The 51758-nt window shown below is 32.0% G+C and overlaps 7 protein-coding genes across 7 annotated transcripts; 4 read left to right on the plus strand and 3 right to left on the minus strand.

Moving 5' to 3' along the window:
• The first annotated feature begins 8763 nt into the window (after positions 1-8763).
• On the plus strand, positions 8764-11143 carry LOC125844157 (RPM1-interacting protein 4-like). The gene is made up of 4 exons (XM_049523417.1): positions 8764-8797; positions 9369-9827; positions 10317-10511; positions 10949-11143. Exons 1-4 carry the CDS (start codon positions 8792-8794, stop codon positions 10967-10969), a joined length of 681 nt encoding a protein of 226 aa, XP_049379374.1. The 5' UTR covers positions 8764-8791; the 3' UTR covers positions 10970-11143.
• Positions 11144-12468: 1325 nt separating this feature from the next.
• On the plus strand, positions 12469-17310 carry LOC125844143 (EH domain-containing protein 1-like). The gene is made up of 16 exons (XM_049523403.1): positions 12469-12664; positions 12794-12873; positions 13785-13853; positions 13947-14004; positions 14426-14481; positions 14571-14613; positions 14714-14775; positions 15019-15138; positions 15248-15350; positions 15437-15486; positions 15722-15850; positions 15941-16192; positions 16308-16387; positions 16548-16674; positions 16772-16915; positions 16996-17310. Exons 1-16 carry the CDS (start codon positions 12580-12582, stop codon positions 17179-17181), a joined length of 1644 nt encoding a protein of 547 aa, XP_049379360.1. The 5' UTR covers positions 12469-12579; the 3' UTR covers positions 17182-17310.
• Positions 17311-18427: 1117 nt separating this feature from the next.
• LOC125844155 (tropinone reductase-like 3) lies at positions 18428-21885 on the plus strand. Its single transcript, XM_049523414.1, has 6 exons — positions 18428-18634; positions 19501-19617; positions 20538-20672; positions 20872-20997; positions 21239-21340; positions 21438-21885. Exons 1-6 carry the CDS (start codon positions 18500-18502, stop codon positions 21585-21587), a joined length of 765 nt encoding a protein of 254 aa, XP_049379371.1. The 5' UTR covers positions 18428-18499; the 3' UTR covers positions 21588-21885.
• A 1376-nt stretch (positions 21886-23261) lies between these two features.
• LOC125844145 (glucan endo-1,3-beta-glucosidase 8-like) lies at positions 23262-25574 on the minus strand. Its single transcript, XM_049523405.1, has 2 exons — positions 25179-25574; positions 23262-24500 (listed from the first exon to the last, which is right to left on the minus strand). The coding sequence occupies exons 1-2, from the start codon at positions 25529-25531 to the stop codon at positions 23372-23374; spliced, it is 1482 nt and encodes a 493-aa protein (XP_049379362.1). The 5' UTR covers positions 25532-25574; the 3' UTR covers positions 23262-23371.
• Positions 25575-26545: 971 nt separating this feature from the next.
• On the minus strand, positions 26546-31908 carry LOC125844146 (uncharacterized membrane protein At1g16860-like). The gene is made up of 4 exons (XM_049523406.1): positions 31147-31908; positions 28321-28476; positions 27156-27364; positions 26546-27059 (listed from the first exon to the last, which is right to left on the minus strand). The coding sequence occupies exons 1-4, from the start codon at positions 31903-31905 to the stop codon at positions 26867-26869; spliced, it is 1317 nt and encodes a 438-aa protein (XP_049379363.1). The 5' UTR covers positions 31906-31908; the 3' UTR covers positions 26546-26866.
• A 5384-nt stretch (positions 31909-37292) lies between these two features.
• On the plus strand, positions 37293-42443 carry LOC125844148 (serine/threonine/tyrosine-protein kinase HT1-like). Its single transcript, XM_049523408.1, has 3 exons — positions 37293-38527; positions 40317-40772; positions 42058-42443. Exons 1-3 carry the CDS (start codon positions 38108-38110, stop codon positions 42304-42306), a joined length of 1125 nt encoding a protein of 374 aa, XP_049379365.1. The 5' UTR covers positions 37293-38107; the 3' UTR covers positions 42307-42443.
• Positions 42444-49280: 6837 nt separating this feature from the next.
• Positions 49281-50551, minus strand: LOC125844152 (uncharacterized). The gene has a single exon (XM_049523412.1). The coding sequence runs from the start codon at positions 50373-50375 to the stop codon at positions 49533-49535; it is 843 nt and encodes a 280-aa protein (XP_049379369.1). The 5' UTR covers positions 50376-50551; the 3' UTR covers positions 49281-49532.
• Between the last annotated feature and the right edge of the window lie 1207 nt (positions 50552-51758).

A 51758-nucleotide genomic window follows, 5' to 3' on the forward strand; every position in this document is an offset into this window, starting at 1 on the left:
GAAGAAGCAATTGTTGCATGAAATGTGGTAGTGAACGATGTTATGAACAATTCCACATCGTCCCTTTAAAAATGAATGGTCTCTTTAATATGGTTTGGACATTCCTCATCTGTTGAGTTAACTTTTGTACTTTAAATTAAGCTCAAGATTCATTTTTGTAACATGGTATCAAAGTTAGGCCTCTTGATGTAATCTCCAGATAGATTGTCCACGTAGGGATCGAACATAGTTAGGGGTAATGAATGAGAGTCGAGGGTGACGAATGAAAATTAAGAATCTCACATCGATGATGGAAGTAGTTCATTTACCAAGTCTTCTTGCTACAACTTGTTGAGGCTAGTAAAACAATTGCTTTAGGTCCTCACAATTTTTAATGATGCATTTTACAAATTTATTTTCTCTTAGATAATGTTGAAGTTCGTAAAAAGAATATTTAAAACTTATAAAGAAAGATATGCCTACATTTTAACAATAAATATATTTTGAACTATGAGTTAAAATATTTATATCTTCACATTAGTAAATAAAGTTTTTTATGATAATATCCAAGGCAACGTATTATAAACACAAGACTTAACGTTTTATTAAATTGAATTAGTTCTTATTAATATGAATGATTATTAATATGTGAAGTTACATGTTTCCATTTTTTCAGAAAAGGTTTACACTATAATTAAACAACAAACTTGAAGAAAAAAAACAAGTTTTTTTAATTAAAATTTGATCTTCACTCCTAATTATGAAAGTTTTTTTAGATTTTTACAAATGATTTACAACTTCACGATCCTTACATGTTTCCGATACCTAGGATATGCTACGTGGTTCATGTTCGCACGAAGCAAAAATTGCACGGAATGTGGTGGGCGATCTATTATTACCCATCTCTTCTTCTATCATTCCCAACGTCACCAAGTGATCGGCGCAGTTATTTTCCTGTCTCAAAAAGTATGAATCAGTACAATCCCAAGCTCGGATATAAGACCCTTATATTCTTCTATAACAGCGCGGTCAGGATGACTTTCCGAGACCTTACCCATCTGACATAGACACGGGCTTCATTTGAATATGTCTAGATAATAACTTCTTCAAATCTTAATTCTTTGCCAAAATCAAACCTCCGTGTATTGCCCATTACTCAATTGTGAGACTCGACGTGGTTCTCATGCCAAGTCGTCCATAGAATCCACCCAACCACCTTCCCTTGTCATCGCGTGCCACCCCTCCAAACCCGCTCAGAATTTAGCATGAAGCTGCCATCAGTATTGATCTTGATACATCCCTCGAGCGAAAAAACCTAGCGGATGAAAATAGGTTGTCTATGGATCACCGATTTTCTGTTAATTGAATTGGACGATACTCAACTTTTGGAATTGGGAAAAAATATGGATTTTGACATGGATGAACGTAGAATGTTGTCATTGTTTTTGCTGTATGTACGTAAATAAAATTGCACTAGAACTATACTAATGATAAAACTAGTTAAGAGCGCACACGTATATATAGTGTTCCAATTTGTAATTAGGTAAGTTAGAAAAAGGAAACTAATACTCCTATTATTTTATTAATCCTACTAGAAAAAGAAAACTGATTGAATTTTTCAACAAGTCTCATATTAGCCATCGGTTCAGAGTTTTCATTTTGTCAACTCTTATGGAGTATTAGTTTCTATTTATTAATTCATCTTATTTTTATCCGTCCAAATTTAGTTTAACCTGAATAATTTATTAGATAAAACATTTGATCATATCATACATATTCAAACACAATACACATTAAGTCTAATGAAATGATCATAGTCTTCTTAGCTATTTCTGTATTCCACTTCATGGAGCTATAGCACTGCATTTTCCAAAAACAAACCAATTCGTAAAATAATAAACTGATCATATTAAGTTAAAATTAGAATAAATGGTAATTTAGCCATGAACTTAATTTACATTCACTTAATTGACAATTAGAGGTTTCTCATGGGAAATTGAATGGTAATTATGATAACTATAATTTGATCTTATGAATGCCATCATCTCAGTATTCTTGTAATTCTTCAGCTTGAACACTCTAGTTGATGATGAATCTTTTAATCTCCTCAATCAAATATTAATCAAATTAATCAGGATTAGTATATGATTAACCTTACCGGTACGAAGACATTGTTGTCATGAAATAATTTTACTTGTGGAGTTTGAAACTTCATAATAGTAATAGCTATATTTTTAATTTCAGGATCGAAAAAGTAACTAATAAATACTATTTTTTTTATACATAATTGAGTTCACAATCAATATATTTGTGACCGGGGTGTAATCTAAAAGGTCCATATATCACAAAAGAAATTAATAATTGTGGCTGGGGGTGTAATCTAAAAGGTCCATATATCACAAAAGAAATTAATAAAGGGGATAACCGACAAACATTATTTGTTTTGACTGCCAATAATTATCAACATTGATTGTAGTGGGATGGTTTGTGAATCGTAATTCCTTCACCCCCTTAACGAGAGGGTTCTTGTTTGGATAAGGCCTTGTACACGCTAATTCAGATTTGGACAAACTCCAACACGAATATTAAATACCAAATGAAAAAAAAAAACTGACATGACAATAATTTGTAAAATCAAAAGTGAACAACTATTAAAAGAGGGAGGAAAATATTAGTTTTTGCAATCCACATTAGGATCACTAGGAATAGAAAGGCTAATGTTGCAAAGTTGAGGTACTTGCTTAGCTCTTTCTTCAATTACTCCAATAGCCAAAGCTTCTTTCTTGAGGCATTCACAAATGCTTTGAAGCTTCAAATCATTATCAAAAGTAGCCATTTTCATTAATCACTTAACACCGTTGCAACAATGACCACTAATATCACCCATTCCCATTAAAAAATATTTGCACGGCAAAAGCTTAACAAAGGTATTAGGGCATTGATAATTGCCATTAACACAACTAATTGCAATAATTAGAGTTAAAAACACAAACTCGAAAATTAAAATCGAACAGCCCATTTTGGTAAAAATAATAATTATTATTATTTGTGATGGAAAGTTCAAGATTTTTGCATTTATATCGTAGAAATCTTAGATTGATAAAAAAGTGTAACGTAAAAAATTAAAGTGAAAAGAGCTTGGATTTTACATGTGAGCATGCATCTAACTTTTAAAAAATGTGAATTATTGGACTATATGTGTAATAGTAGCATAAAACATGTGTAATACACTTTAAAATCAAAAGATATTATGATTTTAAAAGAAAGAATAATAGAAAAGAAAAAAATATCACTTAGAAGCTTTTACAAAAAGGATTTATCATATGTTGCCAAGTTATTTTATCGTAAAAACACACCTAAATTATTAAATTTTTTTGTGAGCTTCATACCTCAATTATTGATTGTTCTATTTACCTACCTAAATTATGAATTTTTCGCAAATTTTATACCTCAACTATCACTATTTTTTGTATTAGAACACACCTTGAAGTTGGTTCTCAAGGACCATAATTAAGAAATTTGGGATTAAGTTTTAGTCATATTAATATTTTTGAAGAAAATCTTTATTGATTTGTAACTTAAATTTAAAAGGATAATAAAGCTATGTGTTATAGCCTGTTAATTATCTTAATAATGCATAAATTAAATCTTCACATCGTTGCCATTAATATATAAATTCAATCTAAGTTGAACCACATCATTAACCATTCAACTAAAATTCATTGTTAGGATCAAGATTAATGATGCTTTTATAATAAATAAAAAGAGAAAAAGGGGAGAAATAAAGATGTTATAATTAAAATTGAAATTGAAATTCACCAACGATTTAACACAACCATCATTTTGCAGATGGGCATACATAATTTTTTTAGAACATATGTTTAATCTACTCTTGTTTTGGCGGTGGTGCTAGTACTCGTGGTGGTGGTACTCGTGGTGGAACTTTATGCCAAGTTGGAACAGGATGCCAAATTGGAGAATCATGTTCAGATCTTACAGGTCGTCTATCTTTGATGGTTAATTCTTGTTTTAGCGCATTAGATACATGCTCTCCTTTATGGGGTGGACAAACCCAATATTCACCATTATTATGACAATGACTTGCTCTTGGGGTATCATCATCTTCAATGAGGATTAAAGATCTAGAGTGGCCACTTTTGAAACAAACAATTATCAAAACCAAAACAAGAAATGTTGTGAAAGAGATTGAGTAAGGAGCCATTTTTGCTTTAGCCTAATTTGTTTTTAATTGTGAGTGAAAAATCATCATGTTTTTTCTACATTATATAGGTGAAAAGGTGATGAAGCTAATAATTATTTATCAAATCTATAGAAAAACTATCTTAATTGTATTTGTTTTTATTTGGTTAGATTATTTATTATTCTTTACTTGAAAAATATACAGGAAATTTTCATTAATTATATAATCCTAAAACTATTTTGACTGCATTTTAGTGTAGGGAGAATTGTAATTTTGGTCCCTTGACTATAGAATAACTTTCCCTATTATATTTGTTTTATTGGTAGACTAATTATTATTCTTTACTTGGAAAATATATAGAAAATTTTCATTAATTATATAACCTAAAATTCATTTCAACTACATTTTGGTGTAGGGAGAATTATAATTTTGGTCCCTTGACTATGGAATATTAAATTTATGTGATTTTATACCTGAATTATTAAGTGTTTGTGTTTTCTACTAGAATTAAAAAAATTATTTATCAAAATAAACCTCGTAATCAATGAGTTAATTTTCATGTGGACGAAATTTTACGGATAAATTAATTTATCACAGGTCTTTTGATAATTATATTAAAATATTTGATTTGATCAACTTCAACAATGTGTTTTAATTAAAAAATAATTGATGATACTTCAAGTAAAAAATACAAATACCTAGCCTTATTTGCTTATGTTTTTAGTAGTGGTAGCAAACCCATCTAGCTATTTCAACCTACATTATATAACATGTTAAATTGTTCAACAATGACTCATTCTATGTGATGTGTTAGATTGATGAAAAATCCACTTAATTTAATTTAATTAGTTAATAAATGCAACTTTACAAAATATTGCATAAATGAAGTTATAGATTAAGAGTTGCTTGGTATTGTTGCTAAAAACTGTTTATTTGCAGAAGTATTTTTTTTTAAAATAGCGTTTTAGAAAAGTGCTTTTGAAAAAAAGCAATTTGTGTTTGATTAGGGCCTGTTTCGATTGGCTTTTGGCTTATGACTTATTTTTATGGCTTTTGGCTTTAAAATAAGTGCTTATAAGCATTTTTTAACTTTACCCAAACACTTCAAAACTGCTTAAAAGCTATTTTGGCTTAAAAGCACCTAAAATAAGTCAATCCAAATGGGCCTATTCATTTGAAAAGTGCTTTTTATAAGTAAATTGTATTTGACTAATCTTTTTCAAAAAGTGCTTTTGAGAGTCAAATTACGTTTAAAGACAAGTATTAATGTACTTCTAATAGTAAAATTATTTTATAGAAAGAAACTAGTTTAAACATCTATTACAAAAAATTAAATTAAAATTTTATTTTTATTAAAATAAAATGTTCATATTCAAATTTTCAATCAATATTATACATTTTTTGAAGGGTAGAAATCTTTAATTTTTATGTTTTTTTTTCCTAATCTTACAAAAATATTGTTGTTACCATCTTCTTATTTTCTAACTTTGTAAAATAATACGTAAAGTAATAAACAAAATAATAATTCACAAACGGAAAATAAAATATAAAATTTATTATATAAAAATAAAATATAAAATTATTGAATGAAACTTAACCAAACATATGAGATATGTTAATTAAGTAATAAGAGATATATTGGTGTGTGTGTATATATATATATATATAAGGGACATTTTAGTCTTGAAAAAAATAATTTTCTACTTCTGTTTTTTTAAGAAGCAAAAATTTTTAACTTCTTCTCAACAACAGACTAACTGTTTCTGCTTCCATCTAAAAGCACTTTTACAGGTTTGTCAAACACCTATTTTTCAAAAAAAAGTGTTTTTTTTTCTCAAAATAAGTGTTTATAGGCTCTCAATAACAATATCAAACAGACTCTAAAATATGCCAATGTCCTTAAGGGATATGTCCTAAGGTCCAAATATGTACTTATTCATTTTTTTTGTTATGTTTTGTGAGAAATAAGAATATTTTTAGGCAAATTAAGTAATGATGGGTATGATTGGATCAAACTATTAATGGACAAATTTGATGCATTTCACTTATTTTAAGAACATTTTGATCCATTAGGAAGTTTAGAATATTTCCGTAGTATGAAATACTGAGAGATTAAGGAACAATCCAAAGGGAGAAATAAAGATGTTATAATTAAAATTGAAATTGAAATTCACCAACGATTCAACACAACCATCATTTTGCAGATGGACATACATAATTTTTTTAGAACATATGTTAATCTACTCTAGTTTTGGCGGTGGTGCTAGTACTCGTGGTGGTGGTACTCGTGGTGGAACTTTATGCCAAGTTGGAACAGGATGCCAAATTGGAGAATCATGTTCAGATCTTACAGGTCGTCTATCTTTGATGGTTAATTCTTGTTTTAGCGCATTAGATACATGCTCTCCTTTATGGGGTGGACAAACCCAATATTCACCATTATTATGACAATGACTTGCTCTTGGGGGATCATAATCTTCAATGGGGATTAAAGATCTAGAGTGGCCACTTTTGAAACAAACAATTATCAAAACCAAAACAAGAAATGTTGTGAAAGAGATTGAGTAAGGAGCCATTTTTGCTTTAGCCTAATTTGTTTTTAATTGTGAGTGCAAAATCATCATGTTTTTTCTACATTATATAGGTGAAAAGGTGATGAAGCTAATAATTATTTATCAAATCTATAGAAAAACTATCTTAATTGTATTTGTTTTTATTTGGTTAGATTATTTATTATTCTTTACTTGAAAAATATATTGGAAAATTTCATTAATTATATAATCTAAAAACTATTTTGACTTGAAAAATATATAGGAAATCTTAAAATCATTTTGACTGCATTTTGGTGTAGGTAGAATTTTACTTTTGGTCCCTTGACTATAGAAAAAATTTCATTATTATATTTGTTTTATTGGTAAAGTAATAATTATTCTTTACCTGAGAAATATGTAGGAAAATTTCATTAATTATATAACCCAAAAACCGTTACAACTGCATTTTGGCGTAGAGAGAAATATAATTTTGGTCCCTTGACTATTTTTAAATTTTTTAAAACACTTTGAACTTTCAATTAATTAAAGTGACTCTTCACAAATTTATAACAATATCAATTATGAAAAATTTCTTTTAGCCTAATTTGCCTTTGTTTTTTGTGGTGAGTGCAAAGCCATCAAGCTATTTTTACATTATATAATTGAAGTAGGAAAAATTTCATCACTCTTTCTTACTTGAGAAATATATAAAAAAAACTTCATTAATTATTTAGTCCAAGAGTCATTTCAACTCCATTTTGATATAGGGATAATTGAAGGATTGATCCTTTAAACATTGAGAAACCTTCAATTAATTGAAGTAATGTACTTTCAATCCTTTTGTATGTAATTCGTCAGAAAATTATCACAATATCAATCATATTACTTTGGTTTGTTGATATGCAACATTAATTTGTATTGTTATTCGATACTTGAGGGTAATATAGTTCTAAAATAGTTTAAATATAATATATTTTCAACATAAAGGACCAAAATGCACATCTTTGTTGATTAAAGATTAGATATGCTAAATCATATACCATAAGGACTAAAATCCAAATTCCACAACTAAGGGACTAAAAATGCTATTTCCCTTTGCATCGAATAGGTCCATCAAGAGAAACGTAGGGACTACAATAAAAAAAACTTGATTTTATTTTTAAAAAGAATTAATCGAAATGGTCGTTCACTTAGCCGCTTTAACTTAAAAATAGTCGATGAATGTGTAACATATGTATATATACATGTATAACATGTGAATTGTTATGAATTAGTCTAAGTCCAATGTCGATACTTATAGGGATGTCACACAAGCAACTATTGGGTTGAAATATAGAATAAGAAGACCTTCACAAAGATTGATTTGGGATCCAGACCCAATTAGCAACTAGTTTAAAAGGAAGAACAATTATGTGTATTATGTTCATGCTTAGGCAAAGTCTATATCTCTCATCTTGTTTTCTCCCAGCCTGGTTCCTCGTATCCTTCTTCAGTCAATCCTAGTTCTTACTTTCACTATTTCTACATTTTCGCTTGGGCTTTTACCTTTTGAGTCGTTATGTTTACCTTTTGGAACTGTAATCGAACTTTAGCCTTATTAATGTAGTTGAGAAACTGATTAGTGTCATCATTGGATTTAAGTTTATTACATGAATAAAAGTGTATAATCCAAATATACTGACTAGAACAAGTAAATAATAAATCCGATCGAACTATTTGGTAAAGATTCCTGAAATATATAAACAAATAGGTCTAACCAACAATTAACTCTCCAATTGATGAGTCAACAAAAAACAATTGAATCATTTTTTTTAGTTAAGGATCATTTGTTTTTTTCCTTCATGCCAAGAAATTAAAGACAATTTTGAAGTCCAAGGTTGTTTTGTTTAACTTAATTTATAATGAAAACAAATATATGTAACCAAACAAACCTTTTTTTTAATTTGCCTAGCAGGTCCAAAAGCTCATTGGGATCTCAGATAAATTAAAAAGGAAAATTTGTCCCAATTTAAGTCTTGAGTTTTCTTAATACATAGCTATTATATTTCCATTGAAGAAGAATTAAACTTCAATATCGTTCATGGCTGTAAGTAATGTTTCTTTCTTCAAAATTTTGATATTTTTGCACCTTAATTATCTTATTTTCTCTTGAATATTGTTTTTTGACGCATATATGATAGATGTTAAATCACCTTATTTTCTTCGTGTATCTACTTTTATATATTTTGAATCTCTTCAGTCATGTTAGTACTCCTTCTGTTTCAATTGTTTGTCTTACCTTCCTTTTTAGTTCGTATAAAAAAATTCCTTTTTCCTTGTTTGACAACTCAAATGTTAACGTTTCACATTACATGTTTATGTCCACAAGAGGACATTTCGATATCTTGTACATATCTTTAGTTTAAAACCACAGAACTCAGACATCATCGTACTTTATTAAGTTCCGTGCTATATTAAAACCAGACAAACAAATTATGGTTGACCTCAACTTGCTTAAGATTGAGGCGTTGTTGTTGTTTTATACCAATAGAAACAGTAGAGAACTTCAAGTATTTGTATAATGTTGAGTTGAGATTCCTATAGTCGACCTTAACTTGCTTAAGATTGAGGCGTTGTTGTTGTTGTTTTATACTTCTGAAGTACTTTTGTTGCATCAGGGATCACATGTTCCAAAATTTGGGAATTGGGATGGCGAAAATGTGCCATACACAGCTTATTTTGAGAATGCGCGCAAAAGTAATAATAAAGGAGGTAAAATGATAAATCCAAATGATCCAGAGGAGAATCCAGAGGCCTTTGCATGTTGCGGAGATGAGGATGCTAGCATTAACATTTCTCCTACAAAAACTCCTTTAGTCGAAAAACATCAGTACCAATATGGTCATCGCAGAAATCCTTCTGCAGAGTCGGGCCAAAACAAGAGTATTGGCCCGACTAATTCAAATTCAGAGTCCTTTGGGGATAGTCAGAGCATTTCTGGTTTTTCAGTTAACCAGCCAACACGACGAAGAAGAACATCTGATGTTAAGAAGAATAAGAACGATCGTGGCAATGGATTCGTTCCTCCTAGTCCGAATAGACTGATGAAAAATAGCAGAAATCCATCTGATGATCTTGTAAGTTTCTTATTCTCTTAAATACTCTGCTTTGATGAAGTGATTAATATGTCATAGTGATAGATTTGTCTGTGAATTTGATGGTTAAAACGAGTCGTGGTGGTATCTGAGTCAGCTTATGTGCACCTTGACTAATTCTACGAGCATCTACTACCTCCCACCAACACAAATATCGAGTAACTGTGTCAACTAACTCCTAGAAAAATAAGAAAAAAAATCACCTATTGCTTTTGTTTTTTATTTCCACCGGGAATTAGACCTCATGGTTCTCAGTCAACTTCAATCACACTTTGAGTGTGTTAAAACAAGTCAATCTTATGATGTACGAATATATTTTTGGGAGACTAAGTTTATCATATTTCGTGTATTGCTACCAAAATGAACTTGTTTTGATAGTAAAAATTTACTCGCATTATGTGGTTACACTAAATAGAACTGGAACAATATGTCTCTAATTTTCATTTCTTCATGTGTGTGTATGTATGTTAGTCTTGTTCATCAGCAGCATCAGTACCAAAATTTGGGGCATGGGATGAGAAAGACCCGAAATCCGGAGAAGGATTTACAGTAATTTTCAACAAAGTTAAAGAGGAAAAGCATATAGCAGCTGCAAAATTCCCTATTGTGCAGCCACAATCAAACATGAGTTCATCAAATAATCACAAAAAAAATGCTAAATCAAAGGTATGTATCCTTTCTTCGACTCGAGCTATAGGTAGTGGTGGATGCAGAGTTACTCTGCATCCACCAGCCTAAAACTCATGAAACGGATCGGATGTACATATGGAAAACAGACAGAAGGTAACCATATTCTGCTCGAGCTATAGTGTTGTGGATGCAGAATTACTCTGCATCCACTAGACTATAACTCATGAGACGGATGCATATGGGAAGTGTTAAAGATATGAGATTGTCACACACTTCAATATGAATAACGTCATGGACAATGGACAAGTTAGTGATCTTCGTGTCCCATTTATGAAAAAGGAATTGAAATGGCTTCACATTCATATGATCCTTTTTTTCTTTTATGACTATAGTGTCTGAGTCAGCTTTCACGCATCTCGATTACATATGATCCTTAATTTGTCTGATTTTGCTTTTGTCTATGGTTTTTGCAGGTGTTTTGTTGCCTTTTTTGAAGATCTACACATGCTCAAGTTAAAAAGAAAAAAAAACATATATTAGTGTTTTGCTTAGAAGGTGCATTGACTAAGTATTTGTATTAATGTTTTCTTATAGTTGTGGAAAGAACAATTGATTACATTTAATACAAATTTTGGTCAGAATATGTTAGAATAATTTGAAATATAACACGAATTATCGTGGTAGGATAGATAAGATCCCTCTGCTTTTAATAGGATGTTTCAGATTCAAACTCTGATAAAAACGTTTTCTCATTTAGTGAGCCTTACACAACGTAAAACCAAATTAGTCTAGTTAATGAGTTTTGAATACCATATGATTATACCAAAAACGATAACCGAGTAAAATGTAATTCCACCTTAAGTAGTTAACACTTTAATATAAATTAATAATTATAATAATTTGAATCTCCAGTGTTACGCTCTTGGCTGTCTCTTCTTTCGGCTAGTTTCAATTTTGAATTTCAAATTTTGAGATTTTATTGGATAAGTTAAGGCATTTTTCAAATATTCGTTTCAAGTCACTTCTATTCCAAAATTAACTATTTCTAATTATTTTTTCAATGATGAATCGACCTAAATGTCCATTTAATAAATTCTTATAACTCAAGTTTATGTGACACTATTTGAAAATAATTTAATATTAAATTTCTTATTTTGCAAATAATAAAGAGTTTTATAACAACAAAAATAATATAAGACGACAAGTCAGACAAATGTTATGCAACAAATTCACAAGTTTTAAAAGTTGTTTTTTTTCAAAATCATCGACTCAAAAACATCAATAAATGAAATAGATACCATATACAATCGAACATATCTATAAAAACGTCGCTTATTCAAATGTTTTTAGCTAATATAACAAAATATTAAAATAGAGAATTAAGAATTTATAACAACACATAGCTATAGTAGTACATGCTCAAGACGACAAGTTACAAAGGTCTACAATCATACAAATATTGTAACATGTTCACAAATTTCAAGACTTTCTGATTCTTTTCAAACTTCATGTCAAATTAAAATGTCATTTTGTCGTAAGAATGAGACTATGAAATTTAGTTTATCCTATTGATAGAAGAAAACGAAAAGATAGTAGTATATCCTTACCCCCATCGAGTTAATATTTTAAAAAATCACTGAACTATGAAATTATCAAATAAAATCATTAAACTTTATTTTGTATCAACAAAATCACCCAATTTAAAACTTTTATCTATAAGTTTAATTGGACAAATTAAATTATTTTTTATGACATGTAAATCATGAATTCCGTAAATAAATAAAATTATAAAATCTATTTATTTTTATGGGCATTTTTTCCCTCTTTCTATGCCATCAGTTTGAAAAAATCAAGAGAATCGAACAAATTATCCAACAAATTGGATCTCAGATTCAAATATAATGGATGACCAAGATTTAATATTCTAAATATTTTGATGATAAATAGCCGTATAATTTTACTGGATAATTTCTCATAATTTGGTAACACCTCAAAAATAGTGTCCGTATCTATTATAAAAAGGGGCCGCAATTTTCGGGGTTTTTCAAATTTCAAATTACTGAAGAATACTGTTCTTCTTCTCCGTAGAGCAAAGAACGCAAAAATGGAGATTGTATCAGTTCCGGTTGCTTCGTTTACGAAAGAGGATGAAAAGATCTACCAAAACTGGTTCAATTTCGCCGATTCAGGTGCGATTTTCTGTTCTCGTCTTAAACATTTTTCATCTGTTCTGTTGAGCAACTCTTCGTTTTTCATTTTTCGATGAAATTACTGAAAAAAAATGCAATCGCTGTGTTTTTTTTGGCTTCGGTGTGCAGATGGAGATGGTCGTATTACAGGAAATGATGCTTTTAAGTTGTTTTCGTTGTCGAATCTGTCGAAGCCTGAACTCAAACAGGTTAGTGTTCTTCTGTGCAATTGTTCTGATTTTTGTCAATTTTTTTGGTGAAATGAAATTTATAATAGTTTGTTTTGAATATTCTATTGCTTATCGTGTGTCTGTAAGGTGAGATTTGTTTATATATCTGATTTATACATACACACATGTAGGCGCGCGCACATAGTGATCGTATATGATTTTATGGTCGTTTTTGAACTTCATCATTGTGTTTTGCTTGTGTATTTGTTAATTATCTGTTGATTAGTAATCTGTGTGCAATTGTTTATCGGTTGATTATTTGAATATTCAAATTTATTTAGGAGTCATCCATTTAAGGCCTGAACTCAAGCAGGTAGTGTTTTTCTGTGCAATTGTTCTGATTTTTGTCCCTTTTTTGGTGTAGAAATGAATTTCATGATTTTTTTACTTTGAATACATGGTCTGTTTACCTTCTAAGCCTTTTTGATTTATATATATGATTTGTAGACATACATACACATAACAAATGCACATATAGAGACATAGATGTACATGTGCATCTTTGAACTTCAGTGTAGTGTTTCGTTCTTATAGAAGTTATTTATGTGTTCATTAGTAACTTCTGTAGTAGTGATTGCTTAATTCAAATTTTATGTAAGTGTCATTTACATTGCCATCTTTTGGTTAACTATATATATATATATATATATATACCACTATCTTTATCATCAAAGAAAATTCCCAACCAATGAAAATAGACTGGTCTTGCTATTTTCCAGCATAAAAGTCCTTCAGTGTGCAATGAGTTTAAGGGAACCTTGAGGTTCTCTTTTTGTTTTAAAGCAACATTTGGACTGTGTTAGCAGCTTTTGCTTCTTTGTTGACTTGCTAGATGTATTACCTTATGTGATAGTGTTAAATCACTAGTTTTTCAATTTTTGTGTATGAAGGTTTGGGCAATCGCAGATTCTAAACGACAAGGTTTTCTGGGTTTCAACGAGTTTGTCACTGCAATGCAGGTCATATTTGGCACTTAGCTTTTTTCTTTCTTTCTATAACTTCTGTCTAAATTGATCAAATAGAAGCTAAATTCATTTTTTCTTTTATTGTAGTTGATCTCCTTGGCACAAGATGGATCTGAACTCAGCTCTGATCTTCTTAAGAGCAAAGGTAATGCTTCTTGATCATTATTTATAATCCATTTGAAGCATTTAGGGTCAGAGAGTCACAAGGTTAAATTTAAGCTCAAATAATATTTTAGCCGTATTTTACTGTCAATGTGTTAAACAGAGGATGTATTATCATTGAAATATTTCTTAAATGACTATCTTATTTTGAGTGTTCATGTTCATTATATACTCTTGAAAGGAATTACTGTCTATCTGCTTAATGGGCTACTCAATTTTCATAAAGTAAATTTATAGTGAACATACTTGCTATTGCATCAGTTTATCCAAAAAAGATTATGCACATTTTATAGTTTTATAAGTTTTAGAATGTATTTTGTTTAACATAGTAATCAATTGGCTGTCATGGTGATGAAAACATTTGAGTATTTCATGGTTGACTTAATTCTCGTTGATATTTGTAGCTAATATGGAGCTTTTGAGTCCTCCATCGATGGAAGGCTTGGATGCTTTATTTTCCGTAAGTGCTTTGACAATTCATCTTTTTCTTATAGAGAAATGAGAACTATAAGCCCTTGGTTATGAATGGTTTCTTTTTTTGCCACACAGAAAACTAGTGGATCGTTGATGAAAAACCTGAGTGGAACAAATGGTCAGTATAAAGTGTCATTTCACATCAATGATGCTTTTACACAAATAAAAAGAATCATAAGCTGTCTTGGTTAAATTGCCTAACTTGAAAAAGCATACAGGAACTATACAAGTGCGGCCACCGTCACCAATCAGCATGTTTTCCAGAAAATCTAGAAAGAAGGCGAGTTCTGATTTCCTTGGGATGTTAATATGAAATCTATCTTAGTTTACATACTCCATATTGAGCATTGTGTTATTTTTTCAAATTTTGTCTCTTTTCTTAGTAACTTGACTAACTCGGAGAACCAAAAGTTCCGCCAAGCCTTGTCCCTCAATGTAGTAGTAGTGTCTTTACTACAAACTGGTCATCTGAATATTTTCTCATTTTTAATTTTGACATTGTTTCGTTTGGATTCTGATTCAGATCCAGCCTTCCCTCACTGCTGTTACATCTGTAACTGATGGTTTGAAGAAACTATACAATGAAAAGTTGAAGCCACTAGAGCTTACCTACCGCTTTAATGATTTTGCATCTCCTGCTCTGGTGAGTGGATGAAAAACATACTGATTATGTCTTAATAGTAGTATTCTCCGACGACCTTATAGATGTTTAACTTGTATTTCTGAATGCTTACTTTTACTTGTTTTCATAGACGGAGAGCGATTTTGATGCCAAGCCTATGGTCATGCTTTTGGGACAATACTCAACAGGAAAAACCACTTTTATCAAACACTTGCTAAAGTGCAATTATCCAGGTTAGTACTGTCCAATTTCTGTACTTTTGTTTGCCAGTATATATACCTAATGTTTGTTCTTTTCTTCTCTCTTTTGGTTGAAATAGGTGCACATATTGGACCAGAGCCAACAACCGACAGATTTATTGTGGTTACGGTAAATAGGGAATAATAATTGTTCCATGTCTTATGCCGTTGGTTAAAGATACTATCTCCTAATGCTCATTGTAGTAATAGTAGTAGTAGTTGTTGTAACACTAACAGTCTTTTACAGTCTTCCCTTTCCAATGAGATTTTCACGGCATTACATCAACGATGCAATTTGATTGTTGTATACTTTGTTTAAGGTACTAGTTTCTCATTTTAGTGTCTTACAGTTATTTTTTGCTCAGTCTGGTCCAGATGAAAGGAGCATTCCTGGCAACACTATTGCTGTTCACGCCGAGATGCCATTCACTGATTTGACAAAGTTTGGTGGAGCATTTTTGTCAAAATTTGAGTGTTCCCAGTTGCCACATTCTGTGAGTCAACATCTAGCAATTTCTTTTACTTTTGTCGTATAAACGAAGGATAATTTAATAATTTGTCTAACTATGTTTATTCCTTAATAGCTCCTTGACCATATTTCATTTGTGGACACTCCCGGAGTTCTATCCGGAGAGAAGCAAAGGACAGAGAGGAGTTACGATTTTACTGGTGTCATTTCATGGTTTGCTGCCAAATGTGACATGATACTCCTCTTGTTCGACCCACATAAACTTGATATTAGTGATGAATTTAAACGAGTTATATCATCTTTGAAAGGCCATGAAGACAAAATCCGTGTTGTATTAAACAAGGCAGATCAAGTTGATACACAACAAGTAAGATATGAGGATTATCAATACACACGTGTCTTCTCTTTGCTTTTTTCTACTTCACAAAAATGATTTGGCTTGATGCTAAAAGTTTCTTCACCTTCTCTTTTTTTAATGGAAGCTTATGAGAGTTTATGGTGCATTGATGTGGTCTCTCGGGAAAGTTCTGAACACACCTGAAGTTGTGCGAGTCTATATAGGGTAAGAGGAAGGTGTTTCTTTCTATAGTTCTCTATGTTTTTAACAAAGTGACTAGATCACTGGATAGCATGTCAATTGTAAAATAAATGAAGCTAAGTTCATAACCAACACCTTTTTGTGCATCGTGTCTAATAAGTTCTCACAACTTTTGGTTTTGCAGCTCTTTCAACGATAAACCTGTTAATGAAGAAGCTATTGGTTCTATGGGAAAGGGTCTTTTCGAGAAAGAACAAGATGACCTTCTTGATGACTTGATAGATATCCCAAAGAAGGCTTGTGACCGTCGAGTAAGATCACCTCTTCTTGTCCATTGACATTTCTATTTGATCAACATTGTGTACCAGATGGTTTACGATTCTTAATACAACTTTTGTACTATTTCAGATCAATGAATTTGTTAAACGTGCAAGAGCCGCTAAGATACATGCCTACATTATGAGCCATCTTAAGAAGGAGATGCCAGCACTGATGGGCAAGTCCAAAACACAACAAAAGCTCATTCAGAATCTTGACAACGAATTCGAAAAGGTCTACTTCTCAACACACTTAAGGGAACTCTTTTACATTTCAGATATATGCTTAACATTCAATGTACATTTGTGACACAGGTCCAGAAAGCGTTTCGTTTACCAGCAGGCGATTTTCCAAGTGTTGATCATTTTAGGGAAGTTTTGGGTCATTACAACATCACCGATTTCGAAAAATTGAAGCCTAGAATGATTCAAGCTGTGGATGATATGCTTAGCCATGACATTCCTGAGCTTCTGAAGAACTTCAGAAATCCTTATGAATAAAAAGCTCTTAATTTTTTTTAAAAAAAATTTAGATGAATGATGATTCAGAATGTTAGTTTTATCTTTGAGGTATTTACTGAAATTTGTGCATTCTTTGCACTGGTGAATCCATATTTCATTTACTTCAAAGTTGTGATAAATTGGCAGTTCCATTTTTTGTAATCTGTTATTATTAGTGCTTAATTTTATATGTCACTGTCCTTCAATTTTTATGTCAAATTATTCTTAATTTAGGGTGTGCTTGGTTGGTCAATTTTTTTAGAAAATATTGTTTTTAGGGAAACAAATTCCTTGAAAAAAAAAAGAAGAAGAAAACGACTTTCCAATAAAAGTAAAAAATCAAAATCCCTAAATATGTTTCCTAGAAATTTAATTCACTTTAATCAACTTCTTTTTCCTTATCCCTAAGTTTTATTTCTCTCCTTGTTTGGATGGTTGTTATCCTATTGTATTAATAGTTTAAATATAATGTTTGATTTGATTCTTGCTTAAATACTATTGTATTGTATCGTTTAAATCCATTATTAGGTAACGATGAAAAAAATTCATTTTATTTAACAACTAACTTGATGTGATCGCATCGTTATCTTATTGTTTGCTTCTCATTTTATCTTTATTTATTATTTAATAATCATATTTCATCGTTTATCCTATCTTTTTATAGTAGCTACACTCTGTACTCTACTTTCTGGTAAGTCTATCATTCAAATTATGAATGTGCGACATTATCTAAAGACAGAACACGATACTATCTATTTAAACACTAGAATCATTAAAAACAATACAATAGAATATGATATATTATGAAAACAGTACGTAACAACCATCCAGTTCATTTTTACTTGTCCATTATTTTTTTTAAAAAAAATGTTTATTTCCACTTATTATTTTGACATACCAAAAAAAAGTACTAGCATATCTTACTTTAATAGTAATTAATTTTTAAGAATTAATATTAAACATTAATTAATATGGACGTCATAACAAACTTCTCATTCAATCCTATCACTTTATTTTGGTAATCAAAATTCGCACACTTCCAACGAAAGCGTTGTTTTCATCCCAATAAAAATATGACAATACAATAAGAATAACGAGGAAGGGAAAAGAAAGGAAAGCACTGACCTATATTCGCAATTTTAGGGTACAGTTCTAAAAAGCCTATTTAAATCAGTTCGCTAAAGATTTCACTGTATAATCTGATGAGTCACCATGGAAAGCGAATTCGCTATACATTTCTATTACCAAAAAAAAAGAAAATTGATATTTTTTTCTCTCTAAAAAAAATTAAAAGTGTTTTTGAGCTTATTAGTCAACTATGGATAAAAAATTAGGCCAAAGATTTGAAGGAAAAGTAGCAATTATAACTGCTTCTACACAGGGAATTGGATTTAGTATAGCTGAAAGGCTTGGTTTAGAAGGTGCTTTTGTTGTTATCTCCTCTAGAAAACAGGTTTGTTTTTTTAAAAAGATATAATAAAATTAAATTTATTTATTTATTTTATGTTTCTGTGTTGTAATAATTAATAATTCTTGGTTGTTTTTCCTAATTACTTGTTAAGTTTGTGAATTCTTCATATGGGTGTTTCTAATTTTGGCTAAAGTTTTGATCTTTTTCTGTGTTTGAGGGTTTTTATATAATTCTTTGTCAAGTTTTTGTGTTATCTTCATATGGGTCTCTCTATTTTTAGCTAAAGTTTGATGTTTTTTCTGTGTTTTATGGATATGCAAACATTGGTGTTTCAAGATTTACTTTTTTTTTTAAATTGAGGTGTTTCAAGATTTACTGTAAAGTTTTTTGTGAATTTTTCATATGGGTGTTTCTAATTTGATCAAAGTTTGTTCCTTTTCTGTGTTTTATTGCATAATTTGATGATTTCATCACCTATTGTCTTGTTTATATGAATTCTTTGATCTGTGTGTTTGTAATTTGATCAAAGTTTGATCCTTTTTCTGTGTTTTGATTGTCTATCTAAAATGGTTGAAGTAATTTTCAGCTATCGTAAATGATCCTCTTTTTATTTCTATTGTAATTTATGGACCTTTTAGATCATGGTTTAAAGATCCTTTTTGAGCAAATCGAAAATCTCACGAGAAAACGTTAGACTACATGAAAATATTGCTGTAGTGGAAGAACTTTTAAAATAGAGACAGAATCGAAATGTTAAAAGGGATATTTGCACAAATCAACCAAATGGTTGTGCTTGAAGAATTCCATTTGTAGATATTAGTGTTAACATACTAACATGGTTGTTTGTTGCTTGTTTATGCATTTGGTGTATTGACTTGGCGTGTTCTTTTGATCTGTTCGTTTTACAGAAAAATGTGGATGAAGCGGTACAAAAACTCCGTGATCGAGGAATTGAAGTTTTTGGAGTAGTATGTCATGTATCAAATGCACAACAGAGGAAGAATTTGATCGACAAGACCATTCAGGTATGCAACTTGTGTATTTTTATCACTTATTCAATTAATCAAATTCAGAAGTTTGAGTTCAAATGTATGGTATATTATCTACAAGATACTAATGACCTCTTTCTCTCTGTGGTCGATTTGGTATAATCCGAAAGTTATTGGAACCGCGATATGCATGTGTATTAATTTGATTGGTGCTTGAATTCTTTACAGGAAAAAATTGCTGATGAATGAAACTAGTTAGTTTGTATTCATTTTCTAGTGTGAGATAAAATAAATAAATTATAAAGGTAATATGGGGGCCACCTGGTGAGCGTCTCGATTATTCCACCAGATACCTGCTATCTCTCTCACTAGCACAGGTACCAACTAGCTCCGCTCACCAAGGCTTAGCCAAGTGGAAAGAAATATCATAGACTAGTAAACCATTTAGTTAGACTAGCAAACTCTTTCTGTGTAAAGTGAATACCCGGAGATGCTTTTTCATTGCTCTTCGCTCATGAGTTTCTCAGGCGAGTCTAACCGTTTCATCATATTAGAGTGGTTGTTGTTCACTCTCTTAAAAATGGCTTCTCTCGTTGTTGGCTATAAATGGACCATTTGAGGAATCATATTCAATAAACCAGCGTCAGTGTCTTAATAGGCATTTTCAGACCCTAGAAATTTCTGAAAACAAGAACAATGACTAGTAAATTTCCAGAAAACATGATAAATTTGTTTTCACTCATTTTAATCTTCTTAATTATTGATGAAACACCTACTAAACTTTCAATAAAAAGAGTGTACGGTGACGCTATAGTACTTAAAAGGCACGGTGAACCCTCAAAGACATTTGTGGATCGGTTGATATTAATCATATTTGAATCTGACTTGTGTGATAATACAGTTGCTCTGCAGAAGTTATATTCCAATTTCACTAATTGGAAGTTGTCATTTTCCAGAAATACGGGAAATTAGATGTCATTGTGTCAAATGCTGCTGTAAATCCTACCGTGGCTACAATATTAGAAACTAAAGAACAAACCCTTGACAAGCTATGGGACATCAACGTGAAAGCCGCTATCTTATTACTTCAAGTAAGTCATTTGATATGAATAACTTCTTAAGAGAAAAATGTTCGATATTCATGTATGCCTGTAGAAATATTGAGGAAATCAGAGGATGCTAAGATTTTCTTTCGATCATATGTTTTGATTTATTCTACATTCCGTTGTCCCAATATTACTTTTAATTGTTCTTGGCGCTGTGCATAATATTTACTTGAAATACTTGTAGGATGCAGCTCCTTACCTTCAGAAGGGTTCCTCGGTGGTTATAATTTCATCTATTGCTGCTTATAGACCACCTGCTTCCATGGGAATGTATGGTGTAACAAAAACAGCTCTTCTTGGACTGACCAAGGTACTTATCGTGGCATTTTTAGCATATTAAGTTACGATACAAATGGCTTTTTTCCAGGGAACTATTTAAAAATTCTGTCCCCGTTAGCCTAAAAACAAAAACTCATCCAACTACTTTTAAAGGCGAAATTTAGTCCACTATGCTAATGGGGACAAAATTTAAAGAGTGGCCTCAGAAAAATCCATACAGTGAAGTTCTTGAATTCTTTTTAGTTTCCTTCTAATTTCTTGTGCCATTTCAGGCTCTCGCAGCTGAAATGGCTCCGAATACTCGTGTGAACTGTGTTGCACCAGGTTTTGTACCCACACATTTCGCTAAGTTCATCACAGGGGATGCTAATTTGGTAAGTTCGCATTACTGTTAGATGTCTTATCTCTCGTTGGTTAAAATATCTGATCGCGAGTTCACAGTTTATTAAGTGGACGCTTATTGTTTTATAGAGGAGAGAATTGGAGGCTAAGACATTACTCAGTAGGCTCGGAACAACACAAGACATGGCTGCAGCTACTGCCTATCTTGCTTCAGACGATGCAGCTTATGTAACCGGAGAAACTCTTGTAGTTGCCGGTGGAATGCAGTCTAGACTGTAGCATTTTCGTTGTACTTCCTCCCGTCTTTTTTTATCTCTTATCGCGTCTCCATAAGCCGACATTACTATGATGTTAAGAAACTTTTTTCTGATGGTAGTGTTTAAAAGTACACACCTAAATACAAAGGGTACAATGTGACCGGAGCATTGTCTCGCTTATTTGTCTATAATATTAGTCGTGGTATTACTCTTGTAGTTTCTTGTCCTTTGACTTCGGTTATTATCTATGGGCTCTTTACACTTCTATTATTGTTTCTTATTATGACTATTGTTTAGGATGATTTGATAGGTTATCTATATATTTTGCCAGGGCTTTTCTCCATTTCAATACTTCTTTCTCTATACTGCTTTGGTCTGTATTTTCCTTGAACTGAGGGTCTATCGGGAGCAACCTCTCTACTCCAAGGCAGTGGTAAAGTCTGTGTTCAGTTTATCATCTCTAGACTTCCACTTTTGTTGGATTACACTGGTATGTTGTTGTTGTTGTCGTCGTCTTGTAGTTAATGAAGTATACATTTTTATTGTGGACTCTAAAAATTGTGAGACTGTACGTACTACTTCCCCAACTCCCTATGGAGGGTTCCGTAAAAGTTTCACAGTTTAGATCGTTCGAAAATCATATCACCAAAATATTCATAGGTTAACACACGAAAAATTAAGAAAAATCGCCTAATTCCTATAAATTGGCCCCTAAATGTCCAAAATAGACTCTAAAAATTGTGAGAAAGTATATACGGTTCCTCCAACTCCATATAGAGGGTTCTATAAAAGTTATGCAATGAAATTTGTCTGATCACAAAATATTCATAAGCTAGTCCATGGATTTGGCGCGTTGTGGCGTGGTAAGGTTTTTCTGAATTTTTTTTATAAAGACCACCGTGATGAGTTGGGGGAGCATTACGTATAATATCGCCATTTTTTAAGGCATATTTTTGGATCTAGGGGCCAACTTTTAGGAACTATGCTACTTTTGTGGTTTTCATGTGTATTAATCCATTGATTTTATGGCTTGTAGCGCTTGGGGGGTTTTTCTAAAAAAAACTTTATGAGTACCTCTATAATGAGTTAGGGGACCATTACGTACAATCCCACCATTTTTTTCACGCATATTTTCTCATTTACGAGCCAACTTTTAGGAATTACCTGACTTTCTTAGTTTTTCGTGTGTATTAGCCCATGGACTTGGCGCCTCGGAGCACCCAAAATTTTTTTATAAAGAAACTTTGTAAGGACCTTCATAATGAGTTGGGAAGCATTACGTACAGTCCCACCTTTTTTTCCAGGTATATTTTCGCTTTACGAGCATTACGTAAATGATTTGGGGGAGCTTTACGAAATACACAAAAAACTGAGAAAATCACATAATAATTCCTATAAGTTGGCTCCTAAATGTCCAAAATGGACTATAAAAATTGTGAGATTGTACGTAATACTCCCCCAATTTCCTACAGAGGGTTTTGTAAGGGTTTCGCAAAGATCGTTCGGAAACCATATCATAGAAATATTCATGGTCTAACACACGAAAAACTAAGAAAATTGTCTAATATCTGTAAATTGGCCCCTAAATGGCCAAAATTGACTCCAAAATTTGTGAAACTGTACGTACGGTTCTATAAAGGTTTCGCAAAGAAATTGTTCAGAAGCTATGTCACCAAAATATAGAGTCTGAGCAACAGATAGTTATCAATATCTAGAATGAGACTTGCTTTTAACATACTGAATTTTACTGATGTATTTTCTCATAAGTGACTTGTCTCTAGGAGAAAAAACAAGGAACAAGATTCACTAATCATCCATCAAGAGGAGAATAGCAGCAAGTAAGACATACAACAGCTTCTTGGGCAACATCTCCAGGGAGTGACCAACAGCAATCATCAGCGGAAATCGGCATTTGTCGTCCGATGGATCCTCATCAGTCACCACAGCCAGGCCATCAAAATCACAGTCCCAACTGTTCTGATTCTTGAGCTGATAGTACATGTTAAAAGCATAGGAGGCATTCCCTTCCGTGCTAAGATGGTTACAGGACGAGCCATATCCCAAAGCCGTGCAATCTGAAAGACTGCACGCGTAATCTATGTTTTTTGGTAAGTCTTCTGCATTATCTACATCTGTTACCGCGTTTTCTGGTTTAAGTATACACCACCTTTTGTGCATATAGTTTACACCTTCTACTGCAACCAACCCTTTATCCTTTTGCATTCTCCCGGATAAATCTAGCTCGTATTTAGGCTTTCCGTCGAATTCAAGCATTCCCCAATGCCTCTCAAAGTTACCTGGAGCAATGCTTTTAGCATTCTCATCAATAAGGCTGAATAAATAAACCTCTATCTTCTTACCCTTTCTAGCAGGAGTTCCTTGTTCACTCAAACAATGTTTGATCAATCCTTGGTTAAATCTCATAGCGTTTTCGATATTAGCATTCTTATCTCCATCTGTTGGCCAACCTACTTCTCCTACTACGATTTTCATGTCAGTGAAACCAGCTTTCTTCAACGACCATACAAGTGTATCAAAATTGGCATCAAACACGTTCGTGTAAACATAATCTCCATCTCTGACAGGCTTGTTTGAGCCATCAAAGAAGGCAAAGTCTAATGGAAAGTAGATGTTCCCATATAGACTGAGGAAAGGATAGATGTTAACAACAAAAGGGGCATCATTCGAATACAGATATTGGACAATCTGAAGGGTTAAATCGCGCACTTCTGGCCTGAAATCACCAGCTGAGGGTACCTGATTTGACTCAGGGGAGAAGTAAATGTCTGCATTGAAAGGGATAGTTGCTTTCACCTTTGCCCCTAATCCAGCTTTGTTGATGGCTTCTTGAACATTTTTCAGTGCTGGTAATATGTACTGCAGGTACGTCCCGTTGTATGTTCGGAGAAATGGCTCATTTCCCACTGCTACATACCTACATTCATTTGAGAAATGCTATGTAGAAATTCAAACAAAACTCTACTGAAGTTGCAAACACAACACAAATGGATTCAATTCCTCTAGTCCATGTTCCCCTTCTCTTTCTTGATCTTCCTATGTCCTACAGTTACTCCTCAGTCTCAAATAAGTTGGGATTGGCTATATGAATCCTAAGTAATATGTTTTTGCATTTAGGGTGTGTTTCGCTAAACAAACCTGAAAATTTTCTCTAGGAAAACAAGTTCAGTGGAAATAAGGAATTCGGGTTTCATAAGAAGCATTTTACATTGATTGTCTCCTCCGCACCCTCCAAAACATTTCACCCCCATAGCTTCCATCCCCATCTCCCAACCCCATAAAGTTTGCTTACATTATATACAAATGCTTTTGGAACAATATTTTCTGCATACTTAGCAAACACAAGAAAATAAGTAAGAAAATTACTTATTTTTCGAGAAACAAGCAAACACACCCTTAAGCCCAACTCAACAACAAAAAACTTTGAATAACCTAGGAAAACTACTAACTACTACAACAACATATAGAGTGTAATCTACAAGTGGGATCTGGGGAACGTCGTATGTACACATTTCCGAAGGTAGAAATGTTGTTTCTGATAGACTCTCGGCACAAGTAAAGCAAAGGAATACTAAGAACTGGTTTAAAAATGAACCTGATTTTGACACCATGAGGATAAGCATAAGCAGAGATATTAGCTTCAACCCAAGAATCAGCAATTATAGAATTAGAACTCAAATCCTCCAACATATAATTAGGAATTGCAAGCATTACTTCAATTTCAGTACCAATTAAAGCATTCAAAATCACTTCATCTGCTTCAAACAGTTTCACTTTATCAAATCCATTTTCTATCAACATCTTCACAACACTATTTGGGGGTAATTGGTGAGTTGCCATTGTACCCCAGTTCACTCCAACACTCCCAAAACACCTTAAAATCATACCCATAAATGCAATTCCAAAAATATATAGAATCAAGAAATCATCCATATTTCGATTACCCATTACAATTTTTTCTATTATCTACAACCCCTTTAATGAATCTTGAAATATTGTATGAGAAAAAGCTGATTTTTTTTCTTTTTAGTTTGAAGAAATATGAAAAAAAGGTGAAAAGATCACAGGGGAATGAAGGGAATCTTGATTCTGTTATTCCGTACAACAGCCATTTCGCGCGGCTTCTAAGAATTGTCAGAACTATATAGAAAGTTTGTTAGTGTTCTTATTTTCTTATACAATAACACCTTGTTACGTATCGTTTCATAATATATCGTATTGTATTATATTATATTAATGAATTGAATATTTGGAACTTTGGATGATTATATCATTTTCCGTCGTTTCATTGTGTTATTACACCAACATTATGAAGAATAAGATTATAATATTACAGAGAAAATGTAAGGCGTACGGTAGAGGTACTATTAGAAAAAAAGGTAAGCATGCTGAGTAAAATAGAATTATTAAATAATAAGTACAGGGGCAATAAGGGGGGTATGAGGTTCGAAACCGCATGCATGCTTTTTCGATTGTGCTCGAAGTAGGGGGATTGCCTGATACGATTTACCTCTCCTGTGTGGTTTGTGGACTATTACACTACAATAGAATTTACCTTGTGCATACCTAAAGTATAGTCGTTGTGGGTTCCCTTGTCATACAAAAAGTACAAGCAATGGAAAAAAGATCAAGGTAATGACGTGATTACACCAAATCTAAATCTATTGTTACCCAAAACTGCACTTTTCATCATTACATTACATTACATGATAACAAATTTGGCAATATAATCCAATAAAATTGCCAATAACTGAGTCTCTCTGTCAAAAAGTCTTTCCGACCCTTGAAAATGGAAAAAAAAATCTGATAAAAAAAATCTGATAAAGAGCGCTTCCTCCTTTAACGAGCCTTAAAGGTGCAAATTTCAGAACCAGTGAATTCCAAATACCAAATGGTTATACCCGCGAAAAAATAAAATAAAAGGCTAAAGCAAGCTATGAACATATACATATATAAACATATCATAATGCAGCAAAAAACAAACTAGATATGAAATCTAGCATCATACACAACAAGCTTAGTTGCTCAAAGGAGGAAGACCCTTTTATCTCCTCTTCCCTTTAGGAACTCTGCTAAAAACACCATTAAATACATAGGAATAACCAACTTCAGACATCAAGAAAAAAAGGGTTTTGCCTGTTTCTGTTCTGCTATGCAATCTTACATACAGTTGAATATTTGCATAGGAACGAAAAAAAGGCACACCTTCGCTAGCCTAGTGCTGCCATCGGTTGTGTACTCTTATGGCATAAACTCGTGGAATAATCAAATTGGTAGTATATACTATACAGGAATAACATCACCGTCCTGAATATCGTCACAGGTCAAGATGAGACCTTCTACGTAGGTTGGAAGAAGACAACGGAGCCATTGACAGCCTATTGAAATAGGCTCAGGTGGTGGAACAATCATTAGCACGTTCTCTTGGAGCATTACAACGCCCATGACACTTACGGTGCTCCCTTCTTTGATGTAACTGTAATTTTTTAAGCAATCAGCAAGAACCTTAGTCTGGGGAAGCTTTCATAAGTTGGAATAAATACATGAGGTTCGCTGAATAAACTCAACTTACCCTTCTTTCAGTCGCATTACACGGTCGTCACTTGAGAGGTTTCGATCAGCAAGCCATCTTATGAAATTGGGAGACAACTCACTGTCACTCGTTACATCAACAACTGTTTTTGATTTTACAAATGGCGCCACCTTTGCTCCATAGCCTGCCTTAACCAGCGCTCTTAATCCAGTCTGGAAGTCTGATATATAGAAATCACCAACATAGTTCTGTTACCAAGAAACATATGTCAGTTTCTCATTAGACAATTGACATAACATTTTTTTTTGAACTTGGTGACTTCATTAGACATAACATTTGGAATCATGACCACATAATCCTGGGATGAGGGGAAGACGCAAAGGATCAATTGTCACCACTCGTTATGACCTCTTAGGAGTTGACAGTACAAAAGTTTGTATATCAGAAAGAGTAACAGGACTATTGGTTTTAGCAAAATCTGACCAGTAGAAGTCTAGAAATTTCTGAAAACGTAACCCTCGAAGTTGGTAAATGATGTTGGTTACAAGTCTTTTTGACTCTATGAACTTGCACTGAAGTTTGTTTGCTCAGAGGCTTGAAGATAGATAGTCCATCGCCTTATGTGACCTGAATTCCAAAACTTCAGCTTGAACTGCCAACTCCTTCCGTTTCAATTTGTTTGTCTTACTTTCATTTTTCGTCCATTTTAATAAAAATCCCCATTTCCTTTTTTCCAACTCTTTAATTCTAACTTCCCACATGGCATGTTTAAGATCACAAGATTAAAAGGTATTTTGGTACATTCTACGTATCTTTAGTTTAAGACCACAAGATTCAAAAGTTTTTATTACTTTCTTAAACTTCATGCTAAGTCAAAATCAGACAAACAAGTTGAATCAGAGGGGGTATAACTTTATTCAAGTTCCCATGTAATGTTTTAATGACACCACAGCTTATGGAACCTTGACTATTCCATCAGGTACCTGCTACCTCCCACCAGCATAGGTACCGGATGACCTCCCCGAAGCATTTGTATTCAACTTCTAACGAGGATGAAATAGTATAAGTATCAACATAACTATATCTATGCCACTGTTATATAATAATAACTATTGCACTTAAAATAACATTCGGCTGATACCAATTGACACTGAGTACTGGGATCAAATCAAGAAATACTCAAATAGTTGATATACAAACCAACCTCCGAATGCCTCCGTCCCCATGAAAAGCTACGCTGTCTAGGATTTGCACAATTTCCAACGCAAGCTTTGTATTCGTGCAATTCTGTAGAAGCATATACACATCTTGGTACCCGCTGAAAAGAAGTTTCAAGAGGGATACTGCCGCAGGTGACAACCTACAAAAAGAATAGAATTTATATTACTCCCTAAATAACATCCTTGAAAGTGTGCAGAATTTGGAATGCAAGATCTTTATGTGTTACAAGTAATTCATTGGTAGTATCATGGTAAACTTTTGATAAGGTAACATAATGGTAAACTTTATGTGTGCATTCATTTTTTAAAAAAAAAATTGAGAAGCTAAAGTAATTATATACATTAGAATAGCACCGAAGGATGTACTATTACGGCTGTATGAAGAAGCAAAAGAACAAACAACAAAAGTGTTCCCCGTCTAATCTTGTACGGATTCTAATGTTTTTAGAACTGTTTTCGTTTACGTGTTACATCCTACACCATAAGCAAAACAAGATATATAATTTCTGTGTGCATTCATGCAAAAACTAAATTGACACTTTATAAGGAACATTACAAAGTAAAACAAAGTAACAAACTACAGTCCAATCTTTTCCATCTTTACAAGACACCAAGACTTGACACGGTCTAAAAGTTCAGAAGAATTAATAAATTTCCATCTAAATTCCAAAGAAAGAATAGAATTCTAGCAGGTGTCATCAACTCTATCACACTCCAAACATCAAAACGTGATTATTTTATACTTAATGATTAAGAAGATTAAACATGACTTAAACATAAGATTCATTTACATCTTCTGGAGTAGAAACATGGATATTAGAAGATCACAATCGTAGGTTTCTGATTCCCTAGGTTCAATATCTGCGGTGTCTATTAGAAAAGTGAATTATGTATGACAATCCAAACTGAAATTTTGAGCAAATTAACAAGGACAGAGAGCCATGTTTGGAGGCTCGGAACAACAAGAAGCACAGGGAGAGTACTTAGTGTGTCCAGCTGAATACAGCAAGTCCTTAAATAACACTTATAACGAAGCTTCCCTTTCCAACATTATTTGCAATTCATGAGGGGTATGGTTCCCATAGCAACTCAAAGATGAATTCCAAGAAAACGGCTTCACTTAATGTAGCAAGAATTTAATACCGTAGAAATAGGAAAAGTTTGGGAACACATATTTATCTAGATTTTACTCAAATACCATAATATACACACATGCTATACAATAATTGGATTACCACATTAAAAGCTAACTTTGACACCTTTTTTTTACTCTGTTCATATAAAGAAAAGTAGTTCTCCAATTTTTGGGCTGTTTTGGAGAGTTATTTTTTTCTTTTCCTTTTTCCGGAAAGGGTGGATCATATTTGGCAAATGTGCATTTCGGAAAACCACTACATGAGGGGGTTATAGAAATACAATAATAAGACCTATTTATTCATTTTATCAAGTTATTGTGAAAGCAGAACTTGATGTTGTTTAAAGAGTGCATCTGGCTAGAGGGGTTAGAAGGGTTAAAAGCAAGCAAGAAAGAAGCATAAGTTCTCCCTGTTTTAGGTAGGATACGAATCCCAATGAAGGACTAAAGAAAAACAACAAATACATTTTGGATAAAGGAAACAAAGAGATAATTAGAACCTGAACGCTGCATACAATTAAAGGGCGGCCATGAAAAACAGTACTTATTTTCTTGTATCAGAAGAAAAGAAAGACGGCACAAATAAACTTATAAGAAGATGAGAAGTATTTCTATGTTGAATAAGTAACGAAAGAATACAAGATATCAGAAAGGTAGTTCTAACCCTCTTATTCCCGTTCGTCATATATCTTCAAATATCATCTTTATAGATAACTAACAGTCTATAAAACTGCATAGAAAGTATATATATCAGCAGCCAGTACATATCCACTTATCATAACATTTTTTTCTTAACTATCTTCTTTCCTTTCCGTCCCTCTTCTCACCTACTAACTCGTGGATAAGTACACTTAACGATTTATTCCCCCTTTCTACCACATCATGCTGTCCGAACTCCTATCTACCCACTTTCTAAAACAACTCTTCCGCAATAAGAATTGAGTAACTTCAGATCAGTACTCTGCAGCCAACGCTTTGCAAGACTAATACACCAGATAAAGCTATGTGCTTTAACCCTTCCTTAAGCATAATTTAGGTGACTTCACGTAAAATCAATACGGAAAATTCTACCTCACAACTCAAATCAAAGCTTATCAAAGATCCGACAAGAACAATCAAAGTGATTCCACAACACATGGTCATCGTTACCTCCAAGGACAATATGGCAATTGACAATCTTAAGACACCGGATAAAGCTGTGTTTTCACCTTCCTTGAGCATAATTTAGGTGACTTCAGGCAAACTCAAGAAAATTCTTTTCCAATTCAAATCAAAGCTTAGCAAAGAGATCCCCCACAAGGACAATATTGTAATTGACAATCTTAAGACACCGATAAAGCTATGTACTTTAACACTTCCTTAAGCATAATTTAGGTGACTTAAGGCAAAATCAATATGGAAAATTCTTCTCCTACTCAAATCAAAGCTTAGCAAGGACAACACATGGTCATCATCACCTCCAAGGACAATATGGTAAATGACAATCTTAATACTATCATCCAAAACATCTATCCTACTAATCAACCATAACTACCACCAAATGACAAAATCATTACTATATTTAATAAAACATTCTTACACATTTCAACATCACCAAACCAAATTTAGCAAATATCTAATACAAATAAGAAATAAAATGATATGATTGAATTTTGACATATGAGTTGGAAATTACCCCAGTAACCTTCACAAGCTGTCCATTAACAGCACCTCTAAGCTCAGCATCTGGATATCTTCTTAGAAACTCCACCAAGCCTCGCTCTTTATACGCGTAATTCCACAGCAAGATCATCAAAATTGGAGCTACAGCTGCACCAACAGCCACCAAAATCACGAATTTTTTCACGGTTGCCATCACGAAAGCACCCGCCATTAAAGCCATCAATATCACCACGAATAACACCCACATTGCCACTCTTGAAACATTGAAACCCATCTTTATATCACCACTCAAGCTAGTAACAGAGGAGCCATAGACTATTTTTTTGAACGAAATTGTCGGTTCAAGCTGACCGGACCTCCTACCGGCACTGGAACTCAACGGACCGGAGTAAATGAGACCCGTTGGCTGAATTGGACCGGAACCGGAAGAGGACTTCTTGGGAATCGGGCCGGAATTGGAGGATTTGTGACCACCTATTTGACCCGAATTCGGCCCGGATCTTACGGATCCACTGTTATGCTGAGAAGATGATGAAGCCCTCGAAGATGGTTTTTTCAGAATTGGTGGGCCCGTATGGTGGTCCCCAGTCGACATGTCGATGCCGTACATTTTCCCAAGCTCGCCGGACTTCTTGACGTCGCCGCCGGTGTACGGAACAGCGCGAGATGTAGCTGTGGGTCGTTCCTTTTGCTGTTCGGGTCGGCCCGAGACGAATAACCCGTTTCTCAGCTGGTGTGACCCGATTCGAGAACTCACTTTTTTGTTCTCCATATGTAGAGACTAGAGAATGAGAAATCCAAAAGCTAAGCTTTGCAGAAAGTAAGTGTTTAAGCTTTTGAGAGTGAAGAAAAAAAAAAGGAGACGATGAAATGGAGAGTGGGGAGTGCGGGGGTGGGGGTGGGGGTGGGGGTAGAGGGTGGGAAAAAACAAAAAAGGGCATTATAGTCAAAATTAAGTGTTTTAAAATAATTGCCCCGAAGATCAACAAATAAAAGTTACTCTGAAAAAATAATATGTAATGATCCGATGCTCAACAGATAAAAGTTACTCTAAAGAATAACATGTTGATCATATAATCAGAAAGTTTAACTTCTCAAAGTTTACGTTTCGTGACCTATGATTGTAGTAAGGTTTGGATCGTCCCCCTGTTAAATCAATATATTAATTGAGTTCAAACTGATGCAAGACAATTCAGATCATATTTAATGTGGACGTTAAAGAATGGTGAAGAACGGTTTGATGTGTTGGTTATCATGTCCATAGTGAACGTTGGATAGTCAAGAATAGAGCGATCAATATGATGAATTAGTGAGGATCATTCTCCTTAAATCGAATCTCGAGTTTAAATTATTTTGCATGAAGAACATTTAAGAAATCTTTGACTATAATGGTTTAAATTCAATATTGAGCATAGAAAACTTATGAAACTAAATGATTCAAAAAAAAATTATACGAGCTTTTTAAATATTCAAATTAATCTAAATCAATAAACTTCGAATATCAAATGATTAAAGCGGAAAAAAAAAGAGAACACTAGTAATAGTTAAGAAGTAAAAAGTTGATCAACTTGACTCATCTCAATGAATGCAATTTAATTATAGAAGTACATATGATTAAAAATGATTAAAGCATAATTAAACTAAATATGGTATATTCACCTCATCATGCTTTTAATTGTAGTACTAATTAATTCTAATTAAGTACTAAACAATAAAATAAGGGATTAAAAATACAAATATGGACATGTGATTAATGATATTGACATGTGTGTCCCTGTCTATAAATTGTAGTACAACATGTGCTGTCTTTTTCCAATCTAGGAGGTTGCTAAACATATTTTTTATATATTATTTTATTTATTTTGTTATTTTTGAGGTTGGAAGATTGTTAGTATAGCCCATTCAATTTTTGGTTTTTTTTGCTTGGTATTAATTGATTCACTATTTATATAATTGAAAAAATATTGATTACTTTTCATGTCTTTATAATTGTTTCTCTATTTTATTTTTTGTGTCGGTAGCAAATAAGCAATTGCCACTTGTAAGCCTTTTTTGTTATTATTAAATGAATAGACTTTTTGGGGAAAAAAAGAAGTCACAATTTGTATATACTAATAATAGAACCTAAAAAATATTAATTTGTCTTAATAGGTTATTAAATATAATGTGATCATTTAAAATTAGATTATAATAAAAGCAATTGGAGATGATATCTTAGTTTGAAATTAAAGTCTCCCAATATGTCAAACTTTGAATTGATTAATGAAGTAATGTACTAATTGCTTTTTTGGGTTAGGATATAAGGTTAATTTTATTTAAGCTAATGGTCTATTGAAAACAATTAACATCACTTGTCGGAATATTATTGTTGTTGTTATTGTATATAAGGTTAAATTAAAATGAAAGACATATTAAAAGATAAAAAGGAAATCAGCAAAATAACAAAATAAATTTGACATATTCCTAAAGCTAGTTAATACATAAAGAAGCATAATTATACTACTTTATCTTAAAACTTTCAACTTGTTAAGTTATTTCAATCACTTTCAAATCTTATGTCCAACAAGTGAAGGATAATCTTTTGCTTGCTTAAGTTAACTAATTAATATATATATATATATATATATATATATATATATATATATATATATAAACACCTTTTAATTCTCAAGTGTAATAAGTTTCTGACATCAGATTCATTGAATCTAAAAATAATAATTATGTGGATCGTGATATATTCAAGTTCATATATTTAAAATATATTCAATTTAATATTAAAAAAATGTAAAGTCAAATTCATTAAACTAAAATCTCGAATCCTATCTCGATTTAATATGTCATTTAGTTAGATAAATATGAATGTGAAATGGTCAAATTAGTTTTTTTAATTCCTATTTAAAAGGTACTCCATCGTCAAAATTAAATATAATTTAGATCTACAACCTAAGATCAATAATATTGTTTTATTATAGATAAAACAAATACAATTTAAAATGGCAAAATTACATTGTTATAAATAAAATAATATCGATTTCTCTGATCTAATAAGCTTGTGAATAATAGTTCCATTTTAAAAAACTTAAATACTTATTATCACTCAATTAATTCTATTAAATAACATGAGCTAATTATATGCTTCAAATAATGATGTCAAGGACATGACCAGTTTGCGGGGACTTGTGGGGAAACCATAATTAAAATTTGGAATAAGAAATATATTATTTGTACCTTATGTTTGAAATTCAAAAAAGAATACAATAGGTATCAATAATAGTGTTTATTTTTAAATTTCATTCTGCTTTTATAGAAAACTAAAATAATCTGCGTAAATAGAAAATCACATTGATTTAATTAAATAAAAACACAGTAGAGAATTAAACTATAATAGATATATATTTTTTGGTTGCGCTTAGTTTAGTATAAGATTATTAAACTCGGCTATGCCTTAAATAAGGATCCCAAAATCGACTATTCGTGCACTTTGCCCTAGCTAACCGAACCGGCCTATTGAGATTTAATTGGGCCTCCTTCAAGCCTAGATAACATCAAGAGCCTTTAGTATATGGGCCTAGCTTCAATTCCAAGCCCAATCAAATTCTTCATGGACTATCTACACTTGAAAAGGACCTCACTTTTAGTGAATGGCATGGGCACCATTGGAACAATAAGGTCGTTATGATCATTACTAAATGGGAAAAAGGACAAATATACCCTCGAACTATCGTAAATGGTATGTAAATACCCTTCGTCATACTTTTGGGACATTGGTACCCCTGTCGTTCAAAAACTAGAGCATATATACCCTTTATACTAACAAACATACACGTGTCATAATCTTATCCACCGATCCGACATTTATCGACGGATAAGATTGCGCCACGTGTCCTTATTTAGTCTTTCGTTAAATTGAAGGCATATATGCTCTAGTTTTTGGACTGCAGGGGCACCAATGTCCCAAAAGTACGACGGAGGGTATGTGCATACCATTTACGATAGTTCAGGGTATATTCATCCTTTTTCCCTTACTAAATTTATCAAAGAGATGAAATAGAATCAAGGTATATCTTTTTATCCCAAGGATTTAAGGGATTGTAATAGGATGAATAAGATCCATCCACCGTTAAACAAAGATCTTGAATTTAGGCCTTAGGTATGAAAACGAATCCTAGTAGGGAGCACTTTTCTTTTAATGAACCTTATACAACACGAATCTAGATTAATTGAGACTTCAATACAGATATTAAACACGAAATACAAAACTAAAAAAAATAAAATATGAAACAATCTATGCATAAGACAATATTAAATGAACCATTTGGTCCCAACAATTTTATTTCATGGCAGTGTCCATAAAGAAATTAAATCAATTTTCCAATGAGTTAAGGTACATTATCCCCAAATTGAATAGGAAGTATCATAGTTATAAAAATTCCAAACTAAGAGGATCTGCAAAAATCTTTCTTTGAAGGAATTGTAGGTTGGCTTAAATGCAAAGGAATAATGAGATATTTTTTCAATTAAATAATAATGACTTTCGTATCAACTTACATTAGTTATATATATTTCGAAATTTTATCATATATTTATTATTTTCTATCAATATAAGATATTAAGTAGTTTATATAAGAAACTATATATATGTACTTATGGGGACAACACAAGGTTGCAGATTTACTAGCTAAGAAAGAAGAAAAATATAGCATCTCCTCCCGTATTTGCCAATGATACTAATTGACATAGATGTATGATAAGAAAATACTCGTAATAGCTCCCCTAGCAAACAATCTAACTACATGTATATATGGATCGTTGCGTCACGAACTTAGAGTCTTACTAAAGCTCCATGCGGCATTAGACAACTTACTCACGATTTTATAAGCTCAAATAAGCCCTTTGAAACTAAGATCGCTAAGAGAATGAAAAGGAAGACTTAGAAAGATTTGGAAAGTTTAGAAGAAGGCTTTGTATTAAGCTTGGAAGATTGCTTTACACTTGCTTGGTTGCTTGCTTGGATGGTGCCTTGCAAATGAGGGGCACCTCTATTTATACTACCTCCTAGGGACTAAAATGTAATTAATATTTATTTTACAAGTCCCTAAACTATTTACACTTTGGTCCCTCTCTAGAATCTTCTACTAATTCTAGGAAATTCTAAAGCTTTCCAAGAAAATATCTAGTCCCTCTTCTAGAATTCTCTACACAAGGCTTTCCTGGAAACTATCTAGGACCTTCTATTGCCTTCTAAGTTATTCTAGAGAATTCCCTAGAATTCTAGGGAATTCTCTAGCCTTCTTGAATAATCTAAAGGGTTCTAGAGTCTTCTGGAAACCTCTCTACAATTCTAGACCCTTCCACCCCTATTCGGACACAAAATTTCACTGTGACGTGGTGAGACGTGACAATTGGCTCTTTATTGACACTTAACATTATTATGTAAATATAGTTCTTTTAACAAATAATAATAACAAAAATACTAAAAGAAGTTCGAAGGAATACCCTTGCCCTTCTAACTCCATATACTTAACACTCTAGTTAAAAAAAAGGGGGGGAGGACAAATATATACTCAAACTATCGTAAATGGTATACAGATATCATCCGTCATATTTTCGGGATATTAGTGTCTCTGCCGTCCAAAAATTAGAGCATATATGCCCTTCACTGTAACGGAAGACTAAAAATGGACATGTGATGCAATTTTATTCGTCGATCCGATATTTAATAAATGTCGGGTCGGTGGATAAGATTATGACACGTGTATGTCCGTTATTGTAAATGGTATATATGTTCTACTTTTTGGACGACAGGGGCACCAATGTCCCAAAGGTATGACGGAGGGTATCTGTATACCATTTACGATAGATCGGGAATATATTAATTCTTTTTCCCTAAAAAGAAATAATTCCCCACTTTACTCCATCATTAGGGATCAATAGTGTTCCACTAGCTCTTCCTCGTGTGACTCAAATCCTCAATCTATGGATGAAAGGTGAAAGTGCTCACCATTAGAGCAAAATCTCACGTGTCTATTCTTTAAATAGAAATTGTAGTGATATTTATATAAACTAATAATTTTTCTAAAATCTGTGACTCTTAACAATGTGGCCACTTAAAAAGGGAAACTTTTTTTTTCCCTTTTTCTTTCTCTCTGTCAAAGTCTTGAAAAGCTTTAATTTGATCTTTGAACCAAGAATTCACGAGATTTCCCTGAAATCAGTGGTTTGACATTCATCTTTCTCTGCCCCAAAAGCCACTAAACTACTCACTTTTCCCAAAATGACTATTGCAAAAGAGTCTTGCCACTCTCACAGACTACTTCTTGAAAAAAGACTCTATTTTTATGACTATTCTTCTTTCAGTTTTTGTCACCTTGAAACCCCTTTTGTTTTGTCTTCATTATTCATTCCTTTTACATAGCTGTTTCTTGTAACTTCTAGTAAAAAAAGACTCCTTTTTTATGACTATTGAACTCAGTTTTTGTATTTTTAGTAAAAAGACTCCATTTTTATGACTATTGATCTCAGTTTTTGTCACCTTGAAACCCCTTTTACCTTAATTTGTGAACTTTAGTAAGAAAGACTCCATTTTTATGACTATTCATCTTTCTGTTTTTGTTACAATGAAACCCCCTTTGCCTTCTCTTCATCATTCATTCCTTTTTCATAGTTGTTTCTTGTAATATTTTTTGGTTTCCATGGGCTTGGAAATTTACTTTCCTTAACTTAGTCATGCAAAGTTTTCTGTAATGGAAAGTTCATTGTCTTGGTGTATGGCTTAATGGTTGTCTTTGTTTTTGGTTCTTGTTTGATAGATTCATGAATTTAAGATTACCCTTTAGAACTCATGTTTCTGAATCAGTTCATGCATTTCTTGAAATCAAATCACACATTCAGAAGAAAAATCATCTTCTGAAAGTGTGTATTGAGTTTTGACACTTTTTTAACAAAAGTTGTGTTTTTTTTTGGGTCTTTTTTCCATGGCTACTTGTTTTAATCCTTTTAGGCTAAGAAGGTCTAAGAGTAAAACATTAGAATTGCCTTCTTCATCTTCAAGAACTCAGTGGAATTCATGTGATATGGAAACAATGGATAAGAAAAGATTTGATAGTTTAGAGTCATGGTCAATGATATTAGAATCTGATAATGTTGAAAGTTGGGAAGTTTCTAAAGAGGATCAAGAAGAATGGACAGCTGATTTGTCTCAGTTGTTTATAGGTAACAAGTTTGCTTCTGGTGCACATAGCAGGATTTATAGAGGAATTTACAAGCAAAGAGCAGTTGCTGTGAAAATGGTGAGGATTCCAACTCATAAGGAGGAAACTAGAGCTAAGCTTGAACAGCAGTTCAAGTCTGAAGTTCGTCTGCTTTCGCGTTTGTACCATCTCAACATTGTGCAGGTTGCAGTTCCTTTACATTACAGAATGATGATTTTTATGATCTATTATCGTGTTTACTTGTAATGATAGTTATGCTCTTTTCGTAGTTTATCAGGTTTATTTGTATGAGTCTTTATTGCGTGAGGGTGGTGTCCGGGCCGCCTTGCACACGCCTTGACTATCCTATAGTGAAGGGGTCAGGAAACCGCACTCCCTCTCAATTTATGTGACACTTTTTGCTTCTCGAGATTTTAACGGTTAAGTTTGACCAACATATTTTAAAATGTTTTTTTTTCATCACATTGACACGAGAAGAATTGCAACTTATAGAACTTTTTCACATAGTTTTTGAATATTTGAATTTTAAGTTTAAAATAATGTGTTGATCTAAACCAATTTAGCTTCGAAGATTATTCAAATTGACTCTCGTTAAGCAAAAGGTGTCACATAAATTCAAAGTGCAAATAGAGCAAACATAATCTTTTTTGGTATATATACGAACTTTTGAATCCCCTTCACATACTTTAGGTTGGAAGATTGAAACTTTTGAATCCCCTTGTTAAAATTCTTGGCTTTGCCACTGTCTACAGTGCACTTGTTTTCTCTTGGTAGCATAGATGCCTATGTAATTCTTCTCACCAAGACTTAGGCAGATGGAAAAAAGTGAGTCTTGTTTTCTGTATGCAAGACGGTCTCTGTGTTTCAAAATTTACGAACCTTATTAAACACTTCCAGTGCCTGATCCCCTGTGGAAGCCCAAGTGTTCAGTTTATTATTGTATTTCAAAAAAAATTGACTAATTAAATATGCCACACAGATACCTAGAGAATTGTGACATCACCGGTTAGTAGTAACACATGGTTCTCTTAGCACAAAAACATTGATGTCTAGTATTTGTCTCGTTTTAAGGAACATGCTTCTTCGTGTATCATTTTTCCGTTGTTCTAAATACTTAACTTTCTCTGACTGCTAGCTTATCTTCAGCTTGAATATTCATTCGGATGAAAGGCTTGAAAAGGCAGAAATATAATAGGTCTTAGGCATTGTTCTGATCCGGTGAAGTTCCCTGCATTCTGTCTCTAGGAGGTTTTTTCAAATGCATCTTCCCTCTTTTATGTTCAGTTGTCAAAATTAATATGCTGTCCACGACCATCAGTGACATCGAAAAGACAAAAATGAAATAGGTGGGCAAGTAGGCACGAGGCTTGTTACCAACACACACTTACTCCAACTCTGATGAAGTACTCTGGAGATGAAAGTGAGAACGTTGGAAAATCTGCTGGCATTAGTTAGGGAGGCAGCAAGAGACTAATTCAGGAAGTGATTAGCTCTTTGCATTTCCTGAGAAAAATAGATCAAGTAAAGTGTAATTTGTGCACCTTGACTCGTAGTGTAATTCATAAGGAAGAATGATCTTTGATTATTTAAGCTTCCGAGACGGGCACTGGCAGGATAAAATAAAATATTGTTCATTGAGTGGTTTTGTTGTGTGGGATATTTCAAGTTTTTAGCTTTGTTTTTGTCCAACATTGGTGAGAATCCAATGCCCCGAAAACCTAAGGGTTCCTCCGCAAGGTTTGTCCAGGGAGGGTGAGTCAGGGCCTAAGATTGGGGACCGAAAAGCGTAGTGGATGGACATCATGTGAATATTCCTGTACTACCCCTTGTTGGTCCCTAGGAACGGAGGAGGCTAGGTCCAAATTTTCGTTTCTGTCAATTTGGGTTCCGTAAATTTGTGCAGCTTGTATTGACGCATAATATACTGTGAAATGAAACAAAAGTTCTTACAGTATATCTTCTTTATCTACAGTTTATTGCAGCTTGTAAAAAACCTCCTGTATACTGTATCATTATGGAGTACATGTCACAAGGAACTTTGAGGATGTATCTCAACAAGAAAGAGCCTTATTCACTTTCCATAGAAACCATTCTGAGGTTAGCTCTCGATATATCACGAGGGATGGCGTATCTACATTCACAAGGGGTGATCCATAGAGACCTCAAATCAAGTAATTTACTTCTGAATGACGAAATGCGTGTCAAGGTTGCAGATTTTGGGACATCATGTCTTGAAACACAGTGCCGGGAAGCCAAAGGAAATATGGGAACTTACCGTTGGATGGCGCCAGAGATGACTAAGGAAAAACCTTATACTCGCAAAGTTGATGTATATAGTTTTGGAATTGTGCTTTGGGAGCTCACAACAGCTCTGTTGCCATTTCAAGGAATGACACCTGTGCAAGCCGCTTTTGCTGTTGCTGAGAAGGTTAGGTTCTAAAGCTGATTCTCTAATAACTGAATTTCTGGTTGACTTTGCTTTTAGACTTCTGGACATATTTTTGTTTTCCTTTTCCCATTCATTGGAAATTTGACGAACTTATTAGCAAGAACAATTCTTCCTCGTCCTAAGCTCGATTAACTAGCCAAGAGCTAAAGTGACCTCCATTTCAACATTTACTTTGGTTACCTGATGACGGGGTCGCTAAATTTTGCCCGTTGTAAGTTACAAGTAGAGGAAGCATACAAAGCACCTTGTCAAACGGATGACATTATTTAGTACTTCTAGCCAAAAAGTGTGTATTGTTTAGAAGAGTATTTATGCACCCCTTCTTATGCCGTCCTTCGATGAGTAACCAGCAAAATTCGTTTTCTTCTCAGCCTTGAGCTGAACTCTAGTTCGTTGTACAATAGGCTCTTCAGAGATAAAGTTGTTTCAACCATGACTTCTTCACACAATAAGAGTGTTTCATATGCTGAAGATCTCTCAAGAAGATAGTGGCTATTAATATATCTGAAAAGTTTGAAAACCTTGTTGCTCGGACTCTTTCAAAATGTTACTGGCTGCGTGTCGGATCCTCCAAAACTAGTGCATTTTTGGAGTGTCAGACACGGGTATATCAACATTTTGGAGAGTCCGAGCAACATAGGACTTTGAAATGCTCTTTTTCTCATTATTGCTCCTAGTTCTTGATGTACATGATGTGGGAAAAGGTATGCTTGAACACGGCATTATTACAAATGCATCGCTTAATTATCTTCTCTATGACACACGAGGTCACTCATTTGGAATAAAACTCCAGATTCCCGATACCTAGCAATAATCTCCTCTCACTATTTAATGATGGTTTGTGTCCCCTAGAGGCGTATAAGCATCGATGAAATGTTCATGGAGGTTTTATTGTTTCCAAATATAGGACAGTGCATGAAACACAGTGATCCTAAATTCAGAACAAGATTATTTCCAAATTTTCGATAATAAGAAGAGAATTCATCTTCAAAATGTTATGGAGAAATCACAAAGGAGGAGATAATAGTACTGATTTCTTGTACCTTTATATGTGGTATAATTTTCTCTATACGAAGTATAATACTCCAATGAAGGGTGTTCAACTGACCACCCTTCGATCTAATATAGCTCTGCCACTGGACCTCTACACATTTATAGAGCTAACTTGTCCATTGCCTGACAGAGCTAATAGATATATTGAACTGTTTTTTTCATTTCTATTCAACATTCATCCGTTTTATATCGTTTTTTCATTATTTTACAGAACGAACGACCACCTTTGCCAGCCAGTTGTCAACCAGCACTTGCACACCTCATAAAACGTTGCTGGGCAGCGAACCCCTCGAAGAGGCCAGACTTCACAGACATCGTTTCTGCTCTAGAGAAATACGACGAATGCATCAAGGAAGGCCTTCCACTGACTCTCCATTCAGGATTAGTCAGCCGGAATGCGATTCTTGAACGATTGAAAGGCTGTGTATCCATGAGTTCATCTGTAATTATACATGTCTGACTCTCTTTTTAACCAAACAAATAATTGTAATTTGTATTTGATCATCAAAGCCTTTTGGTTCTCCAATAGGTTTAGTAAATTACAACTTGTATACAAATATTAATGTGTAGTTATCAAATATGTGATGTTTAACATTATTGTGAATGGTCTGCTGGTGGCATTTCATGTATGTACCTAACTATGTTTCCCTTTTTTGGACTAATCAGTGATAACAATGGTGGTTGTTGACTGGTTGAATATCGAGGCGAATTCATAATTTAAAATTTATGAGTTTCTATAACAACCTTAACTTACTACTGTGAGTTTACAGTTAAATACTTATAGATACAATAACATATCCATTGTAATCTCGAGTCTAAAGAGGGTTGGATGTATTCAGATCTCACCTCTATCTTCGTGGGGTAAAGAGGTTGTTTTCGATAGACTCGACCATTGAATCGGGGCGGATTCAATCCATTGGCAAATGAAAACTCTATCTTTTTGGACAAAAGTCCCATTCACGTGAACTCGTAATGGACTTTTGATTCCCTAGTTGAATAAGCTGAGAGATTCTACAAGGAGAACATTATTGGTATCTTGAACCACTAAAATATCATAAAAATATTTTATTTTAGGTGTGCCAACTACATCTTGAACAGTACTATATAACAACTATGCCTCAATTTGAAGCAAGTAGAGGTTCGTTATATGAATTTTTATTGATCATATATTACTTCATGTAAATGCAATCCAAAACCATTATTATACCTGAAAAAGAAAAAGAAAAACAATAATAGCGATGAATTCTAACTAACCATTTAATTTCATTTTAATTAAGTCAATAAATTAGCAACGAATTTGGTAGGTAAGTGTCTTTTTTTAAGAGTTAGTAAACTTTCAGTTCAGCTAAAGGAAATTTTGAGTGGTTGGATAGACTCTTTTCAAACTATTAAAATTGAAGTTTGGCTTATTTTAAATCAATAATAGTATTAATTAATTAAAGTGAGTTTCAATAATTAAAGCTTCATATTCTTTTCAGTCATGTATTTTAGAAGATGAGGAGGATGATGTGTATGTAATCATATTTTTATTTTGTGTTATTTTTAATATATTATCGACTCAAGTAAAATATATCGATATCAAAGTACGGAAAGAAAATACAATAACAAAGAAGTCGTGCTGAAAATAATGTAGAAGAGAACAATATCAACAATAAAATAATATGATAGTTGAAGCAAACGAAACAATATATAGTAATAAAAACAAAGAAAAGATAGTAGGAAAGTAATTATAATTATAATAACAATACTGATAAATAAAACTAGATAAGGCTTGCCTACCCCACTAATCTGCTACCTCAATTCTCGTCCTCTAAGTTATTTTAGCTATTTAGAGTCATGTCTTGGATAATTTATCAAATAATATAAGTAAAAAAAAAAAAACTTTAAAATAAGATGCTTTAGAAGTACACGTTTTTGAATATTGTTATTGACTTATTTTCAATTGTAAAATTTGTTGAACAACAACTTGACTCTAATTTCTGGTAAATTCTCATTCTCAGACTTGGTCTTTTAGGTTTTATACATTTTGGACTTTTTCATCATTTCTTTTTATTGACTAATTATATTCATAGACTCCCATTAATGACTTTTACTATCTTATTTTATTTTATTTTTATAATTGTAAAAGAGGTCGAATATTTTCTTCATACTTATTGATTAAGATTGGTACAATAAAGCCTAGCCTTTCTGACCTGTACTTACTCATGATCGGTAATAAAAGTCTGCTAAACATTCAGCCAAGTAGTATAAATTCGACAAAAATGTTATCTCCATCGTCAACCATACTTCATCAGTTTAAATAACAATGGTATTATCGTAAGTGAATTCTAGTATTAAATTTTATGAGTTTGATTTTTAAGATTAATAATAAATTTATTATAATTTAAGTTATGATATTATATTTTATGGATTTTTTTTTTGGAATTCCAAAAAAATTGAGTCAAATTCGTCAGGCAGATTTTGAGAAAAAGCTAACAATCGTAATCATCATGAATTCAAAGGTGGCAACATAACATCCCAAAAATGTTAGTTGATCAACCATAGGTTTGTCTCTATTTGAAGAGCTTGCATTTGACCAAATCAAATTCTTTTTTTAGTAAAGAAAATTTTCGAGTTTTGTTATTTATTTTGAAGCTTGATTAATTAATTCGAATTTCTGTCAAGAAATTTTACTTTAGAAATAAAACGTTCTTTATGATTAAGAAGATGACTCTGTTTTAGAATTTAATCAATTCGAAGCTTTTTTTAATTTCACCACATATTTTTTTCATGATCGTTTTAAATAATGTTATGCTACGATAAACGAAGCCTACGTTTATCCTTTAAAGAATTTGATGTTTGCTTTTGTTGTTTTAGCTATTATAAATTATAATATATGCTTCCCACAATAGTATAATTTTCTAATATGGTCAAAGGCATAGCTATACAGTACCATTGTTAGAAAATTATATATGTGAAGTTAATTTTTTAAAATTATATATAATAGATATTAAATTTTATTTATTTTTTCTGTGTATATATAGTTATTTATATTTAAAATCTATTTAATAAAAAAATTGGGTCCGTCACAACATATAACGATTCCTTCCATGCAGTATATTGTTGGATATGGTGACAATTATTAATTTACCTATTTATTTTTCTTGGTTTAGCTCAATAAGATAAGATCTTGTCAAGTGATTGTGGTGACAAAGTTACAAAACTCTAAATTGGATCAATCTAATTTGGAATATTATTGTAACATATAAAGTTGTGTTATTTGGACCCATTATGTTATTTTTTTTCATAAATATATTACCCCACACACTATGTTATAGTACATGATACACATGAATAATTTCTTTTTTGTTTTTTTTGTTTTTTCTCTTTGTTTATGTTATTTAGAGACGAATTCAAAATTCGCCCAATATGAATAACATCAAAGGTTAAGAACATGTTTTAGCGGACATGATTAAACAACTAATATTAGAGTTAATAAATTGATTGATTAGACAACAAAATGATGGCATAAGGCTCTGCTAAGTTGTTCTATTCTTCTGCGGACTAATTTATAACTATCTTTATAAGTAATTTAAAATATATATAAAACGTAAAGGGAAGCATTATCTTCGGATAATACGAGTGAAACACAATTAATAATAGATATGCCCATAAAATCTTGATAATGGATGATGTGGAACTTAATTTGAGAACGATATCATATCATATTAAAAATATCTATTAAGCTTACTTTAGCCAACATAAATGAGTTGATTTCTTTTTTTTTAATATAAAAGCAGGCATGATCAATTCAGAAATGATGCTTAATTATAAAATTATAATAAGTCCAACTCAAACTAAACATTTATTAAACAATATTAATTCTTGTTTAGTTCATTGTTTGAGTTCATTTCAAAATTTTAGGAGTTTTAACTCTCAATTTAGTAATTTGGTGTTATATTTGGTATTCAGTATGTATTTGAGGACTCAACTAATTTGAATTAGTACTGAAAAACTTCACTTTAAGGGTAAATCGCTTCCTATCAAAGAAGATTTCATATTCAGGGTTAAATCCAAAATCTCGAATTTAATAAAGGAGAAATTATACCACTTCATCACAACTTTTAGCAGTAAGAATTAGTATATTATTTCTCTTACGTAATGCAATAATTAATTTAATTAGACTAAGTCGTGAGAAATGAGACTTAATATAATATTTGTTTTTAAATGTTCAATTATTAATAAACTCTAACGTGATTATACGCTAGTAATATAAAATACATCCTTATACAAAATTTTAAATTCTAGTAAGAGAAATTAAAGTAAGACATCCAAAAAATCGCATCAAACCTAAAAACTGCATAACTAAAAGATGTATTAACACAAAAAAAATAGATTAGACATTGCAAGTGCACAATTTAAAATTATTTTCCAAGATTTTCTTATAAAATTACGAATGCACGATTTAAAATTTGATGAATAATAATTCCCTTTTACCCCCTTAATTCAAATATTTGATTTTTAACCAAACATTGGAATTTAAACATGTGATGTGCGTGTCTAAATTTAAATATAACTAAATCAAAGATATTTTTACCCAAAAAAAAGAAGAAGGTATAAACACAATAAAAAGAAAGCTTACTTGGAATTTAAATAATTATGTAAAAAGGAAAGAACAAATTCCCCTAGGCTAAGACTCAAAAAAGAAGAATATTTAAAAGGCAATTTTGGAATTAAGTGTCTTATTGCTTTATATTTTAGCTTTAATTCATGTTAACTTTGCCCACCTTGTTAATGCTTTGTTGACATCATTTTTTCACAAAATAAAAATAAAGAGAATTTTTTTGGAAGAAAAAACAAATATGTGAACTCTAGCAAGTAAAATGTAAATAATCATTGTAAATTTATTTAGAACTAAGAATTATTTTAAGAGGCATTAGAAAAAAAAAATATGAAGAAAATTGGCTAAGAAGATCTTGGGTATTAATCTTTTTTTATATATTTATCGTGACGACAATTGATTTAGATTTATGTTGCACACAGATAAGTCTGTTAGAACAGAAAATGTTCATTCTAAATGCATAAATATCTAATTTTGGGACCATCATTTACATCATATTAGTAGTTTGTAAAATTCAGTAAGTCTATCAATTTCAAAATTAGACATGTGACGATGAAATTTAAAGAACACCTAACTTCATACACGAATATACATATAATTGAAGTTTAACTATTTTTATTAATATTTTACGATTCATTAATATTAGCTTGTCTTTTACTTGGTAAAGAGGGGGGAAATATTCTACAAATAAGTCAACTTGCAAATAGGTTTCAACTAATAAGATTCTCAATACTAATTGAAGATTAACAAGAAATACTGAGATTATTTCAAGGATTTGATTGAGACAATTATCATTTTCTTTTTCCCAAGTGTCCCTAGGAATATACTAAAACTATGATAATGCCAAATTGCATATAGTATTTCTTCTGCCTCAATTTACGTGGCATAATTTAAATTTTAAAAGTTAGACATATATTTTCAATTGTAAATTCTGACATGAAATTTTTATATTTTTTGAAATAAAATTTGAAAACTACATAAAGAGTAATATAAATCACAATAATTGATAATTCAAGATATTTAAAAGATATATGAAAAAATACTGAGTTAAAAAATAACTTGTTTGAATCTCAAAATCCAAAATATACCACATAAATTGAAACAAAGAAAATATTAAATAGTTAGATATTTAGATTGAAATATTAGATAACTATATCACATCAAGATATTGAAAGTTCTATTAATTGGATTTATTGAAGCTTGTTTTTTTTTTTATGTTCATTTATCACACCAAACTTACTATAGACAACCAAAATATTCAATCAAAGTTGGTAGTGTTAGTATTACCAAACCCACATTAACACTTGGTACTATTATTATATTATACCTTTTTTTTATACAAGGATATAATTGTGATGTCCGAATCAAACGATGACACCTAAATAATTTCACAAAATATTTATTATCTCTTCCTAATATGAGTATCAAACGATTTTATCCACAAATACTTGAACTTGTGGAATAAATATCAACTAGTATGTTTTGTTGTCTACGCTTTTTTTCTTAATAATCATGATAATGTTTATATTAGCTTTTGAATCGAGAGTTTTTCAGAAACAATCTTTTTATTTTTATATGTTGATAGTTAGTTAGGTCTATAAGATAAGAATAAAGTTTGCATATACCTTATTAATGTTACGAGATATATGTTATTTTTCTATCAATACAAATATCGTGTAACTCTAGCCACCAAAATTAGAAAAAATTGACTAGTGCATTATGAAAAAAAGATTGAACAAGGCACACAAAAAGGACCAGAAACATGAGTACTGTCCGAGTCATTCATAATAATATGACAAAATTTTGAAAAGAATCGTACTTTGTTTCCTCGAGCCAAATGAAATATAAAAAGAAACAAAAATAGTATAAAGTTTTGAATATTATTGCACAAAAATTATTTTACAAAAATTATTGTTATTTTCTTTGGGACAAGAAAAAGTTTCCACCTTTCTCTATATCCAAGAAAGAAAGTTCAAATATGTTCACCTTTTTTTATTAATTTCAAACCGTCCATGGATGACCTAAAAATTCTATAAATGCACATATTATTATGAAGGTTTAAATCCATATGTAAATTTCATTAAAAAAGATTTTAATAATTTGTTTGGATTAAGCATCTAAATTCATAGCAAAACTTCTTATTAAATACTTTTTGTTCATTTTTTTTTAAAAAAAAAACAACTCTTTTTGCTTGCTTTTTAAGTGTTTATTATGTGAAAATCTTAGAAGCCCAGTTGGTTAACTAGACAAATTTTCACCTTATTGACGATTGACGAGAGTGCGGATTCAATCTCCACCCTATTTTTCTTTCCCATATCCCAAAAAAGTCTATTACAAAAATACAAGTTAACCACTTTTAACTCTTTAAATTATACTCCTCATTTTTCCTTCCTATAACCCTATTTTATCTTTTTTTTATGTATCATTACGTAAATAAGTTAATTACTTGACTCTTTTAATTATAGATAATATCCTTGTTCAAACGCTCAACAAGACCACGACTTAATTAGAATGTCTAAATAAAACTTATCGACAAGTTTAAACACTAATTTATGTGTATTAAACCTATTGTAAAAGTTGCTATTTACAAAATAATTACTAGAAATGCAAATACAACAATCAATAAATATCCAAGAAACCATTAACCATATGAAACTAAATATTAAAATCAACCAAAATGAAGATGTTCATTCAAGCTATCAAATATTTCACATTATCAACTATATGGTATTTTACATTTCGGCAAAAAAGATAAACCTAAATATTTCTTGGAATTACTTTCACTAAAAATTATTATTTTTAACCTAAACTACACCATAACTACATAAGCAACATTTAACATCAAAGATATATACAAAATGTGAAAAATAAGAAAAAACCAATGAAGGTGATCATTCAAAATTACTACCCAATATTTTACATTGTGAAGTAAAGGGTATTTTACAGACCAGAAATTAAAAAAAAAGAACTATTATGAGATGATTAAAGTGGAAATGGAGATAGAAAAAAAATTAAAAATAAACCAACCTCAAATATTTTCTTGAAAATTAATTCCAAAAAAATATTTTTTTTTCTTTTTTTTTTTTTTAGGTCCAAACACTCCAAATCCTTTCACCAAGAAAACTCACAAACTTTCTCACAGAGCCCTTTTCAACTCCACCGGATTCTTCTTCATAACCGCCACCGCCGCCGGAAGTTTCCTCAACCGGGTCAATCTGACCCGACCCGAATCCAGAAACTGACCCGGACCCATTTTTGTTCAAAGATAACTCAGATGATGATTTTTTCAGCTCAGCAGAAGACCCAACATCACCATTAGATGACCCGTTTTGTTTCAAAGACGACCCGTTTTGCTTCAGAGATGACCCATTTTTGTTTCTTCGTTCTTTTTTACTCTTTTCCTTTTTGTTATGCAACCCATCTTCATAAGCATCAAGAATTTCATGAATAAGCTGTCGATTTGGTGAAGAATCCCATTTTACCCAATAACTCATATAGCAGCTGAAACAATAGCAGTTAAATGAGCTCAAATGGTCAGCACCACCATGAACGCCGCCGTGTACGGCGGCAGAAAAACTTTTCGAACCAGTACCACCACCGGCCTTTTCAGAACCTGAGTTGGGTGTAGCTGACTTGAAGTGGGTATTCCTCCGATTACCGGAAAATTCGCCGGAAAGTTCGCCGGAAAAGTCGCCGGCGACAGGGTTTGAAGTTGGAGGAGGTGGGTTTGAGGTATTAGACTTGTGGGTAGTTCTCCGATTACCGGAAAAGTCACCGGAAGAGCAAGAAATGAGATAAGCTAAGACTTCTTTGTCTTCTTGAGATAAAGCTGCAGCAAGAGTGAGAATAGCAACTGGTAAGAATGAAAGTTGGTCAGAAATTAAAGGAGGAGATGGATGAACTGTGCCTTTTCTGTAAAGTTTCTTCATAGTTTTTTGATAATGGAAAAAAAAAATGGAGGATTTTTTTTTGAGAGCTTTGAAGGTGGGGTAGTTAGGTAGGGTGGGTGGTGTAGAGAAGAAGAGAAGAGAGAATGAGGGTTTGTGGCTTGTGGGGACTTTGAAGAGTTTTTGGTAAAGAGGAAATAGGGCATAGAAATTGATGACATTATTTTTTAGAATATAACTTATACTAAATAAAGAATTTTAAAAAAATAATAATTTTATACTACATGAAAATTATATATGGTAATTATTTTGAAAAAAGAAATAACGGGTTTATATTATGAAATAAGAAAATGAAAGAGAAATAGAAATAATAATATAATATTGAGAAAAGATAAGGAGATTCTTTTTTAGAGAGTAAAATAGAGAATAAGTTGATTGTCTAAAAAAATAGAGCTACTGGTAGTCCCGAGGGGGCAGTATCCTCCTATAATAGTTAGCAGTACTGAACAAGCGAGTCATTGGTCCGAGGAAAGAAAGGGGCGTAAGCACAACTGCAATCAGAAACACAACAATTCTCTAGATCATACACTATCTTTTTTTCGAATATTGTTAAATCTGAAAACGACCTACCAGATTATTAAATTATTGTTGTGATTTTTAAAATCATTATGTTATGTATTGTATTGTTATCTTGTATTTAAATTACTATGTCATGTATTGTATTTTTAAATTAAAATTTTCATTTTATCATTTAAATTTTGTGCATTCTTATAGTGAAAATCAATAATAATATCAAATTATCTCTTAAAGTGATGAAAATTGAAAAATAATAATTTAAAATATTGTTAATTCAGAATGAAAGTAGTATATACTTAATAATATATTTTTTAAAATGTTGTATTATATTTTAAAAGAATTACAAATGTTAGAAATTTAATTAATAGCCTTATATGAAAAATAATATGTTAGTTACAAATAGTAGATATAATATTAATATAATGAAAAAGTGAAATAGAGAGGTGAATAGTAGTTCTCCAAATTCGGAGAACTACTATTTACTTCTCTATAAATAGAGAATAGAGAGTTTTTTAGAGAGGGGTTGGAGACCCATATCTCTATTTTACTCTCCAAATATAGAGAATGGAGGGTAAAATATAGTGGGATTGGAGATGGTCTTAGTAAAATAATAATAATAATAATAATAATAATATNGAGAAAAAATAATAATACTCTTTTAATTTATTAAAATAAAATATCTGTTTTTTATATAGGGGTCGAGTAAATTGAAACAAAGCCACATATCGATAAATCAATATATTAATATTCAAAAATTAACATTTAAAATATAATAATAGCATATTTAGTAGAATTTCACAACATAGAGTCTGAAGAGAATATAGTGTACACAAATCTTTCATCTATTTT

The sequence above is a fragment of the Solanum stenotomum genome, chromosome 11 (genome assembly GCF_019186545.1).
Source record: "Solanum stenotomum isolate F172 chromosome 11, ASM1918654v1, whole genome shotgun sequence".
NCBI classification, from domain to species: Eukaryota; Viridiplantae; Streptophyta; class Magnoliopsida; order Solanales; family Solanaceae; genus Solanum; species Solanum stenotomum.

Bases quoted from the DNA above. Each gene is read 5' to 3' on its own strand.
- LOC125844157 (XM_049523417.1), top strand. The intron at 9,828-10,316 runs GTAAGTTTCTTA...TATGTATGTTAG, and splicing joins GAAATCCATCTGATGATCTT to TCTTGTTCATCAGCAGCATC. The intron at 10,512-10,948 runs GTATGTATCCTT...TGGTTTTTGCAG, and splicing joins AAAAAAATGCTAAATCAAAG to GTGTTTTGTTGCCTTTTTTG.
- LOC125844143 (XM_049523403.1), top strand. From the start codon at position 12,580: ATGGAGATTGTATCAGTTCCGGTTGCTTCGTTTACGAAAGAGGATGAA. The intron at 13,854-13,946 runs GTCATATTTGGC...CTTTTATTGTAG, and splicing joins AGTTTGTCACTGCAATGCAG to TTGATCTCCTTGGCACAAGA. The intron at 15,139-15,247 runs GTGAGTGGATGA...TTGTTTTCATAG, and splicing joins ATTTTGCATCTCCTGCTCTG to ACGGAGAGCGATTTTGATGC.
- LOC125844155 (XM_049523414.1), top strand. From the start codon at position 18,500: ATGGATAAAAAATTAGGCCAAAGATTTGAAGGAAAAGTAGCAATTATA. The intron at 20,998-21,238 runs GTACTTATCGTG...GTGCCATTTCAG, and splicing joins CTCTTCTTGGACTGACCAAG to GCTCTCGCAGCTGAAATGGC. The intron at 21,341-21,437 runs GTAAGTTCGCAT...ATTGTTTTATAG, and splicing joins TCACAGGGGATGCTAATTTG to AGGAGAGAATTGGAGGCTAA.
- LOC125844145 (XM_049523405.1), bottom strand. From the start codon at position 25,531: ATGGGTAATCGAAATATGGATGATTTCTTGATTCTATATATTTTTGGA. The intron at 24,501-25,178 runs GTTCATTTTTAA...AAATGAATGTAG, and splicing joins CCTCATGGTGTCAAAATCAG to GTATGTAGCAGTGGGAAATG.
- LOC125844146 (XM_049523406.1), bottom strand. From the start codon at position 31,905: ATGGAGAACAAAAAAGTGAGTTCTCGAATCGGGTCACACCAGCTGAGA. The intron at 27,365-28,320 runs GTTGGTTTGTAT...TCTTGGTAACAG, and splicing joins GGGGACGGAGGCATTCGGAG to AACTATGTTGGTGATTTCTA. The intron at 27,060-27,155 runs GTAAGTTGAGTT...AAAAAATTACAG, and splicing joins GTAATGCGACTGAAAGAAGG to TTACATCAAAGAAGGGAGCA.
- LOC125844148 (XM_049523408.1), top strand. From the start codon at position 38,108: ATGGCTACTTGTTTTAATCCTTTTAGGCTAAGAAGGTCTAAGAGTAAA. The intron at 38,528-40,316 runs GTTGCAGTTCCT...CTTTATCTACAG, and splicing joins ACCATCTCAACATTGTGCAG to TTTATTGCAGCTTGTAAAAA. The intron at 40,773-42,057 runs GTTAGGTTCTAA...ATTATTTTACAG, and splicing joins CTTTTGCTGTTGCTGAGAAG to AACGAACGACCACCTTTGCC.
- LOC125844152 (XM_049523412.1), bottom strand. From the start codon at position 50,375: ATGAAGAAACTTTACAGAAAAGGCACAGTTCATCCATCTCCTCCTTTA.